This window comes from Narcine bancroftii, chromosome 3, assembly GCF_036971445.1.
Source record: "Narcine bancroftii isolate sNarBan1 chromosome 3, sNarBan1.hap1, whole genome shotgun sequence".
Lineage (NCBI taxonomy): Eukaryota > Metazoa > Chordata > Chondrichthyes > Torpediniformes > Narcinidae > Narcine > Narcine bancroftii.
The window spans coordinates 254,442,845-254,514,933 of NC_091471.1; the positions used below are offsets into that span (position 1 = coordinate 254,442,845).

The 72,089-nt window shown below is 45.0% G+C and overlaps 1 protein-coding gene across 3 annotated transcripts; it reads right to left on the reverse strand.

The window, feature by feature from the left end:
• Positions 1-13,894: 13,894 nt before the first annotated feature.
• Positions 13,895-33,735, reverse strand: plppr2a (phospholipid phosphatase related 2a). 3 transcript variants are annotated; one of them, XM_069927664.1, is made up of 8 exons: positions 33,600-33,735; positions 30,514-30,605; positions 26,635-26,823; positions 25,241-25,364; positions 24,157-24,407; positions 22,192-22,368; positions 18,396-18,514; positions 13,895-14,939 (listed from the first exon to the last, which is right to left on the reverse strand). In XM_069927664.1, the coding sequence occupies exons 2-8, from the start codon at positions 30,577-30,579 to the stop codon at positions 14,834-14,836; spliced, it is 1,032 nt and encodes a 343-aa protein (XP_069783765.1). In that variant the 5' UTR covers positions 30,580-30,605; positions 33,600-33,735; the 3' UTR covers positions 13,895-14,833. The 3 variants fall into 3 exon arrangements, with proteins under 3 accessions (XP_069783765.1, XP_069783766.1, XP_069783768.1); XM_069927665.1 differs by having other exon boundaries at positions 18,380-18,514; XM_069927667.1 differs by lacking the exons at positions 30,514-30,605; positions 33,600-33,735 and adding an exon at positions 29,742-29,932.
• Positions 33,736-72,089: the final 38,354 nt, after the last annotated feature.

Genomic DNA, 72,089 nt, shown 5'->3' on the forward strand with positions numbered 1-72,089 from the left:
ATGGAAGAATGGTTCTAAATAAAGAAATAACTCGCAATATTTTAAAACACCTGCATCATCAGAGCCACTGGGGCACCCAAGCCTTATGTGACACAGTGCTTCGAGAATATGTGTGGAAGGGAATCTACACCTTGGCCCAACAGGAGGTGCAGAACTGTCACCTATGCACACAAATTAATAAGAAGGTAATGAGGACAGGGACCATGGGAGGTCAACCATTAGCCATACGCCCTTTTCAAAGTATCCAGATCGACTTCACAGAGTTACCTCAAGTCCAAAGATGGAAGTATCTGTTGGTGGTAATAGATCACTTTACCCGATGGGTGGAAGCCTTCCCAACAGTAAATGCTACAGCCTCTACAGTAGCTCGCCTCCTCCTAGAGCAGATAATCCCCAGATATGGTATAATGGATTCTATAGACTCAGACAGGGGTCCACATTTTTGTTCAAAAATCCAGCAATTGATTTGTAATGCATTACAGGTCTCTTGGAAATTGCATACCCCTTGGCATCCTCAAAGCTCAGGGAGGGTTGAACGTATGAATGGAACCCTAAAAATGCAATTGACAAAATTAATGGTGGAAACTAAAATGCCTTGGATAAAGTGTCTGCCCCTGGCTTTATTGAGAATTCGTACTGCCCCACGAAAAGATGTAGGGTTGTCCCCTTATGAAATTATGTTTGGGCTTCCCTTCTGGAGTACAGTTGAGGGGTGTCCCACCTTGGGGGAAGGGGATATATTTGTTAGGAACTATTTACAGGCACTGTCACGCTCTCTTACAGATTTACGAAAGAGAGGACTATTGGCACAAACACCGCCTCTAGACTTTTCTTTACACAAAGTGGAACCAGGAGACTGGATTCTCATCAAGACCTGGAAAACTGAAAAACTCCAGCCCCTGTGGGAAGGTCCATACCAAGTTCTCTTAACTACAGAGGCTGCAGCACGAACAAGAGAGAAGGGGTGGACGCACGCATCCAGATTTAAGGGACCTGTAGAGGCGCCTCAGGACCCTGATACGAACTCAGATTGGACTTGTGTTCCTGGAGAAAAACCTCTTACCTTGCGATTTCGCAGAAAGACTTGATTCACAATGTTATTGTTATGTTCTTTGATTTTTCTTAGTTTGCCTATGTCTTTATCAGGTGTGAAATGTAAGAAATGCAGAGACACATTGGTCCTGTTTCAGGACCGCTCTTGGGGAAGAAAGGAGGGTAATTTTATTTCCCATACCTCAGTTCCTGAGAAATGCTGGGCAGAAAATACCACCCAACATCCATATACCCCTTGTGTGGAAAAAGAAGGAAATAATATGGGTCATTATATACAGATTCCTAATACCACTCCTTTCCCTCTTAACGGTTGGAAGGGTGACTCAGGCCCACCATGCCCTGATGGACTCTGGTTTTGCATACACCAGCGTACTATTCCAATAAGAAATTCCACTCCACACTTGGAGAATTTTTCCTCCTACCCCACGATCACGGTCATAAATTAGGAGTGAAGATTTTTGATACATTACACCGTCAGCCCCGCTTTAGCACGGTACATTTGGGACAATGGGGAGATGATTGGCCTCCAGAACGCATAATTCAATATTATGGTCCCTCTACATGGGCTCAAGATGGATCCTGGGGTTATCGTACTCCTATTTATATGTTAAATCGCATTATTCGCTTGCAAGCAGTCCTTGAAATTGTTACAAATCAAACAGCTCTAGCCCTGCAATTACTTGCATCCCAGCAAGGTCAAATGCGCTCTGCTATATATCAGAACCGTCTGGCCCTAGACTATCTCCTAGCCACAGAAGGAGGTGTATGTGGAAAGCTTAATTTGACTAACTGCTGCTTACAGATTGATGATAATGGCCAAGCCATTCGAAAAATCGCTGATAATATTCGTACTTTGTCCCATGTACCGGTTCAAACCTGGCAGCCTTTTGCAAAATTAAATTGGATGGACAAATGGCTTGGAGGAACCTGATGGCGTACCTTATTGTGGGTCATCGGAGGTATTTTATTCCTCCTACTTGTTTTGCCCTGTATTATTCCCTGTCTATGCAGCCTGGTGATTTCCATGGTCCAACAGGCTATGCAACCAGGGGAACTGGGAGACCCCGTTAGAATTTTACTTCAGCACGAAATTAATTTATCATGAGACGTTTCTCTTCCCCGAGTTAAAATCCCCATTCATATATATATAATACACACATTTTAAAGAGAGAAAGGGGTGGATTGTTATAGATAGAGAACTTAGGTTAAAATGGCTTAAGTTAAAATGTGATGATTAATCATAAAAAGGGAAGCCAGAACGGACAGGGAGCTTACTAGCAGCCAAGGACAAAAAGTTCAGCTGGATATGTTTTTTTAAACATATCTTTTCATGGTCATAGTGAGAGACATGCAGGAGACAAAAGATTGATAAGAAGGGTGAGAAACAGAATTTAGTGTATGTAGAGTTCGCAGCGTACGTAACGAACGTGATAATTAAAAATGCAGTTGTACTTAGAATGCTTTTGCAATACTAACCAATTAAAACAGTATTAATAAGAAGGGGAAGGGCAAACAACAAGGGTATAAAAATCAATGCACTGTATGTATCGGGGCTTAACTGGTGAGAAGCCAGTTGAGTCCAACTCTGCAGACTTGTAAATAAAGCTTGTCGTGTCATCAGTTTTAAAGAGACTCATGTGTGAGAAGTTTTATTTCTGACAATCTGGAGAACCTTGATGGGGCAAGTTTCTTTAGCAAAACATTGAGGTGAGTAATGGTGGTACCTCAGTTGTGGAAATCCTGGAACAACAGATCTATTGCTGCTGGGTTTGGGATCCTTTGGGCTCGTAACAGTATCCATGGAGAGGTTGTAAGCTGGATTCGACATTGGCTGAATGGGAGAAGACAGAGTGGTAGTGGATGGTTGCTTCTCAGACTGGAGGCTTGTGACTAGTGGAGTGCCTCGGGATCTGTGCTGGGACCATTGTTGTTTGTTGTCTATATCAATGATCTGGATATATCAATGATGTGGAAAATTGGATCAGCAAGTTTGGTGATGATATTAAGAAACGAGGCATTGTGTTGAGGATTTGGGATGATATGGTGAGGTTGTATAAGATATTGGTGAGGCCAAATTTGGAGAATTGTGTGCAGTTCTGGTCATCAAACTACAAGAAGGCTATCAGTAAGATTGAAAGAGTGCAGAGAAGATTTATTAGCATGTTGCTGGGTCTTCAGGAGTTGAGTTACAGGGAAAGATTAAACAGGTTGGGTCTTTATTCCTTCGATCATAGAAGAATGAGGTGAGATTTGATAGAGGTTTACAAAATTATGAGGGGAATAGATAGAGTAAATGTGAGTAGGCTCTTTCCACTTAGGAGAGATAAATGCAAGAGGACATGACTTTAGGGTGAAAGGGAAAAGGTTTAGGGGAACATTAGGGGAACTTTTTCACCCAGGGAGCGGTGGGAGTGTGGAATGAACTGCCATCTGAAGTTGTAAATGCGGGCTTGCTCTTAAATTTTAAGAAAAAAATAGATACATGGATGGGAGAGGTCTGAATGGTTATGGAATGGGAGCAGGTCAATGAGTCTAGAGGAATGATGTTTTGACACAAACAAAAAGGGGTGAATGGCCTGTTTTTGGTGCTGTGGTATTCTGTGGTTCTATGGCTCCTTTGACAGGCGGTTTAAAGCCTGTATCGGGCTGTTGGGTGTGGGACTGGGTGGTTGAATCCTATGGGAGAAATGCTGTGTCTCCTCTCCCTGCTCTCAGCAGCAGGGCTGTCATTTTTTATTTGAAGTCTGGGGATCTTGTCATCTTGGTGAAATGCCTAACATGCATCTATGCATGGTTTCATAACTCCAAAGGAAATGGGCCAATGACAATTTTTCTCAAGCAAAATATTTCAGTAATGATTGGGTCAAGAACAGTGAATCTCAATCTTTTTTTCCCACCCATATCCCACCTTGAGCAATCCCTTACTAATCACAGAGCACCGATGGCATAGGGATTACTTAAGGTGGAATTTGAGTGGAATGAAAAAGGTTGAGAACCATTGAAATAAACTCATAGTATGATTCAAGAAGCCTTTTAACACATAGAAAATAGAACATTACCACATAGTGTAGGCCTTTCAGCCCACGATATTGTGTTGCCCAGTAGAAACTGACTCAACAAACAAACTCTTCCCTGCCTTACACCCGTAAACCTCTATTTTTCTTGCATCCACGAGTCATTGTCCCAGCCTCCACCACCACCCCTGGGCAATGCATTCCAGGAACCCACTCCACTTTGTGTAAAAAAAAACACTCCTGGCGTGTCTCCTAAACTTTCCTTCCTCACCTTATGCAAATGTTTGCTACTCTTATCCCAGGAAAAATGGTGCTGCCTTTCCACACTATTTATGCCTCTCATAATTTTGTAGACCTCTATAAAGTCACCTCTCATCCTTCTTCGCTCCAAAGGGAAAAGCCCAAGCTTTGTTAACCTTGCCTCATAAGGCATGTTCTCCAATCCAGGCAACGTCCTAGTAAATCTTCTCTGCACCCTCTCGGTAATGTATTTAATGAATTGGGGAACAGGTGCCAGGCTAATTAGTCTACGGTCTGCCTTTCCCTCCTTTATTAAGAAGCCGAGTTATATCTGCTACCTTTCATTCCTGAAGCATGTAAGAAATTTTGGAGATAATGACCAACTCACTGCACACATTTCTTTTGAAACCTTGGAGTACAGGCAATGTTCCTAACATTTTGCTCAATGGTCACTTCTAGGGAAAGCTTCTTTAAGATGCAAGATTTATTGTCATGTAATAAAGTCCATGCAATATTGCATGGAATTTATTTTCACCTGCTGTAAGGCAGACAGATTCGCCATCGGCAGAAATTGCCTGAAGCTCCTCATATAGTCAGAGAATGAGAAGCAGAAGAAAATCCTCTCAGAGTCACTGAGTGTCCATGAATTTGCCTCCAGCGCTCCTGCAGACCCACAGAGTCCAGTCCAAACCATCAGTTGCCCAAGTTCCAGATCCGAACCACTGACATGATCAGGAAGCCTTCAGCGCCCTCAACACCATCTTGCATCCCAATTCTGAAACCTGGTACCCCTTCAGCCAGTCTCCAGCTGTCCGCAGCCTGGTGTGAATCCCTCGACCCTAGTCGCCACTGTCGAATATTGGGGAAAGCTCTTCACTCAGAGAGGGGTGGGAGTGTGGAATGAACTGCCATCTGATGTGGTAAATGTGGGGTCGATCTTAAGTTTTAAGAATAAATTGGATAAATATATAGATGGGAAAAGTCTTACGGGTTATGGAATGGGAGCAGGTCAATGGGACTGGTAGAATAATGGCACAGAGTAGAAGGGCTGAATGGCCTGTATTCTGTGCTGTAGCATTCTATGGCTCTATTTCCAGGCCATTTAAAGCCCGTACAAGCTGACAGCAGTCAGAGTGGATGGTTGGACACTGCGAGAGCACTCTATCTCTGCTCCCCGCACGCCTTGGGGCTGCACCATGTTTCCTTTCAATCGGAGAAGTATTTTAACGTGTAATGAAAATTTATATTCAAACAGCTGTCAGTTATAAACCTTCCCAAAAGAACTAGTTTACTCCTAAGGAGCACTTTGGAATAATCTTTCTTGCACCATTATCCAGGAATCCCACCCCATTCACTCTAATATTTGCACAGCACAGCAACTGAAAACATTGGACAACAAAGATTTTCCTTCTTGAACACTTTTGGGTGTATTTTATGGATTTTAGGCTGTTAATTACAAAATTCACCTAAAAAGTTTCCTTTTTTAGATATATTTTTATGATTTCCTGTTGTATATTTAACATACTTCAAGCAGGCAAAACTATGAAATGCGTATCAATGAAAATTCATTTTGTGCATTCACAATTGGACATCTTCCCTGCTGATCTATTTTAAAAATTTTTTTATTTTTCACACTATAAACCATATTGACCAAGATACATACAGACATTTTTCTTCTTAAATATATAATGTCGTTTTCTCCCCCTTTTTCCCCCCTCCCTTCACTCCCTCCCTCACTCCCTTCCTCATTTATTTAAAGTTCAATCTATAAGATACATTAAACCCGTTAAACAATGTTGTCACAATAAAAATAAACAAGAAATTTTACTGAGCCAGTTCTTTTCGTTGTCTTCTCCTTCTGTCATTTTAGGTGGTGGAAGTCCATGGTAGGATTTCTCTATTGTGTTTCATGTATGGCTCCCATATTTGTTTGAATATTGTGATGTTATTTCTTAAATTATATGTTATTTTTTCTAATGGAATACATTTATTCATTTCTATATACCATTGTTGTATTCTCAAGTTGTCTTCTAATTTCCAGGTTGACATAATACATTTTTTTGCTACAGCTAGGGCTATCATAACAAATCTTTTTTTATGCTCCATCCAAATCGAGTCCAAATTCTTTGTTTCTTATATTACTTAGGAGGAAGATCTCTGGGTTTTTTGGTATATTGGTTTTTGTGATTTTATTTAATATCTGGTTTAGATCTTCCCAAAAGTTTTCCACTTTCTCACATGTCCAAATTGCACGAATTGTTGTTCCCGTTTCCTTTTTACAGCGAAAACATCTGTCTGATACTGTTGGGTCCCATTTATTTAACTTTTGAGGTGTGATGTATAGCCTGTGTATCCAGTTATATTGTATCATGCGTAACCTCATGTTTATTGTATTTCTCATAGTTCTGGAACATAGCTTTTCCCATGTTTCTTTCTTTATCTTTATGTTTAGATCTTGTTCCCATTTTTGTTTAGGTTTAGCGTTTGTTTCCTTGTTCTCCTTTTCTTGCAGTTTGATGTACATGTTTGTTACAAATTTTTTAATTATCATTTTGTCTGTAATCACATATTCAAAATTGCTTCCTTCTGGTAACCTTAGGCTGTTTCCCAATTTGTCCTTCAAGTAGGTTTTCAGTTGGTGGTATGCAAACATTGTATCGTGAGTTATATTATATTTATCCTTCATTTGTTCAAAGGATAATAATTTATTTCCCGAAAAACAATTTTCTATTCTTTTGATCCCTTTTCTCTCCCATTCTCTAAAGGAAAGGTTATCTATTGTAAAAGGGATTAGCTGATTTTGCGTCAATATTAGTTTTGGTAGTTGGTAATTTGTTTTATTCCTTTCTACATGAATCTTCTTCCAAATGTTGAGCAGATGATGCAATACCGGTGAATTCCTACATTGTACCAATTTTTCATCCCATTTATATAGTATATGTTCAGGTATCTTCTCCCCTATTTTATCTAGTTCTAATCTGGTCCAATCTGGTTTTTCCCTTGTTTGATAAAAATCTGATAGGTATCTTAATTGTGCAGCTCTATAATAATTTTAAAGTTTGGTAGTTGTAAGCCTCCTTGTTTGTACCATTCTGTTAATTTATCTAGTGCTATCCTCGGTTTCCCCCTTTCCATAAAAATGTCCTTATTATTTTCTTTAACTCCTTGAAGAATTTCTCTGTTAGGCGTATTGGTAATGACTGAAATAGGTATTGTATCCTTGGGAAAATGTTCATTTTAATACAGTTTATCCTTCCTATTAGTGTTAGTGGTAAGTCTTTCCAATGCTCTAAGTCGTCTTGTAATTTTTTCATTAATGGATGGTAATTGAGTTTATATAGATGGCCGAGGTCTTTATTTAGTTGTATACCTAGGTATCGCATTGCTTGCGTTTGCCATCTAAATGGTGATTCTTTCTTAAACTTTGAGAAATCCGCATTATTCATTGGCATTGCTTCACTTTTATTTGCGTTGATCTTGTACCCCGACATTTCTCCATATTCCTTCAATTTCTTATGTAATTCTTTTATTGATATTTCTGGTTCTGTTAAGTATATTATAATGTCATCTGGAAATAGACTGATTTTATATTCCTTCTCTTTTATTTTTATCCCTTTTATTTTATTTTCTGTTCTTATCAGTTCTGCTAGTGGTTCTATAGCTAACGCGAACAGTGAGGCAGATAGTGGACATCCCTGCCTTGTTGATCTGCTTAAGTTAAATTGTTTTGATATATATCCATATACTGTCACTTTCGCCAATGGCCTCTTATATAATGCTTTAATCCAATTAATATATTTCTCTGCTAGGCTGAATTTTTGTAGTACTTTGAATAAATAATTCCATTCTACTCTGTCAAAGGCCTTCTCTGCGTCTAAAGCAACCACTACTGTTGGAGTTTTATTTCCTTCTACTGCATGAATTAAGTTAATAAATTTACAGATATTGTCTGTTGTTCATCTTTTTTTAATAAATACAGTTTGGTCTAGATTTACTATTTTAGGTACATAGTCGGCTAATCTGTTTGCTAATAGTTTAGCTATTATCTTATAATCTGTGTTAAGTAGAGATATTGGTCTATATGACACTGATGCTAGTGGATCTTTCCCTGACTTTGGTATTACTGTAATTATTGCTGTTTTGCATAAATCTGGTAAGCTTTGTGTTTTATCAATCTGGTTGATAACTTCCAGAAGAGGAGTAATTAGTAAATCTATAAATGTTTTATAGAATTCTATTGGGAATCCATCCTCTCCTGGTGTTTTATTGTTCGGTAGTTTTTTTATTATCTCTGGTAATTCTTCTATTTCAAATGGTTTTATTAATTTATTTTGCTCCTCTGTTTGTAATTTCAGTAGTTCAATTTTAGTTAGAAATTCATCTGTTTTGTCTTTTTTCCCTTCGTTTTCAGTTTGATATAGTTGCTGGTAGAATTCCCTGAAGTTTTCATTGATCTCCATTGGATTATATGTAATTTGCTTGTCCTTTTCCCTTAATGCCAATACCATTCTTTTAGTTTGTTCTGTCTTAAGCTGCCACGCTAGAATTTTGTGCGTTTTTTTCTCCTAGCTCATAATATTTGTTTTGTCTTCGTTATGTTCTTCTCCACCTTATATGTTTGTAGTGTTTCATATTTTGTTTTTTTATCTGCCAATTCTCTTCTTCTAGTTTTATCTTCCTTTATTGCTAATTCTTTTTCTATATTTGTTATTTCCCTTTCCAGCTGTTCTGTTTCCCGATTGTAGTCCTTCTTCATCTTAGTTACATAACTTATTATTTGCCCTCTGATGAACGCTTTCATTGCGTCCCATAGTATAAACTTATCTTTCACTGGTTCTGTATTTATTTCAAAGTACATTTTAATCTGTTGTTCAATTAATTTTCTAAAATCCTGCCTTTTAAGTAGCATGGAGTTTAATCTCCATCTATATATTCTTGGTGGGATGTCCTCTAGCTCTATTGCCAATAACAGGGGTGAGTGGTCCGATAATAGTCTAGCTTTATATTCCGTTTTCCTAACTCTCCCTTGAATGTGGGCTGATAACAGGAATAGGTCTATCCTTGAGTATGCTTTATGTCTACCCGAATAATATGAATATTCCTTTTCCTTTGGGTGTTGTTTCCTCCATATATCCAAAAGTTGCATTTCTTGCATCGATTTAATTATAAATTTGGTTACTTTGTTCCTTCTGTTAGTTTTTTTTCCAGTTTTATCCATGTTTGAGTCCAAATTAAGGTTAAAATCCCCTCCTATTAGTATGTTCCCTTGCATGTCTGCTATCTTCAAAAAGATATCTTGCATAAATTTTTGATCTTCTTCATTAGGTCAATATACATTGAGTAAATTCTAAAATTCGGAATATATTTGACATTTTATCATTACATATCTCCCTGCTGGATCTATTATTTCCTCTTCTATTTTGATTGGTACATTTTTATTGATTAATATAGCTACTCCTCTGGCTTTTGAATTATATGATGCTGCTGTTACATCCTATCCAATCTCTCTTTAATTTCTTGTGTTCCACTTCAGTTAGATGTGTTTCTTGTACAAATGCTATATCAATTTTTTCTCTTTTTCAGTAAATTTAAGTTTCTTACTTTTGATTTGGTTATGTATTCCATTAATATTTAAAGTCATATAGTTCAACATAGCCATTTCATACTTTGTTTATCTTTCCTTTCCATTTCCTCATCACCACCTTCCCTTCTTATCCATTTCTGCTTTCTTTTTTTGAACACATTATAAGACAACATTTCTAAAACATAAAATGTTTCCACTATTCTCATATCTAAAATTCTTTTAACCCCAATAGTCCCTCCCCTTTCTGAGTTGCCCTTTGTCCCTTGTCGGGCAACCACATCTCCCCTCTCCATTTGGATTTGCGCATTCACTCGCAAGTGTCAACTGATTTCGCAGTGACTGTAATTGTTCCCCACCCAGCCCCCCCAGAAAAGATTTTAATCTTCATATATAACAAAGGTCACTCTCTTAATTCCCTCCTTACTTCCTTTCTTTCCCTTCTTAGTTCTTACCTATACTCTATTATATATATATATATATATATATACATACACACATATATATATATTTATTTACCTACATACACACATACATATAGTTTGTTGTCATTTTTGTTCTTGTTACATCTCTTCATCTCTCTGTCTGTTTTGTAGTTGTTCTGCAAATTTTCGTGCTTCTTCCAGATCCGAGAATAGTCTGTTTTGCTGCCCCGGAATAACTATTATAAGAACTGCTGGGTATTTTAACATAAATTTATAACCTTTTTTCCATAGGGTCGTTTTTGCTGCATTAAACTCCTTCCTCTTCTTCAGGAGTTCAAAACTTATATCTGGATAGAAAAATTTTTTTTGACCCTTGTATTCCAGTGTTTTTTTGTCTTCTCTTATTTTCTTCATTGCCTTCTCCAGTATATTTTCTCTTGTTGTATATCTTAGGAATTTTACGAGAATGGATCTTGGTTTTTGTTGTGGTTGTGGTTTAGGGGCTAATGTTCTGTGTGCCCTTTCTATTTCCATTTCTTCCTGTAATTCTTGGCTTCCTAGGACCTTGGGGATCCATTCTTTTATAAATTCTTTCATATTTTTGCCTTCTTCATCTTCCTTAAGGCCCACTATCTTTATATTGTTTCTTCTATTATAATTTTCTATTATATCTATCTTCTGAGTTAACAGCTCTTGTGTCTCTTTAACTTTTTTATCAGAATCTTCTAATTTCTTTTTTAAGTCATCTACTTCCATTTCTTTGGCTGTTTCTCGTTCTTCCACCTTGTCTACTCTTTTTCCTATATCTGTCATGATCATCTCTAATCTATTTACTTTTTCTTCTGTACTTTTTATTCTTCTTTTTATTTCACTGAATTCTTGTGACTGCCATTCTTTTACTGTTTCCATATATTCTTCCATTTCTCTGTGTTCTTCCTCTTCTTCTGAGTCCACTCCAGGATCTGTGTCCTTTACCACTGTCTCTTCTGGTTTTCTTGTTGGGTTGTTTGTTTTATTTTGTTGGGTATTTTTGGTCTTCTTATTTTTATTAGAAGTATCTTGATGTTGGTCTTCTTCCTCTGGGTTGGTCATCTGTTGTTTCTTTGATTTCTTATTTTTACTCTCTTCTTTCTTGCTCTTGTTATTTTCTATGTTTTCCTCTTGCTGTTGTGTTGTAGTTGTCTGTTTCAGCTGTGGAGATCGACTCCTCAGCTGGTCCCCCCTCCCGTCAGTGTTATTTTTGTCATGCGCGGTTGCGCACTTTTGTTTGGCTCCGTGAGTCATTTTTGTAGTCCCGAGTTCGGGGCTTCGACTGACCTCAGGGAGCGGGCTTCTCTCTCCACGGCGGGCCTCCTTGTACCTTCTTCTTCCGACGTCTTTCCTTCTTCTTTTCTTCCCGTTGTTTTTGGTTTTTCCCTCTTCGCTGCCATTTTCTCCACACTTTTACTTTCACTTTGTTTTGGTTTTTATGTTTGTGCCTTTGCTTTTTCTCTATCTTTTTTTTACTTTTCTGGAGAGGGCTGGAGTTCCCCTACCGGCCACTACTCCATCACGTGACTCCTCTCCCTGCTGATCTTGATGCAAGGTTTCACCAGGATATGGTGACCGGGGAAAAGTGGTATCAGGGCAAATAGAATCCATCAATGCCGGCCGACTCTTGTCAGACACTGATTCGAGAGTCATCAGATGCTGAGTACAGATGAAAATCAGCGGCAAAATATTTTTAGGTCAGTTGAACTAATGCAATGTGTCAGCATCATTATGAGATTAATCTTAATAAATTCAATGAAAGTAAATTTAATGTTTCCCCCAACATCCTACGTGGTACAGCAAATCTGAAATTATCTTTGTGTTCATCTTAAAATTGTCTATCATAATCCCCATTTTCTTTTCAGGAAGTAAATCTTTTAAAAATTGTGTGTGTGTGTGTGTGAGTGAGAGATTTTGGCCAGTGTGGGAATGTTGGACCTAAAGCATTGTTTCTGCACCTATGAGTGGCTGAGAAGGAGGGTGGAGGGTCTCACCCTTCACCAACCGTGCTCCATCTACTCATCGCTTGTGAGATCACCATCCTTTTACAGAACAAAACTTGGAGGAAAATTCCCTTCTTTTTGGCAATGATTTCAATGACCAAGTAATAATTCTGCATGTCATTCCTTCCAGTGAAGCATCAGATATTCCACACCACATTTCCGTTTCCACAAATTACTGGAACAGCCAAAATCCATCCAGGAAATTACCTGAGATTTTTATCCGGGTTTGCACCAGGATTATAATCTCCATGCAGCAGCACAGGGTATTTGGGCCATTGCATTTTTATACATTGATTTCTAGTTGATGACCAGACTATCCCTACTCTTGGTCCCGTAGCTCTTCACTAATGTTTAGATGTTGTCCAGCTAGTCCACACCCAATGTAATTGAGCTGCCACCCTTTGCCCAGAATATCCCTTCCCAATGTCAAGACGGTGCCAAAATACAATATCCAGACAGTTCTCTCCCAAAATACAAGTAGTGTCTATACAGTGTTTATTCACTCTCTACTTGTCCCTGCCCAATGTGTTGATGGCGCATGACTGATGCCCAGATTATCTCCAGACACGGACACCAAAAGTTCAGACAAGCCTTCACTAAAGTTCAGACACTCACCAGATGATCCAGACCTGATGTCCACAGGTGATCCACCTAGAAGACAGGCTTCTGCTCTGACTTCAGCTCAGCTGGTGGATTAATTGTCCTCGCAGGGATTCAACAGTCCTCTCTGCAACTGGATCCCCAGACTTCTTGATCGAAGGACTACAGTCTGTATGGATTTGCAGCAAAACCTCAGGCCCCATCACGTTGAGCACTAGTGCACGTCAGGGCTGCATTTCTGGCCCACGACTCTTCACGGTGCCAACTCACCCACTGCACTGTCAGGTTCAGCCTCCAACAGAGTCATCAGGTTTGCGGATGACACAAGTGTAGTTGGCCTCATCGGCAATGATGATGAATCGGCTTACAGAGAGGAGGTTGAGAGGCTTGTGCCAGAGCAACAATCTGAATCCCAGTGTGGACAAGGCAAAGGAGATGATTGTGGACTTCAGGAAGAAGAAGGACCACATATCGATGGCTCCGTCATAGTGAGAGTGGGGAGCACGAACCTCCTTGGCACCCATTTAAAGGAAGACCTATTCTGGACCCACAACACCTCGTTAGTCAGGAAGGCACAGCAGCGCCTGCACTTCCTAAGGACGTTGAGAAGGGAAAGGCTAACAGCCCCCACACTGACAATGCTCCACAGGAGCCCCGTCTGGGTACAGTGGCTGCAAAGCATCTGATTGAAGGCTAGTACAGAGGGTGATTAAAACTGCTGAGAAGCTCACTGGGGTCTCCCTTCCCTCTATCAGTGATATCTACAGGAAGGAGTGCTTAAAGAGGGTCAGAAAATCATTGAGGACCCTTGCCATCCAGCCCACAGAATTATTGAGACACTACCTTTTAGGAAGAAGTTGAGGAGCATTAAAACCAGGTCTGCCTGACTCAGAAACAGCTTCTTCCCGTGGGTGGTGAGATAGTTGAACAGTCATAGAAACCTGTAAATTATTTTTATGTACATTTATTGTGAATGTTTTGGATTGTGATGTATACATGTTGTTTGTGTGTAGGGTGTCTGTCTGCATGGTCCGGAGATTCACGGTCTCATCAGGTTGCACATTCACATGACAATAAACTTGAACTTGATCCTGTCCTCATGTACATCTGGTTCCCAGCTAACAGCCCACCCTGCCTTGACCCAATGTTCAGTGAGAGTGTCCACCTAATTCCCACTGGTTGTCTGGATGAGGCTCGGCCAGTACCCGCCAATTCCCAGGTAATCTCACACCTAAAGACTTGAGGATCTGGTCCTAAGGTCGAGAAGGTACCTACACTTATTCAGATAGTCAGATGATGAGTGAAATTAAATTGCAGATTCCCAACGATGAAGATCAGAACCCATTTGTTGGAAGGCCCTGGGCTGGAGAAAATACCTCCTTAATCCAGTGAAGCAGAGAACCTAACAGCCTCATTAATAAACCACAGCTCCAAGTAGGAGCTTGCAGATACTGGAATTTGGAGCAAATCGATAGCAACTGGAGGACCTCAGTGGGTCAGGCAGCACCTGTGAAGGCGAAGAGATGGTTGACGTTGAAGGTTGAGCTCAAAGATGCTGCGCAATCTCCCGTGTTCCTCCAGAAACTTGTTTTGTGCCACAGCTCCATGAAGCAGAAGTGACGGGGGGGGGGAGAGGGGCAGCATAATACTTTGCCAAAACTATGGGGTTCTTGTGCTTGCTCTGAAGGATAACATTTTCCATGCAGAGGATTGGAGCTCTGCTTGGGGGGTGGGGGGGGCGGGTTGGGTGAGGGTTAGAGGATAAGAATGGAAACAAAAGGTGACACCACAGGGAGACATTTCTAGTAATCTGACAATCACTCAACTGGACGTGAGTGAGATTGCTGTTCATGCAAATCTGTACACACACTAGACTCCGTCTGGAACTCAGACTTCGCTCATCACTGACCGAGTGGCAATCAACACATCTGGTGTAGACGGGAAGAAGCAGGGAGGTCGTTCATGTTCCTTCTGTGAATTCAGCTGGACCATTCTGCAAAGAAAAGAATTCAGACTGAAACTGTGCTTGTGCCAGTCCGAATGCACAGCAAATAAAAGGGGAAATGTACAGTCATCCACCTGGATACATGTAACAGAAGAGCAGTAAGAAGCAAGTCGCAAAAATCTGCAGACACCGGAGTAATCCTGTCCTCATGTTAATCTGGTTCCTGGCCAACAGCCCACCCTCATCTCCTGCCTCCCCACCCCCCTACTCTTTTGTTCGGTCGCCTGCCAGCATTTTCTCATACTTTGTTGAAGGGCTCAAGCTCGAAACGTCGGTGATGTATCTTTACCACATAAAGGACACTGTTTAACCTGGTGAGCTTCTCCAGCCTCCCCATCCAACCCTTGGAATTTCTAGCACTTACTACAGGATCCCACCACCAGACATATTTTTCCCGCCCCTCCCCCCCCCCCCCACCCCGGCCTTCCACTCCCTCCGTAATTCCCTCATCCCTCTGGCACCTTTGCCTGTGCCCCCTCCCGCCAGATGGCATGAACATTGACTTTACTACTTTCCACTAAACCTGTTTGCCTTTTGTTTCCCCCCTCCTTTCCTGTCCTTCCAGTTCTCCTACCCACCCTCCCTGCCATCTCTCCTCCCCCACAGTGCTGCTGTCCCCTCCCTCCCTGGCGCGAGCACAGTTTCTCCACCTATCATCTCCTGTCTTTGCCACCCCTCCTCCCCGCCCTACTCTTTTGTTTGGACATCTGCTGGCATTTTCCCATACTTTGTTGAACATCAGTTATGTATCTTTCCCATTGCTATGTAAAGGACACTGTCTGAACTTCTCCAGCATTTTGTGTTTTAACTAAGGTGGTGCTGATCTTCAAGAGGACCTGGGAACACAAGGCAGCAGCATACAATGCGTGAAGCAATTAGAAGGACAAATGGAACAAGAGGACATAACTTTACCACTGAAGGGCGTCCACTTAGAACAGAAGTGTGGAGGAATTTCTTCAGCCGGAGGGTGGTAAATCTGTGGAATTTGCTGCCACAGGCGGTTGTGGAGACCAGGTAATTGTGTGTGTTTTTAAGGCAGAGATTGATAGGCTCTTGATTAACCAGGGTATCAAAGATTGTGGGGAGAAGACCAGGCAGTGGGGCTGAGTGGGCAAATGGTAGGGCAGTCTCGATGGGCTGAATAGTCTATTTTTGCTCCGATGTCTTATAGTCAAATGTTATGAGAGAGTTTGCCCTTGTGCACAGTTTTGGTCTCCCTACTGTACATAAGAAAAGATATATTTGCTTTACACAAATGTGCTGGAGAAACTTTCTCTACCTCAGCATCTGACCTCACTTGCCTTGTGTTTCTCCTGCATGTGTGTATTGCTCTTGTCCCCAGCATCTCAAGACTTTCTTCTTTCAATGCCAAATATACAGTAAACCTCCGGTATCCAGCACGCACAGGGAATGGTAGATGCCGGATAAGTGCATTTGCCAGTTTCTTGAGACTGGGTGTTGTTTGGATTGGCGAACTGACCGGTGGAGAGTGGATGTGCAATTTTAACCTTCTGCATTGTTTACCTATTTTCCGCGAATTCTTTTGCCTGTTGTATGAGGCGGCCAGTTGCTTGAATTCTAGATAACGGGGATTTTTCTGTTCTTGCTGTTTAAGAATGCAGAAACGATTTTCTAGACAGGTTCAAAGGATAGTGAGTTTGTCATACAAGGAGAGTTGCAGTTGATTGGGACTGTAATGGAGTTTTGAGGAATGAGATGCCTCACTGAAGCTTGAGAGCTTGACAGGGAAGTTTTGGGGGGCGGGGGGGGGAAGTTTTCTCTGACAGGAATCTAGAAGTGGAAGCACGGGTTGAGAGTAAAAGAGAAGGTTATGATTGAGATAAGAAGCGATTTCTTCATTCCAGAGATGCTGAGCGTTTGGAATTCTCTACCTGGGCAGAATATGAAGATCAGTTTCATTCAAAACTGACAGTGACAACTTTCAGAGAAATGAGGTGCACAATAATGCAGGAAAATGGAGACAGGACCTTGATGAATAGTGAGGTGGGCCTGAGGGACTGGTTGTCTGATTCCTGCTCCCATCTGTGACGTTCTAACACAGTAAAAAAAAATACCATGTGTTGCTCAAATCCACGGTGAGAGAGTTTTGGACAAAAGGGCACGACTTCAGGATTGAAGGGCGCCCACTTAGAACAGAGATGTGGAGGAATTTCTTCAGCCAGTGGGCAGTGAATCTGTGGAATTTGTTGCCACAGCCATTGTGGAGGCCGGGTCATTGGGTGTATTGATGGGCTCTTGATTAGCCAGGGCATCAAAGGTTACGGGGAGAAGGCCAGGCAGCGGGGCTGAGTGGGGAAATGGATCAGCTCATGATTAAATAGCAGGGCAGACTATTTCTGCTCCTATTTCTTATGATTTTCAAAGTGTGACGAACTATAATTGAATGGTAGGACCCTGCCTAGATTGCTGTTAATTAATACTTTGTTAATAATTCGCAGGAGCTCTGTGGGTTGTGATTTACTCCGTCGGCTGCTCTCTAGAACCCCCATGTCTTATGGTCTTACCTCATGCTGGACTACATATTTAATTATTCATGGTTGTAGGATTTATTTAGTGATGCTTCCCTGTCCGAGTTACTACTGGGGAGAGCAGTCAATCCCATCTCCGAGACTCCCTCATGCAGTCCTAACATGAACTGCAGGATCATCTGGTTCGTGGTGCGGTACGGTTGGCTTAGCAGTTAGCACAACGCCTTTACACCGCCAGCGATTGGGGCCGAGGTTCAGGGCCGAGGTTCGAACCCAGCACTGTCTGTAAGGAGTTTGCACGTTCTCTCCATGTTTGTGTGGGTTTTCCCCGAGGGGTCCAGTTTCCTCCCACCTCACGAAATGTTTGCAGGTCAATTTGGCAGAACAGGCTCGTGGGCCGAAATGACCTGTTAATGTGCTGTATGACTGAAATTTTAAATTTTAATGGGGTTGACAGCAGCTGAGAGCCTGAACTTGGGGGGAAACAAGAAAATCTGCAGATACTATGATTGTAGTAAATACACAAAAATGCTGGAAGAGCTCAGCAGGCCCTTTTGCGCCCATCGGAGACAAAGATACAGTACTGTATATCACCAATGTTTCAGGCCAGAACTTGGGCATGGCCCACATTAAAACAGGTGCTCCACCTGGATGTCTACATTGCTGCCAAACACTGATCTCACAACTTCACTGAAGTCAGTGATGACTGCAAGTTTTACTTCGACAAAATGCTCCCTCGTTGATAGTTGCAGAAATTGTGAATGAGTGGGATAACTGGAGATAAATCAGGTTTACAGTCCTGATCCCGAAGTGATCCAGGAACTGTGAACTGGATTGTTGACAGCTGTCTCGTCCCCTCCTTCTGCAGCAGAGCTGGGATAAGGCAGGCTGCCCTCGGCCAGCAACATGCCAAGTTCCATTTTGGTGTCGACCTCTTACCTGAACAACACTTAACTTTTCTAGTGGACTTTCCACACATGGGAGGGCGAGCATCACACAGACTGGTTTCGAGACACTCCCCACCTTCTTACAAACAGGGTTCGTGCCTTTAAATTTATGAACAACACAGCAGACCTGTAGAAAGTTATTGAAGAATCTTAGAACTCATTCATTTATACCCATGTATTATCATTCAGCTCAACAGAGAACAATTCATATTCATATTCGATTGAGGGAAATCCCTGTCTCGTTAGACTGAACATGCCTATCCTAATCACACTGGACAGCAAAGATTTTGCTTCCTGAACACTTTTGGTGTATTTTATAGATTTTGGCCTGATTACAAAAATCGCCTCAACATTTTCCTATCATGTACTGTTTTCTTTAAGATAGAACCTATATTTGTGATTCCTGTCATATTTTAAGTCTAGTCCAAGCAGACAAAACCATGAGTGTATCATGTCTTTGAAAATCCATTTTCTGCGTTTGCATTTGGACGTCTAACCTGCTGATCTTAGTGCCGTCAGTGACGAACACGGTGAAATGTTTCACCAGAACATTGCGAACATGGAAAAATGGTATCAGGGCAACTGGAATCCATCAATGCTGGTCAATTATTGTTGGACACTGACATGAGAGGCATCAGATGCTGAGTACAAATGAAAATCAGCGGCAAAACATTTTTAGGTCAGTTGAATTGTGTCAGCATCATTAGGCGATTAAACATGCTAAATGTAATCAAAGTTACTTTCATGTTTCTCCAACTTCCTACATGATGCAGCAAATGTTAAATTATCTTTGTTCTCAGCTTGAAGCTGTCTATCATAATCCTCAAATATTTTTCAGGAAGCCAACCATTTGAAAAAAAAATGTTAGTCACCTGAACAGCATCATGAGACCAAACTCAGAACCATATGAGAGATTTAAGGGCATAGGGGAAGAAGGCACTTGACATGTTTACATTTATCAGTGAGGGCACATAGCACACAATTCAGAACGTCATGTTGGAACCAGTCAAGACCAGTAAGGCCACATATTGAGTGCAGTTCTAGTTACCCAGCTGCAGGATGGATGTCATTGAGCTGGAACGGGCGCAAAAACATATGATGACTATATGACCAGGAGTGAAACATAAAAGTCTGCAGAGGCTGTGATTGCAGGAAAAGCACGGAGATGCTGGAGGAACTCAGCCGGTCTCGCAACATCCATAGGAAGCAAAGATACTCTGTTTTACCGAAGTTTCGGGCTTGATCCCTTCCTCAAGATCAGTGGTTTACAAACTGTGTCTTTCCACTCACATACCACCTTAAATTATCCCTATGCCATCAGTGCTCTGTGATTAGTAAGGGATTGCTTAAGGTGGTACATGAGTGGGGAAAAATGTTTGAAAACCACTGTTTTAATCGTACCTAATTGACTTGTTATGTGCACGGTTTCCAAAGGAAATGGGCGAATGAAAATTATTGTCAAGCAAAATATTTCAGTACAATTGGGTCCAGCACAGTGGTTCTCAACCTTTTTTTTCCCATTCACGTCAAGTCATGGCTTGAGCAAATATTGAGGAAGGGGCTGTCCACATCTGTTGCAGGGTCGCTGGTGGCTGATGAGGCCAAAGCGGGACAGACGTGCCTGGCCACTGCAGTTTCAAGGGAAATTCTGTTCTGGGTTTGGCGCTGCTATGTCACGGTTCTTCCCCCGTCTCCTTTTGCCCACAATCTTGGGCAGGGGATGACCCTCCATCCTAGATAGGTGCTCTGCCCAGTGTAGGTGCATCTTCAACAGCATGGCCCCCACCTGTTTGAGGATTTCAATGATGGTGGCAAAGTCACTCCCGTGGATGTTGAGGATGGGTGCGGATTCAGCGCTGGTGAAAGTTGTAGATGATGACCGTAGGTGACCCATGACTCAGAACTGTACAGGAGGGTGGTCAGTACAATGGCTCTGTACACATTGATCTTTGACTCTTTCTTCAGATGCTTGTTGTTCCAGACTCTTTTGTACAGTGGCCGAATACACTGTTTGCTTTTGCCAGTCTGTTGTCAACCTCTTTAGCGATCTTGGCATCTGACCCCAGGCCCCTTAATAATCACAGACCACCAATGGCATAAGATGGTATATGAGTGGAAAGTGAAAGTTGGAAATATATTACCTCGGTAATATATCTTTATCTCCTCTGAAAATACTGTGAGACTTTCTGAGTTCCCCCATCTCTGTGATTTTACTATATTATCCGAACTGGAGGAATTAAGCTGTGGAAGAGACTGAATAGGCTGAGATGTATTTTTTCATTAAGTAGAGGGAGGTTTATAAAATCAATGGGGGGCATAGATAATGTGAATAGTCACTGATTCTTTCCCCAGTAGAATAGACTCATATGGAGAGATCTGCAAGAGGAGATGGCAGATTAAGGAGAAAATTGTGGACTTGAGGAGGAATTCAGGGGAACACCTGAGTTGTTTTGAATGGTCCTCATCGAGGGGTCAGCAGCGGAAAGGGTTAAGAACTTTAGATTCCTGGGTGTCAACATCTCTGAAGATCTGCCCTGGGGCCTCTCATGTCGATGCAATGGTGAAGAAGCCTCTTGGCGAGGGGTTTGAGGAGATGGGGTATGTCACCACATACTCTTGTAAATTTTTACAGGGGTACCGTGGAGAGAATTCTGACTGGTTGCATCGCTGCCTGGTAATGTAGGTGCCAATGCTCAGGGCAGAAAAAATAACTACAGAGAGTTGTAAACTGAGCCAGCGCATCATGGACATCAGTCTTCATCGAGAACATCTACAAGAGGGGGCGGTGTCTCAACAAAGCAACCTCTACCCCCAAGAATCCTCACCATCCAGGCCATGCCCTCTTCACTCTGCTACCATCAGGAAGGAGGAACAGGAGACAAACACCCAGCAACACAAAAACAGCTTCTTCCCATCAGATTTCTGAACGGACAGTGAACCACGGCCATGACCACACTTTCTCTTCTTTTTGCACTAATTATTTCATTTAAATGTAATTTATAGCAATATTTGTGCTGTGATGCTGCCACAAAACAATATCTGAGATCTGGGTACAATTAAAGTAAAATTTGGACAGGTACATTGATAGTGAATGGCTGGAGGGATAAGGCTGAATGCAGGAAAATGGAATTATAAAGGCAACTCAGTTGGTGTGGACAAGTTGGACTAAGGCCACCATTCTCAACTTCTTTGGACTCCGCTCAACGCGCATTGTGGGTGACACTCCTATCATACAGGAAGGATCTGATGGGTAGGGCTCCTCTCACCTGCCAGCCATGAGCCAGTGTTTGTCTGATGAGGAGTTCCGCCAGCTGACCCAGTCTGACCATTCTTGACCTTTCCTTGTCAGCTAGGGCTTGGCTCAAAGTTTATGGGCTCCTTCCCCTCGAAGCCACTGTCGAGAATGGCTGGCCTAAAGAGCCTGCTTTTGGCTGTTTAGCTCTATGTCTCCGTAGTCTATTTGGGCTGAAACATGGGTGTGTTTCCTCATGGTTACCGGCCCAGTTAGGTTGGGCATTCCTGGGTAGAACCTGAAATAGGTGTTGCCACAATCTGCAGTTGGATTGGCTAGCGTAACAGTTAGTGCAATGCTGTTACAATGCCAATGAACCGAGTTCGAATCAGGCGCTATCTGTAAGAAGTCCATCTCTGTGTGGGTTTTCTCCGGAGGCTCCGAAAACGAACTGGGGTTGCAGGTGTAATTGGGTGGCATGGGTCTTGCGCTGTTGGTCTAAATTTAAATTTAATTTAAAAAAAGGACGGTCTCACTCTTCATCCTGGCACCCAGTTGGATCTGGCACTCACCAAAAACACAGCGACGGCTGCGCCGGTCACGAATCCCACCAGCACGTCGGACCAGTGATTCCGATACTCAGACACTCGCACTACCCCAGTGAGGAAGGTTAGGCACAGGAGCGTGAGGCACACTGCAGGCTTGGTCAACCGTGTCCCCTTCGCTTGGAACATGATTGTAACGTAAATCTGTGAACAGGAAGAAGCCTCACTCACTCAACCAAACAGATACGAACGGGCTCCATTCACGCGACATGGTTGGCATAGCGGTTAGCGCAACGCTGATACAGCGCCAGAGATTGGGACCGGACTGGAGTTTGAATACCGCGCTGTCTGATAGGAGTTTGTATGTTCTCCCCGTATCTGTGTGGGTTTACCCCAGGGGCTCCAGTTTTCTCCCATCATTCAAAAATGTACCGGGGTGTATTTGGGTGGTGCAGGTTCATGGCTCGAAATGGCCTTATTACTGTGCTGTATGTCTAAATTTAAAGTAAAAAATAAATTATGTCTAAATTTAAAATTTAATGGCATTTCCAACATGTGTTACCATCTGATCCCATTTGCCACTAACTGGTCCCCACCTCCCAGATCCGCACAGTTCCAAGAAGGCAGCAGGTGCGAGCAGAATAAGTGTCATATTTCTCATCAACACAGAAGCAGACTACTGTGGCCCATTGAGTCTATGCTAGATCACAGAATAATTCCATTCCTTGTTGGCTTTCTGTGGGGTATTTATTCCCTGGAGTGTAGAAGGCTGAGGGGTGATCTCACGAAGACATATAAATCCATAAGTGCCATGGATAAAGTGAATGCTCACATTCTCCAGGGAAGGTGAAACTATAACTAATCAACAGTAAAATCCTCGTTATCTGGAATTCAAGCAAGTGGCAGCCTCAAGCAACCAGAAAAAAAATTTTGCAGAAAATAAACAGGTAAAAAATCTGGAAGTTTATAATTGGTGCCCCAATCACGCAACACGCATCCTCAAGCAACCAGTGACTTCACTTATCCGGCATCTACAAATCCACATAGGTGCCAGATGCCAGGGGGTTCATAGCAGGGGTGACACGGTTGGTGTAGCAGGTAGTGCAATGCCATTACAACACCAGTGATCGGGACCGGACCGGGGTTCGAGTCCTGTGCTGTCTGTAAGGAGTTTGTCCATTCTCCCCGTGTCTGCGTGGGTTTTCCTCAGGGGCTCCGGTTTCCTCCCACTGTTCAAAGTGTACTGGGTGGGTAGGTTAATGGGGAGTAAATTGAATGACACGGACTCGTGGGCCGAAATGGCCTGTTATCATGCTGTACGTCTAAATTAAATTTAAAAAAAACATATCTATAACTAGTGGGCAGAGAGGAGACATTTAGAAGAGATCCAAAGGGCTATTATTTCACTCAAGAGATTATCCACATTTGGAATGATCATCCAGAGGAAGCAATGGCAGTGGGTACAATCACAACGGTGGAAAGACATTTGGAGAGAAATACAGATAGGCAGGGGGGTTGGAAAGATGTGGGTTGAATGTGGACAAATAGGACTAGCCCAGGACGAGTTGGGTTGAAGGGCCTGTCACGTGCATAAACATTTCGTGTGAGAATGCAGTGGAAGCTCAAAGACCCGGATGCCAGAAATCTGGACCACCCGAGGATCCGGACTTTTTGAAAAGTTTCAAACTTTTAAAATTTAGTGGGATTTTGTGTGCGTGGGGGTGTGTGTGTAAAAGTGCCACAGACACACAGTGCCAACGAGCAGCCATGTTTTTTTGTCGAGTTTACTTTATTCTTCTTCAAAACTGCTCGTTTTGATAAATGAAGCTTGCTGTCTTTGCTGATGAATAAGCATCAACATATTCATGTCTTCCTCATCTTCATTCCTCCTTAGATTTGAATTTTAAACGTACTGCCCGAGAATCCGGACCGACCCAATCCCCAAGCAGTCCGGAGGTTTGGATTTCTGGATTTGGTTGATCCCTGACTCACCACTGTGTAGATGGCAGCGTACATGCTGAGTGCAGCATCCTTGCACGGGAATGCTCTCCTCGCACTGGACACTAGGCTTGGGTTCCCAGTGCAGGCGTCTGGGGAGACGACAAACTGCGAGGGCTGGCGACAGCCCAGAGCTGTGTAGTTCGGACGACAGACGGTGAGAAAATGTGGTGTGGGGCTCCCCATCACCACCTGCCCTGCATTCACGAATATATCAGTGGCAAAAAGACCAAACGTGTAGACCCCTGAAACAGAGAGGAAATTCAGGGAACAGAAACAAATCACCTTGGCTCCTCACTGCCTTCCCTTGGTTTCATCCACCCTCACTAACCTTCCACATATCCCAAATCAGCGTATAAATGTAGGAGAAGTAAATGTGTACTGCTCAACATTTTCCCACTAACCTTTAAAAATTCTGCCTGCGTGCATTTTCCCCAAGCTCTTCTCTAATGGTGTGTTAATAAAAGCCATGTGTGATTGCAAACCCTTGTGTCCAGACTCAATGAATCTGATTCACACAGGTGATGCCGACATTCGCACACTATATGTCTCCACTCACTACTGACTATGAATCTTTTCTGGACCCAACATCGTGACGTCATCTTCCCTTGGTGTTTCGGCCCAGCAACACGGGTCGACCGGTTTAGATTGGTCCTGCATCGATATGCTCCACTGCTGAGAGTACCTACCTTGGCAGATCGAAGATGGTTAAGTCTAGGAACCCCCCCCCCCCAATCCACCATCTATTTTTTTCACCCAGAGCTCAAAAGGCGGATAAAACCCGGCTTTCAGGCTCTGTGTAAAAGGGGCTGCACAGAAGGTATGTTAACCTCACATGGAATGTTCCTCTTCCCCCCCCCCTCAACTCCTCCCACAGAAGCTACCCTTCCCTGCTGTGTGGTGAGGGCCCTTATCTTCGCCATGGCCCACCCCTGGATGCAGGCTGCCTCCATCTTCCTGCGCTGAGGGTGAACAGAGGAAGCCATTCCTCAGAGAGATTCCTCATCCCCAGTATCCCCACTGCCTGCAACCAAGAGTCTCGAGTCAACCAAAAGGGCAGAAGTGAAGCAAGACAGACCCAAGAACCTGATGACCCTGCGGATCAGAGGGTTCAGACTGCAGCACTCCGCCGTCACAATGGTTCGCTCCTGATGGACAAACTTGGCCTGAAAGACAAATCCGGCCAACTCGCCCAGAATAATCTGGAAGAGAAAAGCAGAGATTTTTCTGCATCATTACACAAACAAAAAAAAAACGATTCAAAGATGATACCAAATATTTGCCCACTAAGGTGATTCGGGATTCAGGAAGGACCAAGACTCCAAGGGATAGGAGCAGACTTTGGCTCATCTTTCTAGGCTCTATCATTCTAATCATGAGCTGATCAGTCCCACTCCCCATAACCCTTGATGCCCTGACTCATCCAATACTGGTCAATCTCTGCCTTAAATAGACCCGAACTCACTTCCACAACCACCTGTGGCAACAGACTCAAGAAATGACTAAAGAAATGTTTCCGCACCTGTTTATTCCAAACTTATGCCCTCTCATCCTAGAATCCCTTTCCGTGGAAAACAAACTTTCCCCTTCTGTGGTGCGCTATCGGTCAGAGGCAAACACACAAAACCAAAAGACTGTACACAGGCTTTATTCGATGTAAACTTCCACAGAGCCAGCTGTGAGGAGACCTGCTGTAAATTCTGAGACTGTCTTCGAAAAGCCAGCTCAAGCTTATATCTAGGAGGGTGATTGACACCCGACCGGGTGGGGCTTGGACTACTCAGGTCGGCTGATTGAAAGCCGGCCAGGTGTTGCCTTGTCCCCATGCTCTTCTACAGGTGCAGAGATTGACCCCTGCTGTAGGCCAGTGGTGTACCACCACACCATCTACTTTGTCCAGGCCTTACAGCATTTGAAATGCCTCCGTTAAGTTCCCCCTCATCCTACTGTACTCCAACGAGTTCAGTTCAAGAGTCGACAATCGTCCTATGGTCACATTCCATTCCTGCTATCATTCCAGTAAATCTTCTCTGAACCCAGGGGAGTTGCTGTAGGAGCAGATGGAAAAACAAAACTCCATTGATGACCCCTAGCTCTGAAACTCCACAGAGCTCGATGAGGTGGGCAGTGACCTGAAGCTCATTTGAAACCAGATTGTTCATCAAAGAAAATCAACTGGACAAATCGACACAGCAATAAATCAAGAATGGTGACCCATTAGCACCAGGATTGGTGTCATATTGAGTTACGGTAACTGTGGTGCCCACACAATATCAAGATCTGTTCCCCACATACTGTTAGTGACTGGTCCCCTCGCACTGTCAGTGACTGCTCCCCATGCACTCTCAGTAACTGTTGAATTCTGAATGTAAATTTAAAATTTCACTGATTGTGATAACATCAAAATTGTTCTGGCAGCAGCTCGAAGACAAGATGCCGGAAACCTAGAGAAGTAAATAAAAGTGTTCTTACTGTTGCCATGGGTATTGCTGAAGCTAACGACTGGAGCAAGAGTGGCGGAAGCAAACTCATCTCCTCTGGCCCAGGGTATGGCTTCATGTATGCACTGTCGTAGCAAAAGAAGCCCTGTCGGTGTACCGCGAACGTATCTGTGTACTCAAAGTAGTAGGTGAGCAAGACTGTCCCCACCATGATCAGCAGCTGTTAAAAAAAAACAGTGTTAATGAGAAAGCGGGGTTGGGGGGGGAGGAGGGGGTGGTGGTGAGAGAGAGATGTAGAGGGGGAAAGAGAGATGAAGAGACAGTTAGACAAAATAATTAAGTAATCGGAGGGGAGGCATGGAAGGAGAGGAAAGAAAGACTGGGAGGGAGAGAAGGAATGATGGGGAGAGAGGGAAAGGAGGAGAGAGCAAGGAGAGGGAAGTTCTCCCCTCCCTTCCCCCTTATCCATCCCTCCTCCCCCTCCTTGCTGCTGTTCCCTCCCACCCTTCTCCATCCATCCTTTGCCAACCCCCCTCCCCTTTTGCTCGGATGCCTACAAGCATTCTCTCCTACCTTGCTCAAGCCCGAAATGTCAGTCATACCTTTGCTGTTTGACCAGCTGAGTTTCTCCAGAATTTTGTGGGTTTTTTTCTTCATCCACAGCATCTGCAGATTTTTACAATCTACTTCCTTCCCAAGGAGAGAGTCTGAGATAGGATTCTGATGAAATTAATCATTTAAAGTAACCTTTTTTTCCCCAGATGCGCCCTGAGGACGCTGAAAGTGTATGGGCCCCATCCCTGTCAAGCATTCAAGGTTTGGTTTCTTCTGCACCCCTCTTGCCACAAAAAATATTTTTGTGTTACGTGAGGTGAAATGAAAACAAGGCTTTTACATAAAAGTGCTGTGCCCACACCCCCCCCCCCCCCCACCACTCCCAGAGGGAACTTTTGGGACCCCGTTGAGGCAGGTTGGTTTAAAGCAGAAGTCCAACTGGAACGCCTGCAGACACCGTGGCTGATGTAAAGACACAAAACTGGAGAAACCCAGCAGGTCGAACAGGCTACTTTATGTCTTTACGTAGCAGAGCTAAAGAAACAGAACCAACGTTTCGGGCTTGAGCCCATCATCAAGATGTGGAAAAATGTTCGCAGCATCTAAATAGAAAGTTAAGTGGGGGGAGGGGGGGCAGGAGAAGCAGGGTTCCAAAGGCAGGAGGCAATAGGTGGAGAAGAGAGGGAGGGAAAACAGGGGAGGGTTGGTGGTTGGTGGTTGAATAGAGAGGGAAGGGGTTGGAGAGCTGAGCGAGAGAGAAATGCCAATATGGAGAGGGTGAAGGAAAAGTGAAATGAAAGCCAAAAGCAAATATCAAAGGAGGGAGAAACAGGCAAAGAAAGGGGAAGAAACCTGAGAGTGAGAGTAGGGGTGAAAAGGGGGAAATAAAGAGATAATTTTAGTGGGAGGAGAGAAGATCACAAATTAAATATGGGAAACAGTGTGAACAAAGAACACTCCAATACAACACAGGCCCTTCGGCCCTCGATGTTATTCCGGTCCATATATTCCTTAAAATAAAGTACTAAACCAGTGGTTCTTAATCTTTTTCTTTCCACTCACATACCATTTTAAGTATTCCCTATGCCATAGGTGCTCTGTGATTAGTAAGGGATGCCTAAGATGGTATGTGGGTGGGAAGAAAAAGTTTGACTGCTTTAATCAGACCTAATTGACTCGTTAAGTGCACGATTTCATAACTCCAAAGGAAATGGGCCAATGACAATTTTTCTCAAGCAAAATATTTCAGTAACAATTGGGTCTAGAGCAGTGGTTCTCAACCTTCTTTCCCCACTCACATCCCAGCATAAGCAATCACTTACTAATCACAGAGTACAGATAGCATAGGGATTACTTCAAGTGGTTTGTGAGTGGCAAGAAAAAGGTTGAGAACCACTGGTTTAAAAGAACCTGGGCAGCTCCGTGGAGGGGGAGGAGCCTGCAGATGCAGCGATGGTTAAATGTTTTGAAGAATACGATTGAAAATGCTTTAAGGTTTATATATTCATACAAGTGAAGGTTGTTCAGTGGAAGTATAATATAGTATTTATTCTTAATGTAGATTAGGCATTGTAAGTCTCAACCAACCAGAAAATACACTTATCCAGAATCTACCAATTCCCATAGGTGCTGGATACCAGAGGTTTTAGTGCATTAAACATTTAAGTTCATTCCTCATTCTTTAAATTTAGACATACACCATGGTAGCAGGCCATTTTAGCCCATGGACCCGTGCCGCCCAATTTACACCCAATTAACCTACACACCAGTATGCTTTTAAACAGTAGGAGGAAACCAGAGCCCCCAGGGAAAACTCACACAGTCATGGGGAGAACATACAGACTCCTTACAGAGACCGCGTGATTCAAACCCTGGTCCTGATTGCTGCTACCGCAACGCCATTGCGCTAACCCCATTCGCCAACTGTGCAGTCCGTCTAAAATTCAAAGCATAGAGATCTAATTTCTTTAGCCACTGGTGATAAGGAAATCCTCTTGTCCTAAGAATTAGACATGAATAGCTTATGAACTGAGCATATCTTTTCTTCAATAAGAGGACTAAAACTGTGTACTGTTCTCCTGGTGTATCCTCACCAACAACCCGCACAATTGTACCAATGCTTCTAGGAAGAGTTTGGAAAAGTAAGAGGTGATTTCACTAAAATGTATAAAACTTTTTGGGAGGATTAATGGGAGAGCTGCTGAAGGGTTCTTTACACCATCTGGGCCAGGGATCTGACGGGAAGATCTCAACAAGTTCCTCAGGGCTTTGAATCTTTGGGATCTCTGGGATTCAATAATGATGCATTGATCTTTGGGCTCTATAGGAATCAGAGTGAGGTCATTAGGTGATGGAGGTATAGGGTCTCCCATGAGCTGACAGAATGGGAGCAGAATGAAGGGATGTGCGTCATTAGGGATGTGCGGGGGTGGGGGGGTTGCAGACTGCATTGGGTGGCACCATCAAAGGGGCGACACCAGTATTTCAGTTCAAATTTATTCTTTATTTAAAAATATCCCTGTAGTTCGTTATAACAACAAAAACATTTTTGGTAAGCCCAGCTGAATGTATCAATATACTTACAAGGCTAAGACTCGATGCTCTTTTACTTTTTGAACCTTCTAATGTGCTCCGTTGAGAGCTGTCATTATTCCCCAATGATAGCGATGCTTCGAATCACGTGGTTCAGTCTGCCTACTCCACCAGCACACGCTGTTGTTTTCGTTGCTGCTGTTGTTCTGATCATTGCTGCTTTTGTCAAATTCTCTAGCGTTCCAGCTACAATATTGTGGCCATTGGTATTTGTGATTTACAAGTAACACAAGTTAAAAAAAAATTACTAAGTATTCTGTATGGTCTGGTATGGGAGGAGGTGCACGCTGGGGTGGGGGTGGGGCGGGCATTGACACCATGAATTACCTCACTGGGAGATATCAACTCAAGTGATTGTCAACACTTTCATCGAGTTTCCATGTTCAGGGAAGGAACAAACAAGAAAGAGGAGTCAGCGATATTTGGTCAGCAATCAAGGAAGAAAGAACATTTGAGCTGTTACGGGTTTTTGCAGCCATATTCTTTCAAACGGCTTGGTTAGCGTAGTGGTTAGTGCGGCGACCCAACTTCAAATCCACCGCTGTTTGGAAGGAGTTGGTACATTCTCCCCATGTCTGCATGGGTTTCACCTAATTATAACCTGCATCCCCGTACGTTTTGAATAGTGTTTCCTCCCCGTGCTCCCCCCCATCCAAAAAGTACAGGAGGGTGCAGGTTATAATTGGGTGTAATTGGCAACATGGGTTTAAATGGCCGGAATCGGCTTCGACTGAGCTGTAAAATTTTACAAATGTAATCCCACCTCAATTGTTAGGAAGCAAGGAATGATGGAATCACTCCGACGGATGTCTTTCTCTTCGCGAGCCATCTTTGACACCACAGGCTTCACCTGATCTGGAAGAGATTGGCAGCATGTCAAGGCCCATGTTTGAAAACTGGACACAGCTTCTGGAAGAGAGAGGCTGAGATGATCAGATTTGCAGAACGATTTTATCACTGGACATTCTGGACAGTGAGGGAAAGGTGAAGAAAAGACTAGCACTCAGGGACATAGCCTCAAGATTCAATGTTAAGAGACAAGGAGGAACTGCTTCTGCCAGAGAATAGTGAATCTGTGGAATTCACTGCAGAGGTTAAGGCATTAAATGTATTTGAGATTGATGATTTTTGAACAATGGAGAAGTTAAGATCAGATGGGTAGGTGGAGCTGGGTCAGCCTTGAGGATGGAGGATCTGTGGAATTTGTTGCCACAGGCAGTTGTGAAGGCCGGGACAATGGGTGTATTTAAGGCAGAGATTGAAGGTTTCTTGAATTAGCCAGGGCATCGAAGGTTATGGTGAGAAGGCCGGGCAGTGGGGCAGACTGGGGAAAGGGATCAGCTCATGATTGAATGGTGGGGCAGACTCAATGGGCTGAATGGCCTATTTCTGCTTCTCTGGTCTTATGATCTTCTTATAGTCTTATCTTATTGAATGGCAGAGCAGGGTCGATTGGCCAGATGGCTGACTTCTGCTCCTATTTTTGACGAAGGCTGATCTCAGTCTAAATAATATTCTGTGCAGTAAAGCAGATGGAGACCAAGTCCCTGCATGCCCTCGTGTGACTGAGCCCCGTCTACTATAGGTGGGTGCCTGGATGGGTGGTGGATTTGAAGCATGGGGAGATACTGGACCCACGAGGGATACACAGTTTTCATACATTGGTGCCTTCGCTGAAAGTTACTCTCAACAACTGATGCAATGCTTCCCACTGTTCACCCTCAATGTGGTATTCTCACAGTGCAGTCCATCAGCATGGTACTGTACTAGTGCACACCCTCAGCACAGTACTCTCCCAGTGCAGTATTTTCCCAATGCAGACCCTCAGTGCAGTATATCCCAGTACAGACGCTCAGTGTGGTTCTCTCACAGTGCAGTACTCTCACAGTACAGATCCTCAGCACAGTACTCTCCCAGTGCAGTATTTTCCCAATGCAGACCCTCAGTGCAGTATATCCCAGTACAGACGCTCAGTGTGGTTCTCTCACAGTGCAGTACTCTCACAGTACAGATCCTCAGCACGGTACTCTTCCAGTACAGACCCTTAGTGCAGTACTCTCCCAGTACAGACCCTCAGCACGGCACTCTCCCAGTACAGACCCTCAGCAAAGTACATTCCCAGTACAGACCCTCTGGCATGTAGTGCTCCCTTGGCACCCACCCTCCGACAGGGCTGTACTCCCTCGGCACCCACTCTCCGATAGGGCGCACTCACTAGGCTGGACGTCAGTCTGGTGTTTGGCGCAACACCAGCCATAGCTGCTCTGAGACGCCTGAGTTTAGGGGCACCAAACAGTCCTTCCGAGTGAAGCAACTCGTGAATCTGCAGGGGTCGTCTACTGCATCCGGTGCTCCCGTTGTGGTCTCCTCTACATCGGAGTGGCTGGGTGCAGACTGGGAGGCTGCCTCGTTGAGTACCTCGGCTCTGTCCACTGCTATAACGTGGATCTCCCAGTGGCCACCCGTTTCAATTCCCCTTGATGAGTCCATGCTCTCATGCACTGCCAGACTGAGACCATCTGTAAATTGAAAGAGCAACACCTCACCTTCTACCTGGGCATGCTCCAACCGGATGGCGTTAACATCAACTTCTTCGGATTCTGTTAAACCCCCCCCAACTTCTACTTCCCCTGTTGCCTTTCCCCAAATTCCATCTCTCTCTTTCTTCCTTATACCCATTAGTTTCTTTCACAGAGTCAAAATCAATGTATAACCATAGAATCAGAGAACATTTCAGCTCTGAAACAGGTCCTTCGACCCTTCTAGCCTGCCAAACTATTATTCTGCCTGGTCCCACTGACCTGCTCCCAGTCTATAGCCCTCCATACCCCACCCATATATGTATCTGTCCAAATTCTTCTTAAACTGCACTTTTATCTCCTCTCCTCTTATCATATCCAATTAGCACCTTTGTAGGTCTGGACTCCTCTCCCAGCCAGTCTTTATTCCGACGCCTTCCTGTTCTACCTTGGGCTCAGGCCCGAAATGTCGGTGATACATATTTCCCTCCCGTGGCCCCTGCAAGACTGGCGTAGTTTCTCCAGCATTGCTGTGCGTTTTCTTAACCCTCTCTCAGCCTTCCAGCTCCGAGGCGGTCGGCCGAGGAAGCCCTCAGCCCCAAGTCAGCAAGACTTCGCCCACCCCTGTTAAAGTGGCATTCCTCTCGCCGGGTGTCAACGCCCCCGAGGGATCTGTCCTGGAGCCTCCACGTCGACTGCAATCGCGCGGAAGGCTCGCCAGCGGCGAGACTCTGCGAAGTGCTGGAGGTGGTCCACTGTATGCCCCCAACCCCCCTGGAGACTTGCGCGGGTGGACCAGGGAGAGCATCCTGGTGGGTGGCATCGCTGCCTGGCAGGGAGGCACCAACCCTCAGGGGGCCAAGAATAAAAGCCCAAGAGGGTTGTTATCTCAGCCTGCGACATCACCCCACCCGAGGACAATGGGCTCTTGGTGGTCTTCAGGAAGCAACCTCTATCCTCAAGGACCCCCTACCACCAGGGAGAAAGGAGTAGTCAGCCAGCTTCTTCCCCTGCTGCCATCAGATCTCTGAATGAACAATGCACCCCAGACACTGCCTGGCTTGGACTCCCCCCCGCCTTGCACTGGTTTTATCTGTTGTTGCAAGGTGGTTTTTAATAAGACGCTGCCGCAGAAGAAGGCAGCGAATTCTGCTCGCTGAATGGCGAACGGCTCCTCCTGTTTGATCAACACTGCGTGTTATCAATGGTTTTGCGGGGGCTGCCAGCGTCTCGCCCCCGAGCCTTTCCCTTTCGCCCGGCTTCCAAGCTCCCTCGGCGGGCGAGAGAGAAAGAGAGAGAGCGCGCGGTCCCGGGGAACACGGGGCTTTACCTTCAGTTCGCCCTCTTTCCAGCTTCCCTCCCCGGCAGCCCGGTCACATCTTCTCGGAGCCCGGCGAGCGGCGTCTCGGCAGTCGGGGAACGTCGCCGGCGCAAGAAGCCCGGGGGCGAGCGCTCCCGCAGGAACAGGACCCCTCCTCCTCCTCTCCACCGCCCCCCCCCCCCCACCCCGCCTCCCCTCGGCTCCGAGCCCCGTCGAATGCCAGCGGGCAATGGTGAGGGACAATGAAGCAGGGACGTCCCTTGCCCCAGACCATTGGCAGGACCCACGTGAAAGCCAAAGGGCAAATGGTGCAAGGAATCACAGCCAGGCTCCCCAACACAGAAGCCCCTCCAGACCCTCAGGGGAGCGCAGGCCCTGTCATCAGAGATCTAGTGGAAATCTGGCTGTGTTGAAAGACATTTGTGAGTCTGTGAGTGCATTGTCGTGCACTGATACATGAAGTGAAACACTAGACGAAATTTCCCTGCTATATAAACAGGTGCCACTGGCATTAAGGACATGCGGGATGGGGGGAATCTTCATTCTTCGGAGGTAAGGCTATTCCTTCCACCTTGAACCAGGGCTCAGAGCCCGGAATATACCTATGGACGTGTGATGCACAAACTTGAAGACTGTACAACAGGCTTTATTTGGCTAAAAGTCTCTGCTACAGGAGCGGCTGTGACGGTGGCTCCCGAGTGACTGGCTCAATACTATATCCCGGTCGGGTGATTGACAGCCAGCCAGGTGGAGAGCCCCAGGGGTCTCTTCAGGTCCGCTGATGGACAGCCAGTCAGGTGTAGTCTGTCTTCCTGCAGGTACAGAGATTGCACCCCGCCCCCCGCAGTAAGGCTAGTGGTGTAAACCACAGGATGTTACTTGTAAATCACAAATACTAATGGCAAATACAATACTGTAGCTGGAGCACCAGAACATCTGGCAAAAGCAGCAACGAAAACAACAGCGCGCGCTGGTGGCGTGGGCAGGTAGAACCACGTGATTCGAAGCGTCGCTGCTGTCATCGGGGAATAATGACAGCTCTCGCTGGAGCACATTAGAAGGTTCAAAAAGTAAATAAGCATCGAGTTTTAGCCTCGTAGGTATTGTTACGGAGTCCAGAAGACCCCAAAAGTCAGCATCAACAGCACCACAACACAACACAAGGTTATTTAAACAAAAATAGTTTTTAATTATATTTGAACAAGAAAACAGAATTTAACTTATTACTTAACTACCTAACCCACTTAACCCCCCCCTCTAATACTAAGCACAAGTGTGTGTAATGTATATTTAAGATTAGAAAAGTTCTTTGGATCTCAGTCCAATCTCACTAGTTACAGGGAATTCTTGTACTGTGCACAGAAGTTAGCATTAACAAAGTTCACCAGTCTTTGGTGATTAACAGGCAAATGGTAACCACTCAGGAGGGTTCTTGCTGATTTTCAGAGAGAGATTCTTTTTCCAGGACATCCACAACTGATTCCTTCTCAATCAGTCTTGCTGACGAAACTTGCCCCCTTCAGGGTTCTCGAGATGATCCTTTTTCTTTCAGGTCACTTTTCAGACCACCAGTCTTATCCTTTGACTAGGCAGCCTTCCAAAGTTTGCCAGCTTGTCCCTCTGGAACTGATTTCTGTAACTCTTTCTCTCTCACTACCTCCCTCTCTGTTCTGTCTCTGCTTGCAAAGATCACATAATGTCCCAGGCAAGTGCTGTCCATACTTTGTTGCCTCCTGCAAAAAGCATTCTGCAAAAGTCCTGTAAAAATTCTGTGTTTTAAAATATGTGGATGCAAGTTGCTCTAACAATTCCTCCCAAACTTATATGTCAGCTGGGCTTACTGAAAATGTTTTTGTTGTTCTAATGAACTACAGGGATATTTTTTATAAAGACTAAATTTGTACTGAAATTTTGGTGTCGCCCCCTTTGATAGTGCCACCCGATGTAGTCCGCACCCCTCCTCACCCCCGCACACCCTTAGGATCACCAATGTGTCAATGCACCCCCTTCCTCCTGCTCCCATTCTGTCAGCTCATGGGAGACCCTGTACCTCCACCACCTAATGACCTCACTCTGATACCTATAGAACCCATAGATCAATGCATCATTATTGAATCTCCTCAAAGGCTTGGGGAGAGATCCCAAAGATTCACAGCGTCTGCAGACTTTTGTCTTTCACGCCGCTGGCATAGCCGGGCACCCCCAACAATAGGAGTGAGAGAGAGAGAGAGAGAGAGAGAGTGAAGCATCATAGCGAGTCCCTTCGGAGGCACCGTGTCTGTGGATTTGCCTTCCGTGCTCCCTCAGCCTCTGCAGCCAAGGACAAGATACCGGTTCATTTCAAAGCTGAACCTCCGACACGGCGAGGAAGCCTTCAGCGCCCAAGGTCCTTCGGGAGCCCTCATGGCCTCTCAAGTCCTGGTTCTGATACCTGCCTCTGCCTCTCATAAGCTAATATTCCAAGAGCCTGATGTTTGTCCTTTGACCACAAGTCACCAGCACCCCGCTGCCTGGGCACGTCCTTCAGCCACCGAGTCCCTCGGCAGTCTGCCGTCATGGTCACCGCTGTTAGGGGCGTCTCCTCCGCTTCTCCTTCTCAACAGAGCATTTTCTCCCTGTTACTGGTATCCACAGCTTCCCCCGGAGTCTGCAAAATCTGTCAAACACAGGCGCAGCTATCCAGTCACAATGGTTGGGAGATGTTAAATAAAACACTGTAAGCTCCTTAAACCAATTTAAAGCCCGTACGGAGTGGTCGACAGTAGTTCTTGGCGCTGGAACCTCCACGGGGAAGTGCTGTGTCTCTGCTGCCCCCCCCCCCCCCAATGCTGCCATTATAACAGCTCCTCCAGCGCTGCTTATTCTCAATAGAAATTTACTGAAGCAGGTACGGCAGATATACCAATGACAAAATGAACTAACCACAATATGCCACGAGACAGGGAAAGAAATAGTAAATATAAAAAACTATTCACAGTTCCAGTCTGCATAAAAAGGCGCTGTTTCAATCGTGCAGAGAAATATTTTGGCTGTCTGTAAGGATCTGTACGTTCTCTCCATGTCTGTGTGGGTTTCCTCCAGGGGCTCCGGATTCCTCCCACCCTTCAAAACATGCCGGGAGTTGTAGATGTAATTGGGAGCATGGTCTCGTGGGACAGAAGGGCCTGTTACCTTGCTCTATATCTAAATTTAAAAAAAATTAAAATATTTTGATCCTACAAGTACAACCCGACTTAACAGTGTCCTCCGGTCCTCGGAACAATAACGTGCAGACTCAATTCCAGGCATAACACACATACAGGCAAACGCAGTATGCATATACATGTATAAAAATAAATAAATTTTGTTTTATCAATAGAATCTTGGAGGGCTCGTGTGAGCAGTCGTTCAACAGTTTCACTGCTCGTAGGACTCAGCCATTCCTCAGCCTGGTGGTGCTGGATCTTTCCAGATGGGAGTAGCTGAAAGATGCTGTGTGCCGAGTGGTAGGGGTCCTCGACAATTTTGTGAGCCCTCTTCAGACAACAAACCTCGTAAATCTCTTCAATGGGGGTTGGGGTAGGGAGGTGGAGTGGAGTGGGGGGGGGGGGTGTCGTGGTGGAGGAAGAAGCCGGGATTCTCTTTATTTTTTTTGCTGCTCTTACAGTCCTGTGGATTGATCTCCGATCCAGTGCTCTACTGTAACCATACCACACTGTGAGGCAGCTGGCCAATTCATCCAGAACTCCAGCTCCCTCCCACATCTAAAGACATGAGGGTTGGTTGGTTATGTGGCTATTATAAATTGCTTTGAATGTGTTGGTGAGTGGTTGAATTTGGGGGAGTTGCTGGGAGTGTGGGGAGAATGGCATTGGATTAGTGGAGGATGGGTCAACATGAAATCAATGGGCTGAAAGGCCTGTTTCCATGCTATGGGACTATTATGGAAGGTACAACTGTGTTAACAAGCACAGTTACGTTTCGGCAAAGTCAATAAAGAATACTGCATCTACCATTTTTATGATTAAATTTTTAATACCTTTATTCCACATTGAAAAAAACCATTAACATTCACAGCTGAAAGCACGCTGGGCATGAAGAATGTATGAAGTATTGAACTAAAATTAATTGCTGGATGTTGAGGATGGTAAAGTGATTCACTCTCTTCTGATGACGCTCGAGAAGGACAGAAAGGTGCGGATTAAAGGAGGGTGGGAGAAGGGGAGTTGGAAGGAGAGGAAGGGAAAACAAGTAGAGAAAGGAGAGTGAAGAAATGGTAGAGAAGAGTGAGGGGGAAATAATAAAGGTGCAAGTTCAAGTACAACCTGATGAAACAGTGTTCTCCAGGCCTTGGTACAAAACACACAGACACACAGCCAGACATAGCACGCATACAGACGAAATATACGTGCAGGGCAAGTATTCATATATAGAAATAAATATTGTTTAGCGTGAGCCATTCCTTTGCTCGTTCAGTGTTCTCACTGTCCAGGGGAAGAAGCTGTTCACCAGCCTGGAAGTAAAAAACGGACAGTAAATGCTGGAGGAACTCAAGCCGGTCTCACAGCGACATGGGAGGCAAATATGATGTTTCGGGCCTGAGCCCTTCTTCTCCAGCATTTCTGTGTGCATTTGAGAACAATCGCGGCGTCTGCAGATTGTCGTGTTTCACTCAGTCTGGTGGTGCTGGGTTTGATATTCCAGAGATCCTCAAAGGGCCGAGAGTGGAAGGAAAGGAAAGGTAGACACAGTCAGCTGAGCTTGTTGATCATGTATCCACGTGAGACTACTTGTAAACCGAGCTCACCAGTGATGGTAAATTATTTACCTGATCATTATTATATTTCAGCCAGCAGGACAGCATTCCATCAAACCATTTTCCGAGCGGAATCCGTTGGTCTGGACACCAATCCATTACTTCTGGTAAGTGTCCAGCTGCCAAAAGTCTCTGTGCCAGGCAGTCAGAGATGAAAGAGGAGGGATGGGAAGAATTCACCCATTCAGACAGACCGGCGGAGAGTGATTTGCCTCATTTATCCCAATCTGCTCTTAGCTCCTCCCCTGTTGTCCTTCCTGACTTTGGGCTTCCCGGTCACTGAACGTAAGACTGGAATTTTTTCTGGGATTGGCTCTGGCTCAATCAGGTCCAAAGACTGTGTGGCCACGTTCCTGCCCCCAGGGCTATTGGTGCTTCCAGCCTGCTGTTGTTGTGTAACTGAGACCGGGAAAGTAGCAGGAAGGTCCCTCACCCGATGATTTAATTTTGCGGTGAGGTTACATTGGTGATTTCAAGTTGGATTTGTGTGTCTGAGCTCCAGGAACTCGAGGAGAAGCAGAGGGAAACACACTGGCCATTCCAGGTCAGGTCCTTCACTGGCCCAATTCTGGCCAGCTCTTGTTTATTGACCCAGTACTGGAACTGCATGGAACCATAAAGGTTTACATTCTAGAAACAGCCCCTCAGCCCAACTTATCCAGGGTGACACATTGTTCGAACTAATTTGTTTCCATGGAATTCTGCCACCAAGTAACTGGTTACCTAAGAATTAAAGGGATAGCCTACTTCTAAACCAATGAACCTCATGACCTTTAAACATGACCTTTTAACCCCGCTTCTTACCTCACCCTATCCATGAACACTTCCTTGATCTCACTCCCTGAGTTATGATAGCTCACAATCTATGACCTCAGGCCTCACCAATGCCCCGAATTGCCGCACACTCTCAATCCACTAATTTAGCCCAGATCCGTGACCTCACGCCTCTGACTCATGACATCACTCAGTCCATGGGCTCGTACCACACCCAGTGGTCATGGCTTCAATCCCAATTCTTGGCTTGCCCTCAACTTTATTATTTCCATGAACAGCTGAAGGTCAATATTACCTATAATTCCAATGTTTATGGAGCCACTTGTCTAACATTTCAATGAGAGAAGATATTGAGAGAGAGGGGGAGAGGAGGGGGAGAGGAGGGGGAGAGAGAGAGTAAATGTGTGTGTGTCTTTATGTGCGTGAGAGAGCGGGAGAGAGAGAATGAATGTGTGTGTGTGTGTGTGTGTGTGTGTGTGTGTGTGTGTGTGTGTGTGTGTGTGTGTGTGTGTGTGTGTGTGTGTGCGCGTGCGTGCGTGCGTGCGTGCGTGCGTGCGTGCGAGAGAGTGTGCTCCAGAATTCACCCTAATGTTGGAACGGCACGGTTGGCTTAGGGGTTAGTGCAGTGCTGTTACAGCGCCAGTGATTGGACCAGGGTTCGAATCCCATGTTATTTGTAAGGAATTTGTACAGTCTCCCCGTGTCTGCATGTGTTTTCTCTGGGGCAATCCCGTTTCCTCCCATCATTTGAAACGTACTGGGGGTTGTAGATCAATTGGGTGTAAATTGGGAAGCAGGGACTTGTGGGCTGAAAGGGCCTGTTACTCTGTTGTATGTCCAATAATTGAAATTGATATGAGATACATGACACAATAACTACATTGGAAAATCGATGCCTTTAGAGAAACTTGTCTGGGTTTCTGCAGTGTCAAATTAACGCACACTTTTTATGAGCAGAATTCATCTTTCACTACGCTACCCACTGGTTTAATAAAAGGGTGACCTCAGCAAGACCTTACCAGTGTAGTAGGCAAGAAAGTTGGGTTCAGATTCTCATTTCCATCAGGAGAAGAAAAATCATTGTTAACTCCAACTTATCATATTTGTTTCAGGATCAAAATGGCAGACACAGAGCGACTGAAACGAAGACTTCAGGCACTAGCAGTGAGTGGCAAAAAGAATGTAGCAACATCAAGCTAGTGCAGGAGGGCTTCAGTAGATGGGAAATAATGGCTACTGATAGCCTGCAGGAAGGAATTCTCTGAATGAAGTCAACGGTCACACTCTATACAGTCTGACCTGACCTTACCCTGTGGTTGGGTAATTGTGTTTACACTGGAGTCAGGATTTACACCGGAGTCAGGATTTACACTCAGGCCAGAATTAGTAATGAGGTCAGGGATTGCACTGGGGCCAGGGTTTACACTGGGGTCAGGGTTTACAGTGGTGGGGGGGGGGGGGGTCAAAGATACACTAGGGTCTCTGACAGCTAAATGATGGGGATTGTGTCCCAGATCCTTTCACTTTACTGTTTTCCAGCCTCATTGCAATAGTGTACAAATCAAAACCCTGTTGCTGCCAAAATGGGTCTGAAAATAGATTTAGGTTAAAGCATTGCCTTTAGAGGAACTTTCTATTGCACTCACATACCCGCTAAAGTAATCCCTATGTCATCGGTGCTCTCTGATTAGTAAGGGATTGCTTAAGGTGGGATGTGAGTGGAAAGAAAAGGGTTTGAAAACCACTGTTTTCATTGTACCTCATGGACTCATTATGTGCATGGTTTCATAACTCCAAAGGAAATGGGCCAATGACAATTTTCCTGAAGCAAAATATTTCAGTAACAATTGGGTCTAGAGCAGGGATTCCTAACCTTCCCTTCCCACTCACATCCCACCTTAAGTCTTTCTTCTTTGGCTTGGCTTCGCGGACGAAGATTTATGGAGGGGGTAAAAAGTCCACGTCAGCTGCAGGCTCGTTTGTGGCTGACAAGTCCGATGCGGGACAGGCAGACACGATTGCAGCGGTTGCAAGGGAAAATTGGTTGGTTGGGGTTGGGTGTTGGGTTTTTCCTCCTTTGCCATTTATCAGTGAGGTGGGCTCTGCGGTCTTCTTCAAAGGAGGTTGCTGCCCGCCAAACTGTGAGGCGCCAAGATGCACGGTTTGAGGCGTTATCAGCCCACTGGCGGTGGTCAATGTGGCAGGCACCAAGAGATTTCTTTAGGCAGTCCTCGTACCTTTTCTTTGGTGCACCTCTGTCACGGTGGCCAGTGGAGAGCTCGCCATATAACAGGATCTTGGGAAGGCGATGGTCCTCCATTCTGGAGACGTGACCCATCCAGCGCAGCTGGATCTTCAGCAGCGTGGACTCGATGCTGTCGACCTCTGCCATCTCGAGTACTTTGACGTTAGGGGTGTAAGCGCTCCAATGGATGTTGAGGATGGAGCGGAGACAACGCTGGTGGAAGCGTTCTAGGAGCCTACGACCCACCTTAAGTAAACCCTTACTAATCACAGAGCACCAATGGCCTAGGGATTACTTAAGGTCGTATATGAGTGGGAATAAGATGTCAGAAAAACACTGTTTTAGAGGAAAGGACAAACAAGTGACAGGTTTCATCTACGTGACTTCCTGACAATGCAGATTACCTCTGTCTAAAATGTCCACCCACCAATCTGTCACTCTGAAGATCAGAAGGGATATGCAATTGTTGTCACTCCCTCCTGCTTCTGCTTTTCCTCAGTAGGACCTGGAAATCGGTCCATGAAACAGACGCTCCTGATTTAAAACAGTGGGAAAAACTCTGCAGGTCACACAGCATCTATGGGAGCAAAGGGTAACCAACGTTTCGGGCCCGAGACCTTCCTGGGGAACATGCAGGCGGGCACCAGAATTAAAAAAAGGTGGTGAGAGGAGGAGGGAGCAAGGGGCAGGGGGAGGGGCACAGGTTAACAGGAGTGAGGTGGGTAAAGGTGGAAGAGGGTGATGGGGTAGTGGGTAGCTCTCTGAATGGAGAGTGAAGGTGGGGAATTGGAGAAAAGGAGACAGAGAGGTAAGGAAAGAGAGAGAGAGAGAGAGAGTTGGAGGTAGGGTTTAATGGAAACTGGAGGTCGATATTAATGCCATCTGGTTGGAGAATGCCCAGATAGAATTTAATAGTAGTGTCTCCAAATTGTGGGCAGCCTCGGTTTGGCAGTGCACAAAGCCACGTGGAAATGGTGTGTGGATTTAAAATGAGTGGTGTGACAGAATATGTAGAGGTGTGTGGGAGATAAATTGGTAGATTTGTTAGAGCAGGTCATACACAAAAAACAGAATTTTTGCAGGAGTTGCGCAGAGGGCTCACAGCCTCATTATGGACTGTCATTTGCAAAAGGCAACAATGTTGCAACATACAGCAGCAGTTTGTCTGAAAAACTTTGCTGTCTGGAAGAGCATGTGATCTTTGCAGGCAGAAGCAGAACAGCTTTGCTCTCAGAGTGGGAGGGAGTGAGAGAGAGGAGAGACACAGACTTCGGTTCCAGAGGGACAAACTGGCAAACTTTGGAAGATAGCCTGGTCAAAGGAGAGGACTGTTACCCTTGGAATAGGTGAAACAGAAAGGAACTCTGTGGTGACCTGAAAGAAAGAGGTTATCATCTGGAGAACCCTGAAGGGGACAACTTTTTCAGCAAGACGCTGGAGTGGCTGTCTTGGATGAGAAAACTCTCTCTCTGAAGACCAACAAGTGTGGTAACCATTTACCTGTTAAGCACCAAAACCTGGTGAACTTTATTAATGCTGTGCACAGTACAAGAATTGCCTGCAACCAGTGAGATTGGACTGAGAACCAAATAACTTTTCTAATCTTATACACACATTACACACATTTGCGCTTAGCATTAGAGGGGCGTTAAGTAGGTTAAGCCAATCAATAGAAATGTTAAAGCTTAATTCTGTTTTCATGTTCATAGATAATTAAAAGCATCTTTTGTTTAAGTAACCCTTTGTCGTGGTGCATGTCAATTGCTGCTGGGTTTTGGGGTCCACGTAACAGTGGCCACTGGAAGGTTCTATTTATTGATGCAGTCAGCGTGAAGGTACGTACACAGATCTCCTAGTCTGCGTTTATAGTCTCCGATGTAGAGGAGTCCCTAATGGGAGCACCGGATGCAGTAGACGACCCCTGCAAATTCAGAAGTGAAGGATTACTTCCCTTGGAAGGACTGCGTTGAGCCTGAATGGCAGTGAGAGCCGAAGTGGAGCGCCTCCTGCTGTCGCAGGGGTAGGTAGCATGGAGGTGATTAATGAGAAGGGAGGATTTGATGAGAGAGTTATAGTTGGAGTGATCCCTGCGGAAGATGTGGCTGGTATGGGATCATGTTGTAGGTGGCGGAAATTGTGGAGGATGGTGGGTGATGAGAAGGGGAATCCTGTCATTGCCTCTCGGGACAGAGGGGATGTGAAATATTTTCCTTGTAGTGTTTCTTACCTCCAGCTCCCCACCCCCGTCCTTTCCCTCTCCATTCAGAGAGCTACCCCATCCCCTTACCACTTCTCTGTGGTTTTCTCTTTTACCCTCCCACCTCTATCTTCCCGTGATCACTTACCAGTGAGCCTATACTCCACACCCTGCCTCCTCTTCTCCTCCCCCCCACCCACCTTTTTAATTAGCTGCCTGCCTGCCTTTTGCTCATAACCTGAAGGCCTGAACCCTTTCCTTCCTGCGCGACCGGCTGAATTTCTCCAGCATTACATTTAAGTGTCTTAAATTCTTGGAAGGGACACGGACTTGCTTCTAACATTTTCACACAAGATAAAGAAACAGAAGTAGGCCATTGGGCGCCATCGAGTGTCCTCCGCAACTCCACCCTGAGCAAAACCATTCTCACCTCTAGTTCCAAGTTCCAGCCTTTTCTCCTGATTAATTAGATACTTATCAATTGCCCCCTTAAACTCCCCCAATGATCGGGCCTCCACAGCTGTGCATGGCAACGAATTTCCCAAATCCACGCCCCTCTGGCTAAATGTTTCTCCTCATCCCTGTTTGAAATTCTAAGACCGTGTCCCTTTGTCCTGGATTCACCCATCAAAAGTACTTTTTATTTAGCTCTTTTATTTATGAATGGCGCAATTCTATTTGATTTACCTTTATTTTACAAAAAAAAGCACAGTAAATACTTCAAATAAAAGTTTGTCTCAACAATCTGATTTAATTTATTCAGCGAGAACGAAAGGCTCAGGAAAGGATTGAAAATATGAAGAGGGAACTGGAAGTGGAGAAGCTCCTGTTGAGGCAGATGGAGGTAGGCATGAAAAACACAAGCGATTTGTTCGGCACTCAGAAGGAATTGCTTCTCAACGTCTCGCCTGTATTTCAGAGGCGATCATTGCGGGAGAGATGGCTTTTGGAAGGATCTTCAGCAGAATCCGAGATCCCTGAACAGCATGATGTGAAGAATGGGTTATCAGAGGCGCAGAATCTGCGGGAGAGCATCAACAGGTGAGATGTATCAGGTCGCCTGTGACGTTGAGTGTCTAGAGCTCATTCGCTTTTTGGGGTAGACATTGACAAATGTAATTGCAAACATTTCTGCTCAGTTCTCGCAAGCTTCCAAAATGTTTCTTCAAAACACAGTAATTGCGGGAATACAATAAACATTTTGCATGATACAACTAGCTACATATGCCACACCACAGAAGTTAAAAGAGTGAATCCAACAATATCAGACAGCTGCTTCCGCTGTAAACAAGAGACGGGAACATTACACGCAATTTGGACATGTACAAAAGTTAAAACTTTCTGTGAGGATTTAAACTTAATATTAAACAGAATTACAAAAGAATAAAATACCAAAATATCCAGAAATCTTTCTGTTAAATGACATAAAAGACAAAAAACTAGGCCTAAAATTAGATAGAGCCCTAAAAAAAGATTTATTATGATAGCAAAGAGGTGCATAATGACAACTTGGAAAATGGAGGCAAGCTTAAAAATACATCAATGGTGTATATAGAAATGAACAAGTGTACTCCATAGAGAAAATTACCCACAAGCTAAAAGACTTTATTTGAACAAATTTGGGAACCATGCATAGAATTTGTTAGAAACCGACAAGTGATATGATACAAGTACGATAAGACTTAAATTTGGACAACACGATGTTTTTTTTCATCTTTTCTTTTTTTGTGTGTTTTTATTGCTTGCTTGTTTTTGTTTTTGATTTCTATTTTAAGTTATGGAGGGGGGGAGAGAAAAAAGGAAATCTCACTGTTTATTTTAATTATGAACACATATATTGTTATTGATATGGTTCATGCTGCAAATAGCAAAAAAATGACCAAAAAACCCCACAGTAAATGCTGGAAGATCTCAACTGGTCTCGCTGCATCCAGAAGAGTTAAAGATATATTCTTTGAGGAGGGGCTCAGACCCAAAAGGTCAGTAATATATTACATAGAAAACACAGAAGATAGGAGCAGGAGTAGGTCATTCGACCCTTCGAGCCTGCTCCGCCATTCAACGAGATCATGGCTGATCTTAAAGTTCAGTACCCCGTCCCCGCCTTCTCTCCTTAACCTTTAATACCCTTATACTGAAGAAATAGATCTAATTCACTCTTAAATATATTTAATGCCTTCCCTCACCTCTTCACTACTATTTGGAGGCCTATATACCACCCCCACTAACATTTTCCGCCCCTTGCTATTCCTCAGTTCTACCCATATAGATTCCGCATCTTCCGAGTTGATATCCTTTCTGTCAATCGTGTCGGTCCCTTCTCTCACCATCAATACTACCCCACCCCCTTTTCTTTCTTGCCGATCCCTCCTAAATATCGTATATCCCGGGATATTACGTTCCCAGGCTTGCCCACCCTGCAGCCATGTTTCTGTAATCCCAATCAAATCATATTTGTTTATCTCAATTTCCACAGCTTCTTGCATTAAGATATAAAGCCTTCAGATTTGCTTTTTTCACCCTCCTTGCTCTTTCTGATTTTTTACTTTCGCTGCCTAACCTAACTTTTCCTGTTTTATCTTTTCTGTCCTTTGCTCTATCATACAGGTTCCCACCCCGCTGCCAAATTAGTTTAAACCACACCCAACGGCTGTACCAAACCTAGCTGCCAATATATTGACCCCTTTTGGGTTTAGGTGTAACCCATCCTTCTTGTAGAGGTCATGCCTTCCCCAAAAGAGATCCCAATGATCCAAGAAGCCAAAACCCTGTCCTTTACACCAGCCCCTCAGCCACACATTCATTTTTCTTAACCTTCCATTTTTGTCCTCAGTTGCACTTGGCACAGGTAGCAAACCAGAGATCACCACCCTGGCTGTCCTATTTCATAGTTTCTGTCCTAGCTCTCTGTAATCCTTTTTCAGTACTTCCTTTTTATCTATGTCATTGGTATCCACATGTACCAAGACATCAGGCTGTTCGCCTTCCCCTTTTAGAATACCCTGGTCCCGATTTGAGATATCCCGACCCTTGCACCAGGGAGGCAGCACACCATGCGGGCATACCTATCTGGCTCACAGAATCTCCTGTCTGTATTTCTGACAATGGAGTCCCCAATGACCACTGCATTCCTCTTTACCTTTTGGTCCACCACGCCAGGCTCAGTGCCAGCGATCTGGTCACTGCTGCCAGCTTCTGTCAGGTCATCTCCCTCAACAGCATCCAACAAAATATACCTGTTACTGAGAGGGATATTCACAGGTGTGCTCTCCATTTTCCTGGTATTTTTCTTCCCTCCCCTGCCAGTTACCCACTTTCCTGACACATCTGGTCTTGGGGTAACTATGTCCCTGAAAGTTGAATCTATCAACTCCTCACTCTCCCTTACCAGCCGTAGGTCCTCAAGTTGCAGCTCCAGTTCCAACTCGTTTCTTAAGGAACTGCATCTGCATCTGCACATGACGCAGATGTGTTTCGCTCCAGAACTTGACCTTGACGATACACCGCATCAGCCGACCCTGAATTAGTAGACAAATTCAACTAATATGGGTAAATGGATCAATTAGGGTAAAAGAAGAAAGCCTGCAGATAAAATGATTGATTTAAAAAAAATACTGGAGAAACTCAGCAAGTAAGTCTTGTTTATTGTCGTCTGCTTGTACATGTACAACCTGATGGAACAGCGTCCTCCGGCCCTCGGTGCAAAACATGCAGACACACAACCAGACAGAACACACACATACAGACAAACAATACATATGCAGGACAAGTACTTTATCTATAAAAACAAATAAATATTGTTTCACGAATATGAGAGTCTCGGGGGGTTAGTGTGAGCAGTTCCTTTGATCGTTCAACATTCTCCCTGCCTGTGGGAAGAAGCAGTTCCTCAGCCTGTGGTGCTGGCTCTAATCCTCCTGTATCTTTTTCCCGACGTGAGCAGCTGAAAGATGCTGTGTGCAGGGTGGAAGGGATCCTCTTATTCCCCTCTTCAGACAACAATCCTAGTAAATCACATCAATGGTGAGGTGGGTGGGATGAGGAGGGAGACTCCAGTGGTCCTCTCTGCCACCCTTATGGACCTGTTGATTGACCTCCAATCCGTTTCTCTGCAGCAACCGTACCACACTGCGATGCAGGTGGCCAAGACGTTCTCGATAGAGCTTCTGTTGAAGGTTGATATGATGGTGGCCGGTAGCCTTGCCATCTCAGTCTTCTCAGCAAGTGCAGTCGCTGTTGCACCTTCCTGACAAGTGAGGAGATGTTGAGTGTCCTCGATACATCACTAGTTAAGTGAACTCAAAGAAACTTGGTGCTCTCCACTCTCCCCACTGCAGAGTTGTTGATGTGTAGGGTCCTCCTGAATAGTGGACTTTATATTGTAAAAATAAAGATAAATAACCAATGGTCGGGCTTGAGTCCTTCAACCAGGATTGAGAAAAATGTAGGCAGGTGCTTGAACAAAATGGTGGGGGCAGGAGAGGGGCAGGGAGAGGAACATGGTCTCACAGGCAGGAGGTAATAGGTGGATAAGGAGGGAGGACTCACCAGCCAGCAGGGGGAAGGGAGGATGGCTCTGTAAATGGAAAGGGAAGGGGCTGGAGAGCTGGAGGAAAAGAGACAGAGGGATGGAGAGAAGAGGGAGAAGACAGGGAGTGGGCTAGCAGAAACCGGAGACATTGTTGGTAATGCCATCCTGTTGGAGAGTCCCCAGATGGAAGATTAGATGTGGCCCCTCCAATTTATGGGTGGTCTTAGTTTAGTTTGCTAGTGCATGAGGGGGTGGGCAGACATGTTGGGGCACATGTGGGGCACAGAATTGAAACGGTTGAAATATTGATCAGGGAAGGGGGTTGGACAACACAGAGGTTAAGCTAGTAGAGGTGCTAGCTCCGGAAGCCTGGTCCAGTCCTGACCTCAGTGAAAAACCTGCACATTCTCCCCATGACTGCGTGGGTTTCTCCGGGGGGGGGGGGGGCTCCAGTTTTCTCCCACATCCCAAAGGCGGGTGGGCCTGATGGTTAAATGGCCACCAAAACATGCTCTGAGAGCGAGTCGGGGTGGAGTGGTGTGGTGGTTCAACCTGATGGGGGGTTTGTTGCTGGAAATATGGGGAGAGTAAAATAGAATTAATGTAGATTGATTGAGGGCCAAAGGGCCTGTTTCTGTGCTGTGTGGCCATATTGCTCTGAGACTAGACCTCTCATCCCCACGCAACCATTTGGTAAGGTCCTAGTTGATCCAAAACTCTGCATCCTTGCCTATCCCGGTGACTTTTTGTTTCTTCATGTGCCAAGAATTCATCCCATCATTAAGTCATACAGGCACATCTCTACTTGAATAAATGAAGTTCCTTGTCATATCCATGAGTTTAATGAGAAGATGTCATGAAAGTTTTACTTGCTGTTGTTTCTCAGATACACATAAAACAAATAACATTTCAGATGTGGGAGGCACAACATTGTGGGCCGAAGGGCCAGTGGTATAACTGTTCTATGTTCTAAGTCACGATGGGCAGAGCGGTTAGCATACATTATTTCAGCGCCAGCTACCCCAATTCAAGTCAGGCGCTGTCTGTAAGGAGTTTTAATGTTCTCCCCATGTCCACAAGGGTTTCCTCTGGGGGTTCCGCTTTCCTCCCACCATTCAAAATGTACCGGGGGTTTTAGGTCAATTGGGTGTAATTAGACGTCATGGACTCATGGGCCAAAATGGTCTTTTACAGTGCTGTATGTCTAAATTTGAAGAAAAAAAAATTAGCACATAAGAGAAAAAAAAATAATAAATATGAAAATAATAAATTTTCATGATCCACCCAGTAGTGAAAAAAATATCAATGTCAACAGCCAATAAGAAGTCAATCAGGATAAATAATTATGAGTGACAACAAACTAGGAAGTAAAATTTCTTATGTCATTTAGAGAGAATTAAATAAATATTATTTTAATATAATTTTAATTTTTTTAATATTTAATATAATATAAATTTAAATAAAAATATTTTAAAAACTGAAAAAGGAGGATTATAGAATGGGAACAGGTCAGTGGGACAAACAAAATGATGGTTGGTGAAGACTAGAAGGGCTGAATGGCCTGTTTTTCTGTCCTGTAGTGTTCTATAGTTTTACCATACAAAATGCTATGCAAAATATAACAACATTTCTTGCTTTTGTTTACATATCTTTTCCTGAGTTTTTTTTGCACTACCAATAGGTAGAAATTCTGCCGTGCCTGCAGGAAAAAAGAATCTTGGGGATGTATGTGATGCCATGCAGTAATATGTAACTTCACATATTAGTTTCTCAGGGTCACAGAAATTGCTCAGTTACTGCATTAAAAACTCAGCCACCATGCTTTAAGACTCAATATTGTCTTTATTGAAGCAGCAGTGGATATTATGTTGATTTGACACACTTGGCTGTCTTTAAACTATGTGGAAGAGCATCTGATCATCTCTGTGTTTAACAGTAAGGGTGTTCTGCTGATTCCATCAATCAAGGCTAATAACTGGGAAGAAAATACCCAGGTAAGGAAGGTAAAGAACTTTTCTGTTCACTCTTGATGTTTTCACAGGAAATGTCTGGAAATTGAGCATTTGGAGTTAACGACCCAGCAACGTAGCTCAGGGTCTCCTCTGGAAGATGGAATTGAGGTAAAAGATTCAGGTTGATGAATGCTGAATAATCCAATCGATGAATTTTGGTGTTGGAGTCCACACTAAATGGAAGCTGCTGCTTTCCTTGTGCCGTTGATGTAGTCAGTATCTCTCATCAAATGTAGGTCCTTCTGCCCATGATGTTGTGCCAACATATGCAATTCTCACCTTTCCATCTCTCACACCCACAATCCTTTATTTTTCTTACATCCATGTTTGCCTACCTAAGATTCTTTTAAATGTCCCTCCTGTACCAGCCTCCACCACCACCCCCAGCAAAGGCCGCCACCCTCTCTGTGTCAAAAAAGTACCTCTGACATCTCCCCTAAACTTTTCCCTTCTGCTTAAATCAATGTCTCTGATATTTGCTTCTCTCATTCCAGAAATGAGGAGCTGACTGGCTATCTAAACTTGTCATAATCAAATATACCTCCATGAAGTCACTTCTCATCCTTTGTCGCACAAAAGCGAAGAGCCCCATATCTGTCAACCTGGCTCTAATCAGGAATAAGTCTCATAGAATGTTTGGCTCATGTGCGCGCACACACCCAACACACACACACACACACACACACACACACACACACACACACATCCATTCACCCATACACACACACCCACACTCAAACCCACACACTCACCCACCCACACTCACATGCAGTTTCTCACACACACCTACACACAAAAACCCACATACACCTACCCACACACACACATACACAACCACATCAACACACACCCACATTCACACACTCACTCACACACCCACGGAGATGCACATTCACAGACATCCACACACACACACCCACACACACACTCACACACACACATTCACTCACACACATTCACTCACACACACCCACGCACACTCACTCACACTCATCCACTCACACAAACACCCATAATCACACACTCACTCAAACATCCACGCACACGCACATTCACAGCCACCCACCCACACACACACACACTCACTCTCACACAAACTCATTCACACACCCACATACACCCACACACACACACACACACTATATTCAGTGTTTTATTTTCTGTCTATTTTTTATCTTGTTCCATATGTCTCCTCCTTCACTTCTCTAATCCAATGATAACATCATCCAATTTGAAGACGGGTGCCGAGTTCTCAAGCAGTATCACCAATGACTCGTGTCTAGAAGATCTGTGTTGTTGTTAATGAGCTTTCATTTTAAATTATTGTTGATTTTATTTATAATTCTGTTGGTTATCTTCTGAACCTTGGTGAGGATGATGAGTGGTGGAATGTATTCCATCTTCTCCTGTGTCTCCTCTCTCTCTCTCTCTCCCCACTTCCTTCATTCTCCTTTCTCAGAGCCAAAACGACCTCCCTACCCCAACCAATTCTCACCTTACCTCATCATATTCAGTTAATACCTTTTCTCTGTTGGTCTGTACCCCTCTATTCTTCCCCTTTCACCAGCCTTTTAATATAGGCCCCTGCATGCTTTTTATTCATACCTTGTGGAAGGGCTCAGGCCCGAAATGTCAGTGATATATTTTCATCTCCATTGGATGCTGCAAGATCAGTTGAGTTTTTACTACAATTGCAGTGTCTGCAGACGTCGGTGTTTCATACATTAAATTTAGACGTACAACACAGTTACAGACCATTTTGGCCCACAAGTCCGTGCCGCCCAATTTACACCCTACATCCCCAGTACGAATGGTGGGAGGAAACCGAAGCCCCTGGAGAAAACCCATGCAGACACAGGGAGAACATCCAAACTCCTTAAGGACAGCGTGGGATTTGAAAAGTGGTCCTGATCGCTGGTAGCTCAACGCCTTTACAGTGCCAGCGATTGGGGCCAGACCAGGGTTCGAATCACATGTTGCCTGTAAGCAATTTGGATGTTATCCCCATGTCTTTGTGGGATTTCCCCGGGGGGCTCCGGTTTCCTCCCACTGTTCAAAAAGGACTGAGGGTGTAGGTCAATGGGGTGTAACTTGGGCGGCACGGACTCATCGGCCAAAATGGCCTGTCACTGTACTGTATGTCTAATTCCTTGTCTTCTTCCATGGAGCACAATTTTATTGCAGATTCCACTTTTCCTCAGAATTTTCTAAATGTTATCTAATGTCTTTCTCTTGTTCTTGAATACTAGGTGCTCAAGGATACACTGAACAATGGTAAGAATTGCTTTGTTTCTTGCAAAATTCACGTTCCTACCTTCCAATGTCTGTAGGAGGGGCTCTAGAATTACCGTATTTGACGGCATATAGGACCCCTCCATTTTGGTGGGAAATTTCAGGAAACATTAGTTTTAGTGTATCTACAGGACAGAACGTGCAACGGCAAAAATCGTTTTAATAATAATACTGCTGTAATTAACAAGAGAAAACCTTTTATAAGAGAACATTTAAACAAGTAACTATCATGAACAATAATACAATAAAATATCAATGTTCGGTAACAAAGACTTTAATCGTCTTCGCTGCCTGAACATTCATCAGCATCATTACTGTCAAAGCCCCAAAACATCTGTAGCTCTCTCCTGTTGTTTTTAAACGGCTTGTTTCTACACACATCTAAAGGCTGCAATTGGCTCATCAGACCACCAGCCGTCTGGGTTTTCAGTTGGCGCATCTTTTTTTTTAACAGCTTCAGTTCTATGTGCCCTGAACTGATCCCAAAACAGAAGTGAAGGTTTTTTTTAAGATTCCACTAGGATGCCCTTTGCCATATTTTCTGGAAGCATAATTTGATTCCAGCTTTGTCCATCCAGCCTTTTTGATGAACATGAACAAACTCACCGTCTGGTCATTTTTCTTTGGGGTGAGTATTTCTTCTAAATATTACAAATGTTGGCAATTTTGTGACATCACCAAAATAGGAGAGAACTACTGTATAGAGTGTCTTTTCAAGATCAGTGGTTTCATGACCACTTGATATTGCAATATTAAAATTATATTAGTAATAAGGAAATGATAGATTCCATCTGTACCTCTGGATTGATGGACCGACCCAGTGTTTTGAGCACAGACATCAAATGAGGAGGAGGAGCAGTGTTGGAGCCAGAACATAGAACATAGAAATCTACAGTGCAGTATAGGTCTCTCGGCCCACCATGTTGTGCCAGCCTAATAACCTGCTCTTACAACTGCCTGGAAGTTCGCAGCTTCCCAACGCTCTGTTTTTCTTAGTTCCATGAATCTATCTAATTAAAGATCCTATTGTCCCTGTCTCCACCACTGTTGCCAGCAGCGCATTCCATGCCCTCACTGCTCTCTGTGTGAAAAACACATCTCCTCTGCACACTGCCAAGCACCTTAAAACCATACCCCTTCCTGTCAGCCCTGATCAACGCCTCTCATCATCTTGTGCACATCTATAAGGTCACCCCTCATCATCCATGACTCTTGAGGAGGAAAGGCCAAGTTCACTCAACCTGTCTTCATGAGGTGTACTTCCCAATCCAGGCAGCATCCTTGTAAATCACCTCTACCCCCTCATACCTGTCCAATAACAAGGTGACCAGAACTGAACGCAATATTCCAAATGGGGTCTAACCAAGGTCTTATGTACTTACCACATTACCTCATGGCTCTTGAACTCGATCCCATGGGTGTTCTCTGTTACACTGGGGCCCTGTCTGCACTTCTCTAAGGAAGCAGGGAGTTCCACTGGATGTTCTGGCCAGTAGTGACTTCCCATTCAGCAAGAGAGAAAGCCGCCATCACATGGACAGTGGCGGATATCAGGGCTGAACCTGACCCATTCATGCTGTGAACTACTGGCTGCCCCACTGTGTCGCTATGGAGCTATGATGAATCATGAGCGGAACTGCTGCACTGATGGTGTTCCAGGTGTGTGTGGGTGGGAGGTGTGAGTACAGTGTGAGTTCGATGAGGAATCAAAAACCAATTTCAGATAATTACATACTCTGAAATCAAAAGTAAAATTTCATAACTGTTATGTGAAAAGTCATTGTCAAATTGAGAGGATGTTTTGCTTTTCATTTTTAATTTAATGATTCAATTAATATCATTATCATTAGAAGCTGGTGGTTGGAACAAGACCTTTTCTATGGCATCCAAAACAGAAGGTGGTGCAGTGGAAGATTGCAATGGTCCTAAGCTGGTCTTCAACATCAGCGGCCATCACACACCAGAGGGGCTCTCTCAAGTCAATGATGCCCAAGGTAAACTGACACGCAGTCACTCTGGGCACAAGGGCCAAACTATTGGACAAGAAGATGTTGGTACAGAGAATGATCAAAGCTTTAGATGTGACACTGATTTGCAGGAAGGTTCAGGGATGGGAAATGGTGAATCTCACTGTGGAGAAACACTGGATGTCACTACGAGGAAAGCACTGGGCATTGATCAGGGCTTCCCCAGTTTGACTACCTCCTTGCGCTGGCCACAAAAATCTGGGACTCCAGACCAGCGCCGAGTGGAAAATATGCATCAAAGTGGCAGCAGGCCCGAGAATTCCCAGATGAAGTCTGGATTGCCACTGGATGAAAATTCTGAGGTCTGTACGGAGGGGAGAGTGGTGGGACCAGGAGATCAGCCCCCCCTGGAGCCCATGGCATGGGCTAGAGGGAAGCAAGATGCCAAGATTTCCCGACCAAATCCAGAGAGCACACTGGTACAGCACTGGGAGCAGATTGAAGTAAGGTCTGTGCAGCACAAGGAGGTGGAGGCTTGGCAAAGCAGAGGCGATATCTTTCAGAAGAGGATGGACCTCCCCCGGTTGGTTAATTTTGACTCTAAAACTGGGGTGCACAATGCTGTGGAATCCAAATCTGGTCACAAAGACAAGGAACCACCTGTGAGGGATTATTCTGTGGCCCCTGAAGGTGAGTCCAGAGATGTATTTGATGGAGTAACTGAATCCGAACTGGTTTTAATCAATGCTGATGTCAAAGTTCTTGCTGTGGAAGATCTCGTTTCATGGACGGAATCGATGTATCAGGAGGAGCAACACTCTGAGGGAGAGGAAGGGTTGATACAAGAAACATCAAGCTCAACCACTCCTTCAGCTAAGAACATGGGTCTTCCCAAGAGAAATAGGGAGACTGTACCAAGGCATTTTAATGAAGAGGAAGAAATCAATAGGGGAAGATCCAATCAGATGAGGGATGGTGCAAGGCAGAATGTCCTGGTGCTTGGAGACATAAACCAGCAGTCTTTACCTCCCAAGGTGGGGGTGGGAGTGGGGACTGAGATAGAGGGAGTGGGGACTGAGCAAGGAGAAGAGGTGAGCACTGATCTGGTGGAAGTGGTGGGCACTACCATGGAGGGGGTGTGCACTGCTCTGGAGGAGGGGATGGGTGGTGCAGAGGAGGTGGGCACTGAGCAAGGGGAAGGGGTGGGCTCCAAGCAGGAGGGGGAAGAGAACATTGAGCAGGAGGGGCAGGTGGCCACTGATCCACCCAAGGTAGGCATTGTGCATGAGGAGGTGGTGCGCATTGAGGAGGGTGTGGGTGTTGGGCAGGAGGTGCAGGTAGGCATGGTGCAGGAGGAGAGGGTGGGCTCTGAGCTGGTGGGGGGAGTGGGCACTGAGGAGGTGATGGACACTGATCTAGTGGAGAGGCCGAGCATTGATCTGAAAGTGGACACTGAGGAGAGGGGTCTGAAGCAGATGGACACTGAGGAGGTGGGCATTAATCAGGAGCAGGTGGGTATTGAGAGGACAGGCATTGATCTGAAGGTGGGCACTGAGGAGATGGGCATTAATCTGGAGCAGGTGGATACTGAGGGAGTGAGTATTGATCTGGAGCAGATGGGCACAGAGGGTATGGGTCTGAAACAGATGGGCACTGAGGTGGGCATTTATCTGGAGCAGGTGGGCATTGAGAGGATGGGCTTTGATCTGAAGATGGGCACTGAGGAGGTGGGAATTGATCTGGAGCAAGTGGACACTGAGGAGAGGGGTCTGGAGCAGATGGACACTGAGGAGATGTGCATTGATCTGGAGCAGGTGGGCACTGAGGTGGGAATTGATCTGGAGCAGGTGGGTATTGAGAGGACGGGCATTGATTTGAAGGTGGGCAATAAGGGGATGGGTATTAATTTTGAGAAGGTGGGCTCTGAAGAGGTGGGCATTGACCTAGAGCAGGTGGACACTGAGGGATTGAGTATTGATCTGGAGCAGGTGGGTATTGAGAGGACAGGCATTGATCTGAAGGTGGGCAATGAGGGGATGGGCATTGATCTGGAGCAGGTGGGTATTGAGAGGATGGGCATTGATTTGAAGGTGGGCAATAAGGGAATGGGTATTAATTTTGAGAAGGTGGGCTCTGAAGAGGTGGGCATTGACCTGGAGCAGGTGGACACTGAGGGATTGAGTATTGATCTGGAGCAGGTGGGTATTGAGAGGACAGGCATTGATCTGAAGGTGGGCAATGAGGGGATGGGCATTGATCTGGAGCAGGTGGGTATTGAGAGGATGGGCATTGATCTCAAGGTGGGCAATGAGAGGATGAGTATTGATCTGGAGCAGGTGGGTATTAAGTGGACAGGCATTGATCTGAAGGTGGGCAATGAGGGGATGGGCATTGATCTGGAGCAGGTGGGTATTGAGAGGATGGGCATTGATCTGAAGGTGGGCAATGAGGGAATGGGCATTGATCTGGAGCAGATGGGTTTTGAGAGAATGGGCATTGATCTGAAAGTGGACACTGAGGAGAGGGGTCTGAAGCAGATGGACACTGAGGAGGTGGGCATTGATCTGGAGCAGGTGGGTATTGAGAGGACGGGCATTGATCTGAAGATGGGCAATGAGGGGATGGGCATTGATCTGAAGGTGAGTACTGAGGAGGTGTTTATTGATCTGGAGCAGGTGGGCACTGAAGTGGGCATTGATCTGGAGCAGGTGGGCATTGAGAGGACAGGCATTGATCTGAAAGTGAGCACTAAGGGGATGGGTATTAATTTTGAGAAAGTGGGCACTGAAGAGGTGGGCATTGACCTGGAGCAGGTGGACCCTGAGGGATTGAGTATTGATCTGAAGCAGGTGGGCATTGAGAGGGTGGGTGTTGAACTAGAGGAGGCGGTAGGCACTGAGCTCTTGCCTCTACTCCATGTCCCGAGTGCTGGTGCGGCCGATCGCTCTGCAAGGCTGGAGCAGCCCTTCCCTGAGACCATGCCGACCAACCCCAGGCCTGCACCTTCCATCTGCCGCGATGGCGCAGTGATCTCTGACGCCAGCAGATGGCCGGCTCAAAGGCAGACAAGCCAACGAGAAGCTAACACACGGGCAGTGACCCAACATAAAGGGAGGCAGTGTCAGTGTTGTGCTATAATGTGACCTGTCCTGGTGAGTGAGGTAACACCACGATGATCAGAGGATGAAACCGGTAATCCTGAAGTGTATCCTGAAGTGTATCGTTCAGTGGCACATGGTCTGATGATTGAACCCAGTGGAGGAAATACAACTGTTCCAGCACAGTCTCATAATGGCTGCTTTAATGGTTTCTGTGACATCACCATTAACAGCCGGTTTCTGAATTATTCCTGTCGTGCAGGAACCGACCTCTCTCTCAGTTAAACAAGGAAGTCCGCAGACGCTAAGGTTGAGCGCAATGCACAAACACGCTGGAGAAACTCAGCAGGTCACGCAAGAATGCCAAATTTGCTCCCACACCTCATCCTCCCTCACCACCAATCCAAGTGAATCCATGGGAGTCATCTACCACATCCGGTCCTCCCAACGTGCTCTCTACCTCAGTGGCTGGACGCAGACTGGGAAATCGCTTCGCTGAACGCCTCGGCTCTGTCCACTGCAAAAACAAAGAGCTCGCAGTGGCCCAACATTTCAATTCTGCACCATTCCCACACTGATGTGTCTGTCCGTGGCCTCGTGTGTGGCCTAACTGAGGCTATCCTCAAGTTGCAAGAATAGCTCCTTATAATTCTACCTGGGCCCTCTCCCACTAGGGTGAATTTAACACCAACTTCTCCAATTCCTGTTAAGCCCCTCCCTTGAATCTCTCTCTCTCTTTCCACATCCCTCTCTCCTGTCCCTAGCTCCCCAACCCCTTCCCTCTCTCCTATCAGCGAGCTCTGCTCTCTCCCACCACTGCTTTGATTTGTTTTTTCTCTTCTAGTCAACATGGTTCTGTGCATGGTAGGTCATATCTAACCAAATTTATAACGTTTTTGAAGAGGCTATCAGGAAGGTTGACAAAGGAAGGATTGTGGATGTTGTAGTCCCACATGGGAGGGTCTGTCTCTTGGTTTTCATTGCAAAGTAGTAAATTGAATTAGACATTGGCTTTATGGGAGAAGCAAGAGAGAGGTGGTGGATGTCGCCTCTCTGACTGGAGGCCTGTGATGAATGGTGTGCCTCAGGGATTGGTGCTGGGACCATTGTTGTTTGCTGTCTATATCAATGATCTGGAAGATAATATGGGAAATTCGATCAGCAAGTTTGCAGATGATGCAAAGATTGGAGGCGTTGTGAACAGCGAAGAAAGCTTGTAGAAGGATCTGAACCAGCTGGAAAAATGGGCTGCAAAATGGCAGATGGAGTTTAATGCTGATTAATGTAAGGTGTGGAAGAATAATCCAAGGTAGGACATACATGGTAAAGGTAGGGGATTGAGGAGTGTGTTCGAGCACAGGGATCTGGGAATACAGATACATAATTCCCTTAAAGTGGCATCACAGGTAGATGGGGTGGTAAAGAAAGCTTTTGGCACCTTTGCCTTCGTAGATCAAAGTAATGAGTTGGTACGTTCTGGTGAAGTTGTATAAGACATTGGTGTTTTGGTCACCTAACTACCGGAAGGAGTAGGGGACTTTTCCTTGGACTGTAGAAGAATGAGGGGAGATTTGATAGAGTATACTAAATTATGATGGATGTATTGCTGATAGAGTAAATGCAATCAGGTTTTTTTTTCCACTGAGGTTCAGTGAGATAAAAGATACAGAACGTGGCTTAAGGGTGAAAGGGAAATGGTTTAAAGGGAACATTGGGGGAAATTCTTCTTGCAGAGAGGCTGGGAGTGTGGATTGAGCTGCCAGCTGAATTTGTAAATGCAGACTCAATTTTGACATGCAAGAAAACATTGGGCAGGTACATAGATGGGAGGGATATGGTCTGAGTGTAGGTCAGTGGTACAAGGCAGAATGGTAATCTGGCACTGACTAGAAGTAATGTGCTGTAGTGTTCCTCGCTTCCATGGTACCCTCCCATCTGTAACCTTTTACCTGTTAGCCTGTGCTCCCCCCCTGCCCCTTCCTTGCTCCTCTCCTCCTGTCCCTCTCCTGACCTCTTTATTTTTTGCTGTCAAAGGTCCCAGGCTTGAAACATTGGTTAATTTTTTACTCCCCAAAGATGCTGCATGACCTGCTCAGTTTCTCCAGCACCTTTGTGTATTGACCATTCTCTCAACTGGGCACAACCTTGTCCAGTCACTATTTCCAAGCCCCCTGCCCAGGACCCCTTTTGCTTCCAGCTCCACCATATGCTGCAGATCAGATCCCTCACCAGCTTCCCACAGCATCCTGTGTCAGAACCTTCCATCCAATGTTCATTCCCCATAACTCATGTCCCACCACCTTGTGCCTAAAGGCCTGAACCCAGAACTCAGTCCAGGGTGCAGGACAACATTAATTCTGTTTCTTCAGAAAAAATGTTTGAGAATTTGAATAAAATCATTTACAGGCCACTTTACCGATTTATTAACATTGTTTGTATTGCTGAGCAAGGCCCATTTTCCCTTTCCACCTCTGTCTTGTTTTAATCCATGTAGGTTTGTGACTGGTGGAGTGCCCTGGGGCTCTGTTCAGGGACCCCTGCTCTTAGTGATATTTATAAATGACCTGGATGAAGTGGCGGAAGGATGGTCGGTGAATTGGGTTTCGAGAAGTTATGGATGGAGCTGGAGGTTACAGGGGGATGTAGACAGGCTGTAGAGTTGGACAAAGGAGTGGCAGATGGATTTACCAGGGTGTTGCCTGGAGGGTGGAAACAACTCTTATGAGGGTAAGTTTATCAGAGCTGGGACTTTTCAATTTGGAGTGTAGGAGGATGGGAAGAGACTTGACAGAGGTCTACAAGGTGTGGATGGGGTGAGCAGCCAGCACCTGTTTTCCCAGGGCGGGACCAGTGGGCACCGGAGGATGTGTGGGGAGTTGGGGGAGACATGGGGCGGGAGGGAGTTTTTTTGTGCAGGGAGTTGTGGGTGCCTGGACAGGGATGGTGGTGGAGGCTGAAACATTGGAGGTATTTCGGAGACACACGGATAAAGGGAAAATAGAGGGTTATGAGGTAGGGAGGGTTTAGTACTTTTTTTAGGTAGCAATATATGGATCAGCACAACATCAAGGGCTGAAGGGCCTGTACTGTGTTGTATTGTTTTATGTTCTATGTATATATATATATATCAAGGGGTATTGTCTGTGAACTCAAGGTGTGGTTAAAGGTTCAGATTTCAGATTTATTGTCAGAGTACACACATGACTTCACATACAACCTTGAGATTCTTTTCCCTGCAGGCAAGGCAGAATTACTGGGAGCGCAGAAAAAAAAACTGATTCAAAATTCACATGTAAACAAATAAAGAAATGCAAACAGACAGCAAAAAAATAATCAATAAAGTGCAAAACTAAGAGTCCTTAAATGAGACCTTGACTGAGGAGTCGGACGGTGGAGGAAGCTTTCTCCATCTGATACCGACTGTCACCTCTTCAGCACCTATCATCACTCTGGCCGGCACTTGGTCCTGCCTTGTTGAAAGCATTCCTGTGGAACAGATGGAGGAAAGGACTTTGCATGGTCAAGGAGATGATCCCCTCCCTGGCAACCCTGTTTCCCCTGCAGCAGACCCAAATGCCAACTGCATATTTATCCATTGCCTCCATTAAAGAAACTAATTTGTATGCAGGACATAATCTAGGATGTAAATAATTTAGGAAGTCCAGGCATCCAGTTGCTGCTTCTTGAAGAAATAAAATTGTTTAATTTCAGGTATTACTTCTCATTGTTTGTGTCTGACTGGAATTCCTTACAGTCTTATTTGATGGCTTCAGATCACTCCCACTGTCCAACTTGCTTCCCTCTCTCTTCCTCGTCACTCACACTCTCCCAGCTTGGTCCCACCTCCTTCCCACTCAGTCCCAGCTCACTCTCACTCTTGCCAGCCCCCTCCCACACTCTCACAGGGCTGCCACACACTCTTGCCAGCTGGCCCCAACTCTTGCTCCCACATCCTGCATTTGGCAGCCCCTCGAACTCTTGTCAGCCTCTCCCACTCTCACCAGCTCCCCTCCCCGCTCTCGCCCCTTCCGCAGCTCTCCCGTGTTGCCTCCCCTCTTGCCCCTCCCTCCCTCTCCTGCTTTCCCTTCCTCTCCCATGTTCCTGCCCCTTTCACCCACTCTGTCCCTCTCCCTGTTCCCTACCCTCTCGCCTCTCCTTCCCTCTCCATGTTCCCTCTCCTCTTGCTCTTCTGTGTTCCCTCCTCTCACCCAATCCCTCCCTCTCCTGCATTCCCCCCTCTCACTCCTCCCTCCCTCTCCTGCATTCCCTCCCCTTTTGTCCCTCCCTCTCTTACGAGTTCTCTCCCCTCTTGCCTCTCCCCTTTCCGTGAGTTCCCTCCCCTCTCACCCACTCTCTCCCTCTCCCCGTTCCCTCCCCTCTCGCTTTTCCCTCCCTCTCCCCATTTCTTCCCCTTTTGCCCCTCCCTCCCTCTCACGAGTGCCCTTGCCTCTCCCTCCCTCTCTTGTGTTCCCTCTCCCCCTCTCTCCCATGAGTTTCCTCCTCTCTCACCCACTCACTCCCTCTCCCCGTTCATTCCCCTCTCGCTTCTCCCTCCCTTTCCCACATCCCCTCCCCTCTCGATCCTTCCTCCCTCTCCTGCATTCCCTCCCCTTTTGTCCCTCCCTCCCTTAGGAGTTCCCTCCCCTCTTGCCTCTCCCCTTTCCGTGAGTTCCCTCCCCTCTCACCCACTCTCTCCCTCTCCCCATTCCCTCCCCTCTCACCCACTCTCTCCCTCTCCCCATTCCCTCCCCTCTTGCTCCTCCCTCCCTTTCCTGCATCCCCTCCCCTCTCGATCCTCCCTCCCTCTCCTGCGTTCCCTCCCATTTTGCCCCTCCCTCACGAGATCACTCTCATCTCTTCCCCTCTCTCCTGCGAGTTCCTTCCCCTCTCTCCCATATCTCCTCATTGTTGGACACAATTGTCAAGCTGAAGTGAGAATTGAAACCACACCTGACTGAACTAAAATAATTTCTACACTAGGTTCTGTTAACACCACTTGAGAGGTGAGGCTTAAGTCTGAATTTGGAGTTGGGTGGACTTGTCAGTCTTGGTACAGAGCCAGAACAAGCCATGTATTCCCTCCAAATTACTATCCATAGTTGTGCATGTGTAGATTAATAATAAGGAGACTTCTTCTTCAGTGGTTCTCAACCTTTTTCAGTCCAAGGCACGCCTGTGTTCCGGCTTAAACATGCCGTGGCCCTCCAATGTCCGTGACTGAGCAATATTTCCATGTCAAAAGCAGCTCTGTAAGAAAAACATCTTTATCTAAGTTAAAGTATTTTAGATAACATTTTTAAAGAACCACATGGAAACACGATATAGCCCACCAGTGGGCCATGGCCTATTGACGGAGAACCACTGCAACTCTCCCATTGCTCACCAAAACGAATAATGTGCAGCAAGACAGTTTGTAAAAGCCCAGGATCTGCTCATTGAATAATATTGGAGTATTAAATGTATATCAGAACTAAATTTGTTTTTGCTCTCACCTGTCAACCTTTGTGCATTCTCTACTGACATACATCAATCTCTTCAATATGTTTAGTTTAGTTTAGTTTATTTACAGCTTGCATTGACCAAAGTGCTGTACAGGTCATAAATTGCATCTTAACTGAAGCAGCTATTTAAAGTGCAGTATAAAACGGGTCCCTGAGGTTTTACAAACAAGATGGTAATAATCAACAATCACCTCCAAACTCTTGCAAGTGAAAATACATCTTCAACCCGGATTGAAGTGTTAAAGGAAGGGGCTGATTTGATGGAGAGAGGAATGTTGTTCCGGGGCCACGATCGCAAAGGCACGATCTCCCCTGAGTTTGCAAATTCAGCGCGGAACAATCAGGTGCCCAAAATCAGCCAATCTGAGGGGGTCTTGAAGTGGAGTCGGGCGTTGGGAGATCGGTGATGTAAGAGGAGGCTCGTCCATTGATGAGGAACTTCAAAATCTATCCTGAGCTGTACTGGCAGCCAGTGGGGGGAGGGGGGAAGGAGGTGAGAATAGGGGTGATATGGACCCACTTCTTGGCTCCTGTCAGGAGCCTTGCTGCAGCATTGTGAATCAGTTGCAGATGGGATAATGATGACTGACTAGTTCCCATATATAGAGAGTTAGAGTCATCTAAATGAGAGCAAATGAGGGCGTGGATCACTTTCTCCCGGTCTTTCAGTGCCAGGAATGATTTGATTTTGGCAATAGTACAGAGCTGGGAAGAGCCAGCTTTTACTACTCCATTTATTTGTTTGTCAAACTTGAAGGTGGAACCGAATATCACACCAAGGGATTTGACGTCTGGTTAAATTAGGGTGGATAAGTTACCAAGGGTATCGGCGATCACTTTGGTGGAGTTGGGGAGGGAGGGCAAATAGGATTATCTTGAATTTGCCTTTGTTTAGCTGCAGGAAGTTTTGAGCCATCTAGCCCTTGATGGCCTCCAGACAGTCGATAAGGGTGGTTATCTTTGCTTTGTTGTTAGACTTCACAGGGAGTTAGAGTTTGGCGTCATCAGCGTCTCAGTGGAAGAAATGGATATTGTTTGTTGTCTCTTCGAAAGTGTCACTTCTTTAAGTGTGCAAGAGTAAATAATATTTAAAAATATTTACAGGGGCTACATGTGGAACTAGAGGGATGAAAGTATTAAATACCTTTTCATCTGTTTGATCAGTTCATTTAATTTTAATGCTGTCATTCAAGTTCAAATTTCAGATTTATTGGCATAGTATTTACATGACATCACATATAGCCCTGAGGTTCCTTTTCCTGTGGGCCAGGCAAAATTTCTACATCGGCACTGTACTCAAGAAAAGATATGTATACAAGAGTAAGAAATATAAACAAACTGACTATGCAATACCAAAAATAAATAAATATTCAGTAATAAGTAATGTGCAAAGTAAGATTCCTTAAATGAGTCTCTGATTAAATTTGTTGATGAGGGGTCTGATGGTGGAGGGGTAGCAACTATTCCCGAACCTGGCCAAGATGCTCTAGCATTGGGTTTTCACCACCAGCATAGAGCCTGTTCCAGAGTTGGAGCCTACAGTCACAAGGCCTCAGGACAGAACTTGGCACCTTGCGCCAAACTTGGTGCTCCCTAGCTTGATGTGGGTTGCCAACCTTCACCACACAAGTGCCAGAGTCCTCCACAGAGTAGTTGGGAATCAGGAGGAAAACATGGGTGACATATTCACTTGAAATTATACCATGCTCAGCAAGGACACAAGGGTCCTCCACTCAGAAAAAGAATCACAATCAGAATTTATTGTCACAAACAAGTCACACAATTTGTTGTTTTGCGGTAGCGTCATTGTGCAAAATTTCAAATAAACTACCAAAGTAAAGCAGTGTCTTTGGTCCATTCAGGAATCTGATGGCAACGGGGAAGAAGCTGTCCTTGTGCCACTGAGTGCTCAATTTCGGCTCTGCTACCCGATGGTAGCAGAGTGAAGGGGACATGTCCTGGGTGATGGGGGGGGGGGGGCCTTTGAGGATAGAGGCTGGTTTTTTTAAGACACCACCTCATGTTGACGCCCTCGATGAAGTCTGGTGTTGCAGGCCAAGTTAACAACCCCCTGGAGTCTATTCTTGTCCTGAATGTTGGCACCTCCATACCAGGCAGTGATGCGACCAGCCAGAATGGTCTCTGCAGTACATCTGAGGGAATTTACAAGTCTTCAGTGATATATCGAATCTCCTCAATTGGCGTTTATCCACTGAAACATCCTCCCACCCCTCAGTATGTCTCATTATGAAATTCATGCATTCATTTTACATTAGATTCTTGTGCATTAAACTCAGTGTCGTGCATTAAACCCACCCAATATTCAGGAGGGTTAAGCACTGCACACTAACCTAAAACCAGGTGAGTTAGAACCCTGCTCCTCCACTGGTGTTTAATTGTCTCCCCAAATCAGTTTTGATGCTCTCCCCATATTCATTTTTCAATGTGAATGGGCAGAAGATTGAAAACACAAACCTCCAGTTACTTTCCTGCTGTTATCAGACCCTTCAAGGGTCCTCTCATTGACAAAAGAAGATGCACTGATTATAACTGAACTTTTCTCTGTTCCCTGCACCTCATTTTTGTCTTTTAAGAAAAACACAGAAATGCTGGAGGAACTCAGCTGGTCTTGCAGTGTCCATAGGCGGTAAAGATGTACTACCGATGTTTCGGGCTTGAGCCCTTACTCAAGGACTAAGGATAAAGCAGGCAGGCGGCTTAATTAAAGATGAGAGATGAAGGAGCAAGAATGGGAGGGGGAGAAGGCCAGACCAACAGCCAAAAGGAGTTAATTGGATATGATAGGAGGACAGGAGAGAGGAGAGGTGAGAATTGATTGGGAGAGGAGGGGGTTAATTATTGGCTGTGTGAAAGGAGACAAGGGGGGGAAAGGAAGAGAGAGAGAAAGAGCGAGAGAGGAGGGAAGGAAACATGAAGAAGAAGGGCGAAGGAGGGGCATTTTCTGAATGGAAACTGGAGTTGGTGTTAATGCCATCCGGTTGGAGGGTGCGCAAGTGGAAGATGAGGTGTTGTCCCTCCAATTTGCAAGGGAAGATGAAGTTAAAGGTTCCGCAGACTTTCATGTTAACACTCCCTTCTCTTTAACTATCTCCCTTGCACTATTTGACTTGTTGGAGCATGACTCCCTTATGCTTTTGATTACTTATTTGTAATTTAACTTGTTACTATTATACTCCTGCTGTCACCAAGGTAACATACAAAATAAAGCCTTTTACTGCATCTCAGTATGTGAAGATAAATAATTCAATTCCAGTGCTCTGTCTTTGCCTCTTCACTGTGACCCCAGTCGGCAGCAGAGGTCAGGCTGATGTTCAAACACAACACAGCACCATCACGTGGGGAGGCAGGACTACTGCTTGCAAGGGAATGGCACACAGACTAATCTTCAGGAATTTAAGTCAAGCTTCTTGTCATCGGATTGGGCAAGGACAACCTGACGAAACAGCATTCTTTGGTAAAACACATGGGCACACAAGCAGACAGAGCACACGTGCAGGAGAAATATATACAAATAAATAAATTTGGTTCCTTGAATAAAAGAGTCTCGGAGGGTGAATGTGAGCAGTTCCTTTGGTCGTCCCGCATTCTCCGCCTGTGGGATCAAGCTGGTCTTCAGCCTGGTGGTGCTGGCTCTGATACTCTTCTCTGTCGGGAGCAGCTGATAGATACTGTGTATGGGGTGGGGAAGGGATCCTCAATGATTTTGTGCCTCCTCTTCAGACAACGATACCAGTAGATCACCTTGATGGGGGTGGGGTGAGGGGGAGGGAAAATCCATTGACCCTCTCTGCCATTTATGGTCCTGTGGATTGATCTCTGATCCATTTTTCTCTGGCAACTGTACCATTTTGTGTGCGTGTGTGTGTGTGTGTGTGTGTGTGTGTGTGTGTGTGTGTGTGTGTGTGTGTGTGTGTGTGTGTGTGTGTGTGTGTGCACCTGCATGTACTCGTGCGAGTCAGTGTGTGCGCGTGCGCGTGTACACGTGCGAGTCAGTGTGTGTGTGTGTGCATACATGCATAAGCGCTATGGATGCAGAACACCAACAAGGTCACAGAATTGTAAGGAAAAATATTATTTGTTTTTTTTTCCACTGAATTTTCTGAAAAAATGTTTCAATGATAAACTATCAAAATTTACCTGTTTATTCTCCTTAACTTTGAATTTTACGAGTATTACCCGTGAATCTGGCAAATTCAAAAATCTGGACCGACCCAAGCAGTACCAGATTTTAGGACTTATCCTGTATCACAATATCGGAGCAGAAGCCCGACTCATCATCAAAAAGCTGTCAATCTCGGCCTTAAATCCACCCGACGAGCACCTTCCCCCGGCCGCCTGTGGCAACAAGTTCCACAGACTCGTGACCCTCTAAAGAAATTTTTCTTCTTCATATTTCCTTCCCTCCTCTCTCGCTCTTTCTCTCTCTTTTCCTTTCCCCCCCTTTGTCTCCTTTCACACAGCCAATAATCAACCCCCTCCTCTCCCAATGAATTCTCACCTCTCCTCTCTCCTGTCCTCCTATCATATCCAATTAACTCCCTTTTAAATCGACACCATTTTTATCCAAAAGTTGTGTCCTCTTGTCCAAGAATTCCCTACCATGGGAGACAACCTTGCCGTACATACTCTGTCCTGGTCTTTTAGCATTCAAAACAGATAGAGGACAAAATCTAATGAATGATGTCCAAATGTCCAGATTGAAATGCCACAAAATATTCAGACCTGGTGATGACAACTGAGTTCATATTGTATCTTCTGGCAGTACAGCCACTAAAAATCTATTCTTTTAAATAATGAACACAATCTTGAAAGTCAGTTTCTACGATGAAGGCATTTTGTTTGCACAGGGAAGTTTCGACCTTGACGCAATGGCTTTTGAAAACAAACATATCTTACAAAAGATTCTAATCTATTGTAATTATAATCTTACAATGGTTGAGTAAAGGCCAGGATTGGAAAATAAAGTTCTGGGGCATTCAAAAGAGGGTGGGAAGTCAGTAGAAGGATGAGAGGAGACTTATTGGAGGTCTAAAAGATTGTGTGAGGCAGTACCACGTTAGACAGGTAATGCCTTTTTCCCAGGGTGGGAGTAGCAAACATCAGAGACAACCTGTACAAAGCAAAGGGAGGAAAGTTTAGGGGAGAGGTCAGGGTAGGCTTTTTTTAAACACAGAGAGTTGTAGGTGCTGCGCAGGTTGGTAGAATAGTTAAGAAGGCCTATGTGCTGCTGGGCTTCATTAGATGGTGGACTGAGTTCAAGAATTGAGAGGTCATGTTACAGCCAGCACTCGCTGGTGAGACCACACTTAGACTATTGCGTTCATTTCTGGTCACCTCATTAAAGGAAGGTTGTGGAAATTATGGAGAGGGTGCAGAAGAATTTGACCTTGTTTGGAAAATATGTCTTTTGAGCCAGGGTTAGCAGAGCTGGGGCTTTTCTCCTTGAAGATGACTTGATGGAGGTCTACAAGATTTTGAGAGTCATAAAGAGACGGCCAGCACCTTTTCCCCAGGGCAAGAGTAGCAAACACCAGGGACATCTGTACAAAGTGAAAGGAGGGAAATGTAGGGGAGACATCAGGGGTAGGTTTATTTTACCCTGAGAGTTATGGGGGCCTGGAATGCCTTGCCTGGAGTGGTGTTTGAGGCTTGAACATTAGGGGCATTTAAGAGACTCTAAAGCCACTTTCAGGTGGCCAGAATACCCTGATGTAAAGCCGTTCTACCCAAGTGCAGCTGTCGGGAGGCCTCCTGAAAGCGGAAAACCTGGCCTCAAGGATACTTACCCAACCCTCCTTGGGGAGGTATATTCTCTGTTTATGAGTGCTTTCCCCGAGGCACATGAAAGCAGCAATGGGAGTTAAGGGGGGACGGGTTGATGTCTTGGCAGTGACGCTGTCAGCCTGAGACGTTTTGGCATGATTTTTGAAAAACTGGAGAGCGTGCAGGCTCAGCATTTACCGGTACAGTCACATTTTTCGGTACGTTAGAGGCATTTCTCTTCTCTGCTCTGGGCCCACCATGATCCTGCGTTCCGTTCTGTTTCAGCTTCGATGCACTGCAAATGACATCACGACAGCAGGCGGGACTATGGCCCCAGTCAACAGGAGCCGGTGTTCACTTTGAAGCACCTCTCCTGCAGCCGGTCCTTTCAGGTGCCAGAACAGTGCCTTCAGCGCTGCCACCTGAACGTTGATTCGAACACACCTACAGCCGCTTCTGCAGGTGCATGCTCTGAGTGATTGCACCCAAAAGCGGCTTTAGACAGGATGAAAGAAAAATAGAGGTGGGGAGGGTTTAGTTTTATTTTTGGTCAGAATATATAGGTCAGTATTAGGGGCTGAAGGGCTTGCACTGTAGTGTTCTATATTCTGATCAATATGGCAGTGTGTCGGGAGGATACCCTTGACAGACAATCCAACAAAGTTAAGAACAAAAGAGGGGAGATCACTTAGACCCCCTAAATCATTCTTCTGTGCGGATAACAACTAGGATTCGATAATACAAGGTGCCCTGGCATTGACCTGCACTCATAGTGCTGCTGTTCCCCACTGGATTATTGCTTTCTAAGTTCGTTCAAATGTGTTATTATGATACAGCTGTCTAAGTACATCTGGACGAATCAGCTTCCTTTGGTCCTCATCTAGACGCAGCACACACATTTACAGCGATTTATATAACCAGATAACACTTTACAGTATTGACCCTTCTAATCTGCACCTATTTACGTGAAATTCCACTAGTTCCACCCACCCACTCCCTGCTCCAATCCCCTTTCATCCATGTGCTTACATAACCTCCTCTTAAATGATAGAATTGACTCTGCCGCAACTACCTCTTCCGGAACAGATAATTCCATTCAGCCGCCACTCTCTGAGTGAAGAAGCATCCTCTTATATTACTCCTACAGTTCTTCCTCCTAATCCTTGTTCCAATCTCCCCTACCCTCAGCCTATTCACATCTATTCCCTTCATAATTTTAAATACCTCCATCAATCCCCTCTCAACCTTCTACATTCCAATTAATAAAGTCCCAGTCTACACAATCTTTCTCCGTATTCATGATACTTCAATCCAATAAACATTTTTGTAAACCTTCTTTGCACCCTCTCAACCTTATTTATATCCTTCCTATAATTTGTAGACCAGAACTGCACACAATATTCCAAACTTGGCCTCACCAATGCCTTAAACTGTCTCAACATCACCCGCCAGCTCCTATATTCTATGCTATGATTTATAAAGGCCAGCATACCAAAAACCTTCTTCACCACCCTATCTACATGGGAATCTACTTTCAAGGAATGCTGAACCGTTATTCCAAGATTCCTTTGTTCCCCTGGATTTCTCAATCCCCTCCCCTTCACTGCATACGTCCTATTTTGGTTATTGCTCCCAAAATTAAGCACCTCACACTTATCTACTTTAAACTCCATCTGCCACCTTTCAGCCCACTTTTCCAAACAGTCCAAATCCTCCTCACTATCCAGTACATATATAAAATTAAATAAATATTGTTAAATAAATAGTTGAGTCTTGAGGGGATTGCGTGAGTAGATCATCAGTCTTTCAGCATTTATGGTGTTTAGACTGCAATGTTGGGAAAATCGCAGAAAAAAAATTAACATAATGACTGCCTGTGTGGTCGCTCACAGTGGGTGCCTTTTTAGACTCAAATCCAAGTGCAACAGTCCCGGTGGTTGGACATGTGGTCAAATGGGTGACTGTCAACATATTTTTCTGGTATGATTTACGCTGCAGTCTTCCTCCAAAAAGTTGTAGGGATCCTGGAGGATAAATCGTGGGGCAGGAATTGACTCAAAATTCCTGCACATTCCGAGGAGTCATGTGATGGAGTAGTGGCCGGCAGGAGAATACCAGCCCTCTCCAGAAAAGAAGAAAAAAAGTGAAGGAAAAGCAAAGCCCAGATACACAAAACATAACAAATAAAAGATAAAGGTGTGGAGAAAAGAAAGAAAATGGCACCTAAGAAAGCAAAACCAAAAACAACAGGAAAAAAAGAAGGAAAGACACCGGAAGAGAAAGGAAAAGGCCTTACCTGGACAAAGAAGCAGGGACCCGCCGTGGACATAGGAGCCTGCTCCCCGAGGTTAGTGGAGACCCCACAGGGTCACGACCTCCTGACTGCGGGACTGCAAAAATGGCTCACTGAGCCAAACAGAGGTGCGCAACTGCGGATGCGCGAGGAATTGTGCATGTGGAATGTGCACAACAAGGAAAAGAAGAACACCGATGGGAGGGGGGACCAGCTGTGGAGTGAACCTACACAGCACGAACAGCTGAGAGATGCCTGACAGTAGGGCTCCCAGCTGGAAGAAAAGGAAAGCAATAGAAAATGGAGGGATGAGAAAGAAAAACAGAAGCAGGAGGCCCAACAGATAATTAGCCGAGAAGAAGAGGACCAACATCAAGAAGCCATGAAAAAAAATACCCAACAAACTGAGGCAAGCAGCTCAACAAGAAAATCAGAAGAGACACAGATACAAGGAAGAGAAGTAGAAGACACAAACCCAAGAGCAGACACCGAAGAAGAAGAAGAACACCAAGCTCTGGACAGAGGAATAGAAGGTAAAATGAATGAACAGTACATAGATAAAAAAAAAATCAAGAACAAATGAAACCATTAAAAGAATGGTTGTCACTAGAATTTAGTGAAATGAAAAGAAAAATGAAAAGTACAGAAGAAAAAGTGAGTAGAATAGAGCTGGCCATAACAGATGTAGGGAAAGGATTAAAAAATGTGGAAGAACATGTAATGTCAGTAGAAATGGAAGTGAACGACTTAAAAAGAAAATTGGAAGAAAGTGACAAAAAAGTTAAGAAACACAAGAGCTGTTAGCTCAGAAGATGGATACAATGGAAAACTATAGTAGACAAAACATTATAAAGATAGTGGACCTTAAGGAAGATGAAGAAGGCAAAGATATGAAAGAATTTATAAAAGAATGGATCCCAAAAGTCCTGGGAATGCCAGAAATGCAGGAAGGAATGGAAATAGAAAGGGCACACAGAACATTAGCCCCGAAACCACAGTCACAACAAAAA

Coding starts and splice junctions, on each gene's coding strand:
- plppr2a (XM_069927664.1), bottom strand. CDS start 30,579: ATGGCTCGCGAAGAGAAAGACATCCGTCGGAGTGATTCCATCATTCCT. Junction 18,515..22,191: donor CAGCCGTCGCTGTGTTTTTG/GTGAGTGCCAGA, acceptor AACTTTCTACAG/GTCTGCTGTGTTGTTCATAA. Junction 14,940..18,395: donor GTGGAAAGTCCACTAGAAAA/GTTAAGTGTTGT, acceptor TTTTCTTTGCAG/AATGGTCCAGCTGAATTCAC.